Source organism: Antedon mediterranea, chromosome 11 (genome assembly GCF_964355755.1).
Source record: "Antedon mediterranea chromosome 11, ecAntMedi1.1, whole genome shotgun sequence".
NCBI classification, from domain to species: domain Eukaryota; kingdom Metazoa; phylum Echinodermata; class Crinoidea; order Comatulida; family Antedonidae; genus Antedon; species Antedon mediterranea.
Window position 1 is genome coordinate 18,090,362 of NC_092680.1, and position 72,089 is coordinate 18,162,450.

Genomic DNA, 72,089 nt, shown 5'->3' on the forward strand with positions numbered 1-72,089 from the left:
CCCAACCAGGAAGTTACCTACAAAATTCCGACGAACAACCTTTGATCCCACATGGATTATTCTATTAATAGGGGAGGGACGTTATGTATAAAGTTTATAAAAACTGAACTATCCCCGATTAATGTTTTACCCCTTTAGTAATGTTGAAAGATCCAAACTTATTTAAGTTGTTTAGTTATTTATTAATTGATTAAATAATAATTAAATCAAGTTAATAGAGTATGCCTACATTATTCGATTTATTTTCTAAACATGCATGCTATTAAGTTTATTCTAGCTAGGTTCAAAACCTCTTAAGCAATACGAAATTAAGTTTTAATCAACCGAAAATATGCTAATTTTTTACATTTTTATTAGTTTGAAAGTCATCATTAGACCTAGTATAGGAGAAATACAAGCATCTTATTAATTGTGATTTAATCTCTTTTAACTTTCTTTTTTTTAAATGAGGCCGCTATAGGTCCTACTCAATACTTTGGGGATCATAATTATACCTTGTCATAATGTACGGGTACGATTTGAATTTCGCTGCTATATTTAGCAGCAGCATTCAATATATTTATAGTTTGTATTAATATTAAATTTATATATTTTTAATGTTTTTATTTTATTCATAGCCCTATTTTACCATTACATCAATCTATAGTTACTAAAGTGATTACAGTATTCCTCCTCGTCCCTCACTGATTTGTTTGCGAGACTCAGTTCTAAACTAGACAACCGAAAATAAATTTGACAAGGTGGTTCATCGTTGGGCATTCATTACCATTAATATCTGACTGAAACTGTAGGCCTACCAACACGAACATCGACGTAACCGTTACGCCACAAAGTACGTATGACTGAACAGCTATTTACAAGATTCAAGACATTTTATTGGTAGGCCTTACGTAGTTAAGACAATAAAAGACGATAAAACTAGATAAATAAATCAAATTGCACAAACGCTATTTATTAATGTAATACATCGTTACGTCATAACTATTAACCGACAAATGCTTCATATCTCAATTGTACTTATTATTTTTTGTAATTATGTTACTGAGGCATGTTTACTTCTAAAGGTGGTTGGCATAAATTATTTTGTATGGCATTTAATAAAATAAAATTATGTTTGTTGAATGAATTAGCTTGGACGACTGAGCATCGGGCATGTTGGTAACATAGAAGAGAACAAGGCCAACAGCCATAAGTCGCGTGCCCTCAGAAAAAAATGAACTTTCAAAAAGTAATGTACATCAAAACAGTTCAAAAAGTACAGAAAAGCGATAAAACGCATAGTGATACCGGACCGACAGACCGACCGACCGACATAGTGAACTATTGAGTCGCGTCCACGCGACTAAAAATCTACCTACAACTTTTAAGTCGCATCTGGATAGTTGAAAGGACATTATTGTCGTGAATCGGTTTGAGAATCTGTTTAGTTATAATAATAGGTTAGCTTAAAGCTTGGTTCCCACTAGCGACGCAACGTAACGCAACCTACGCAACGTAAGAAAATGCCCTTCCGATAATTGCGTCGCTAGTGGGAACCAATCTTTATCTATCGACGCGGGCCTCACACAGACAAATCTGTGAGTAAAGCGTGGTTCCCACTAGGACATAACGTAACGCAACGCTACTACGTATTGACGCAAAGTGCTGTATTGCGCAATCACAAGTGGGAACCGACGACGAATCAGTGCTGACATTTTTGCAGGTTTAATTTCACACAGGAGGGGGCAAATACAATTATCGGAAGGGCATTTTCTTTCGTTGCGTAGATTGCGTCGCTAGTGGGAACCACGCTTTAAGAAGTTACAAGAGTATCGGTATATAAATGCAGCCAAGGTAGCATCTACTTACACATCGAAGCATTACCACCTTTCTTTCGTGAAAATGTCTTCTTCCCATGACGCGCCCATACTAACCATTATAACAATAGACAAATGGTATGTAAATTAGATTTAGGCCTACATTCCGAGGCAGCACACCACCAACCCATTCAATAACAGCGCAAAGCAGACAAAATTCGTAATTAGGCTTTTGTGTGTGGCTCGCGCTGTTTTATTTTATAATTTAATTTTTATAATTTTGTTCTATTAAATTACCGTCATGAGCCGCATAAATTGCATGCCTCGCTGGCCCGCACTGGATTTTCGCACTCTCCCAGACATCCCCCAGCATACACCTCTTATTTCTAGCATAAAATGCGTTAACATCAATAATAACATTGCTTGATATAAAAAGTATTCAACTATCTCTTGAACTACCTCTAGTTGGTAAAAACGTCAATGTCATTCGGCAAATTATAATTTCCATACTTTACATCAACTAATTGTAGGCATAAACATGTTGACAAATTAAAAAAAACACTTCTTTTTTTTCATACTAAAGTTTGTCTTTATTTTACTAATTTTAAGAATTAAATTATAGCATTATTTATCATTATGTATAGCTTTTTACTTTTATACTTTCTGCAGTTATTAATTAGTTATTATTAATTAGTTATTTATAGCATACAAAGAAGTACAAAACATTATATAAAAAGAATAGAACAACGCAACAGCCGTCCGGATAACTGTTGCCTCAAAACTAGATCTAGAAAAAAAATAAATCTATTAATAGCATTATATTAGTCATTTTATAGTTTCATCCATGATTAGGCATCTCGGACGAGTTGACCAATCACAATCGACAATTCAGATGACCCATCGAGTAGTGATTGGTCAAATCAATTGTGGCGCAGTTATGTCCTTGCGTGGGATCCACACTTTACAAGTTTAACAATAAATTAATGTACTACATATATTAATAAACGGTGTGGTAACAATTTCAGGTTTTCATTTCAGGACTGTAGACGAAAGAGTCAATGTTACATAATGCTTGGTTCCCACTAGAGACGCAACTCAACGTAATTGATTTGACCAATCACAAGTATTTATTCGACGGTCGCTTGTCGTTGGTCAACATGCTTGCGTTGCGTTTACGTCCTTGCGTTGCGTCATAGTGGGAACCAAGCTTTAATCTGCAAATTACAGTATATTCATAATTCTTATGATTATTTGGTCGATACATTCATCCTTCTTCTATCGTCCTGAAATCCTGTTCTTAATCCCAGTTACAGTATCATTAAAATATTAAGCTCAGTCTACACTATCGAACTGGTTTGACAAAAAAAAGTGTGATTTGCCCAAATATGGTAGTGAAATTCCCAAATAGGGTAGTGATATGACATCATCATGTCCATATTTGGGCAAATCAAACATTTTTTTTTCAAACTAGTTCGATAGTGTAGACTGAGCTTTAGAGACAGACTATCTCCTAACTACATGGTTTTAACATGGAGTACAATCCATTTGGGCACGCTCACCCTGGCCTGTATAAATACCTGTGTACAATAAGATTAGAGCAATATCAAATGAAATTTACTGGTAATTGAATACTAGGGCAGATCCGAGCCTGGTGGAGAGGTAACGAATACCTATTTCACACTGGGGCGTTATCACCAGCATTTTGTATGGTGTGAGCCACAGTGTCTCCATAGTTTTACTAGGTGATGTTACCCTGCTCCAACCATGAAATCTGTCCCTTTAAAAAATACATTCACATGTAAATAATCATATTATGTGCGATTTATATTGAATTACGATTTTATAGTTGAGATGAATCATGATTGAATAAAGTTCATTTGAATACAACTGTCTTTTTAAGATAAAAATGCAACTGTGAATGTTGAATTATTGATTAATTATATTTATTTTTAATGTTAAAGATATATTGTCCCCCTAAACAAATATTTTGTTGAATATGCCAATTTTTAATGTCTGAAAAAAAAAATAAATATTGTTTTTTACCTGAATTATTTTAACAGAAGTGAATAACTTTATCAAAACTGCAAAATGGCCTATTTAAAGTCTGATTTTATCAATCCTCATTTTTCATGTTTTTGGGAGACAATACATCTTTAATAAAAAAAAGACTGCTAAATATAATAACGTTATTAGTTATTTAAAAAATAAAACTGGTAGGTCTAAAATGATTTAAAGATGTCTATTTGGTAGGCATATCATTGAAAAATGTTTACTTACGCATTATTACTTTAGAAATAATAGTATAGGGATTTCAATGCCTGGAACATAGACATGATTATAGTTTCTAAAATTCTCAAAATTGAAAGAGGTTGTTCTTAACTAGAGTGTCCATACATCCGAAAGAAAATTCTAAAATTATGCTACAACACATGATAATATTCACGCAGATCTACCGTATTGGCCATCAATTTTTGCTGAGCCACGGAATTGATTATTTATCTAGGGGTTAAAATAATTATTTAGAGGCTAATCATTATATATAGTCATTAGGAGAATCATGGAGGTATAATATACCTCCATGGGAGAATACAGTATAATCAATGAATTAGAGTGATTTCGATATTTCACATTGAATTCCATTTTACATTAAAAAAAGAAATAGTAATTAATAAGTTATAATTTGGTCATTTTACATCTGTAGTTGTTTTAATTTTCTTACTTTATATACATACAGTAGTTCTATGAATTTGTTTGTCCTAATTAATTCAAACAAAATTGATAATTATTTTACATGAAGTATGCTTTAAATACATTGAATAGAAAATGTCTACAGTCCTTATAAATCATTTACATTCTCATGAATATTCATTATTTAAATTATTGTCTTATGAATATGCAATCACTGTTATTGTTTCAATCATACTCTCATGGATATTCCATCAATGTTAAATCGTAAATATTCAAATACAACCACATGTATGTTTCATAATTTCAATTATACTGTAGCCTCATGAATATTCATTCACTATTGTTAAAATACATTCATTTATTGATTTTAATTTACATCCTCATGAATATTCATTATTGAAATTATAGTCTCATGAATATTCATTTACTATTGTTACATACATTAATCTATTTAATTTACATTCTCATGAATATTTAAATACTATGCTTATTTTGTTAATTTGTACAATTACAAGGTAATACACTATTCAATAGCAAGGTAATCAAAATCAGCAACAGAAGAAAAACTGAAATTAGGCATGATCTAGATTTTGGAGCGTTAATTGTAGATAATTAAAATAGAGCAAAACTTAAAAAACAAATAACTTTATCAATTATTTATAGTCTCAGTTCTTTATATAGTAGTAAATTCTATTTAGAATTTAGAATAACAAATACAATTAATGTCAGTTTAACCAATGAGTTTTCCAGATGATATGAAATAAAGAAAAATAATTTATTTTGAAAGATATATAGTTGGAAAAAAAAAGAATGGAAAGACAATAGTAAGTACAAATAATGCTTTGTAACAAAGCTAATAGGACAGTACACCACATACATTATATTATGGCAAACTCTAGCGTTTGCATCTTCTATATATAAGTTGTCATTAAAAAAATTGTAAACAACATACAATTAGAACAACACAGATATTTTTTTTTGTCATTTACATAATTTATGCAGATATATACAGTTAAATTCTTCTTGCCATCAAAATCTTGTCGTTCTTTTTTTCAGTGCAAAATAAAAGAACATTAAAAGATCCACCATTTGTTGGAGTTCCGATAATCTAGGCTGACATGGAGCTAAAGCGTGTTGAGGATAACTGTCACCTTGTGGATAAAATAATACTTAATTGATTTGCGTTATACATTCTTCAATATCACATCATATCCGTCAGGAAAAACGAATTAACCCTTTCTCGGTATTTGCATGGTAACCAATCCACCGTCTCCATTCCTTCGTGCAGTTCCTTAGCCTGTCACGGCATGCAGGCAGATTCAAACGGATATTTTCATTCCGATTCCTAGGGTTTGTACATGTATAACAGTTGTGTTTTGTGTTTTCATATATTCTCCTTAATAAACTGGTATGTCATACCATCGAACGCACCCCTGCTAATACTGTATATACAAATAACACATGGTCACGTTTGTATGTGATGGCAGAATACACTACAGGTAATGAATATCGGATTATCTCTCTCTGTCATCATTGCTCAGTCAAAGGTCAACATAGGTCAAAAATCAAAAGAAATATAGAACAGACCGTATATTATATATTTTCAGACAACTTTACTCGCGCATCCTAAAGCAAGTTTTTAAACCGTTATACAGTAAACATCTTCCGGGTAATTAAAGTAACATGATCAATAATGGCACCGAATGATTTCCACAGTATTTGAAACATATGACAATATGTATTCTTGTCTCTATCAGCACTCATCTGCCTCGCGGTATTCCGGTTCCGTTGCAACAAAGTAGTCATCCAAAAAGTGGTAAAGGAATTCAAATGTTGGTCTTTCCCGAGGGTCTTCAAGCCAACACTGCATCATAATTCTGTAGAGAGAATCTGGGCAATGGACTGGTTTTGGCATTCGGTACCCACGCTGAAGTTGGTCCAATACTTCTGAATTTGAAAGACCTGCAATTAAAGGCAATCAAACATAAACGTCAAATACATGTAAAAATACTAAAATTTGGGAGAAAAGGTCTTCTTTTTATTACAAAACAAAATTCAAAACCGTGTTAAGCTATTAAGAAATTGAAATTCTGACAAAAGTATTCTGATTATATTACTCTATTTAAAGCGGAAATTTAGAAATGCATATTTAATAATGATTTTAATTGTGATGACTTTGTTTACATGTATTTATTGTTTTTTATTTTATCTTAGTTATGTTTTATATTATTGCATATGCACAGTATGTTATATAAAATTAAGGAGCACCCTTAATATAAGTTGATTTGTAATGAATACTAGATTTAGTACTGTACATTGAATAGATATAATACTTCCCAGGAAAGGGCAAATGATAATATGACTTCAAATTTAGTATGAATAATTTGATTTTTGACCTTTGTAGGAAAGGTTGTTTATTCAACCATAAAGAAATTAACTGCATCTTTAAAACAATGTAGTTTAAAAATCACATTTGTTGTTTTAGAAACAAGAAAATGATTGTTCTGTATGAGGTTTTATAAACTTTTTACCTGGATATGGCATTTGACCTTTAGTTACAAGTTCAGCCAACAGTATGCCAAAAGACCAAATGTCAGATTTTATTGAAAAAGTTCCATAGAGGGCAGCCTCCAATGCAGTCCATTTCACAGGAAACTTGGATCCTATAAAAAAACATAACATCAGAAATAATTCATTAACAGAAATATTAATGAGATTTCATGCCATTCAGAATTGGTTATAAGTTGAGCGGTTGAGACAGTGGAACTTTAATATAGCCATAGCCATAACATCAGCAAGGTTTCAAGGCTCACTCACTCCATGGTTCTGGTGGTAGAACAAGTCTTCTCGGATAAGGACTATAAACCGTAGGTCCAGTGTACACATCTAGCTCATGTGCACTTTAAAGAACCTAGTACATCTCGAGACAAGTAGGGGGTTATCCCGGTGCTGTTGGTGACACAATGTGACCTTTAGGAGAGAAGAATGTTGTTGAAAAGGTGTAATATCCAAGTCCACATTTCTCTGATTTTCATGTAACAGTTCTATATAAATGTCACATTACTTTACATTCTAAGTGATATCTTATGGTGATAATGCTATGAATGCATTGTTCTATTCATTGTCAAAGACAGCTTCCCGGTCTAGTCTTTGACAATGGATTGATTGAAATTTATATTTATACTGGGTAACCTCTTCAGTCTAAGACTGGTCTCCCAGGGGGCCCAGTTGGTGATCAGTGGCTGTGATGTACTAATACACCGGGGTAACCCCCTAGTCGTCTCGACAGATGTACTAGGTTCTTTAAAGTGCACACGAGCTAGATGTGTACACTGGACCTACGGTTTATAGTCCTTATCCGAGAAGACTCGTTCTACCACCAGAACCATGGAGTGAGTGAGCCTCGAACCCCTGCCGATGTTATGGCTATGTAATTACGGTTCCACTGTCTTAACCGCTCGGCCACTCACTCACACACTGCGAGTCCCCTAATTGAATAAAAGTTTAATTAAGACATTAGGTGTTAAGACGATCTACTATTTTCGATTAGTGTACATGTGCAATGGATCTCCATTGCTTGACATTCCATTTCTCGCCTAAATTATCTGCCTAAAGATACAAACAATACGGCACAGACAGGTCTTGTACTCATTACCCGATACAGGGTTTATTGTTTCCTGGAACTACCTTACCTTTCCTAGCAACATATTCATCTTCTTTTATAATCTTGGCCAGACCGAAGTCCGCAATCTTGACCAAGTTATTCTCTTCTACTAACACGTTCCTTGCTGCTAAATCTCGATGGATAAAGTTCTTCTGCTCTAAAAAGTACATTCCTGATGAAATCTGCAGAACGAAACAAATAAAAGGAGAGAGAAAATATTGACTTACAATCTATTTGATCATTTTTGAAGACCGTAACTCGTCTATTTACGACTAATTTAAAAAAGCATGAAAAACATTCTGATTGACCAATGGGTGAAATGTTTTAGCCAGTCATTTGGATGTAAATAAATAAAATGATAATTCAAATATTAAACAGTTAGAAAATAAACTAAACAATGAATGAACAATGACATCATCACATTTTTTTGTCACATTAAGTTTGATAATGTAGACAGAGCTTTAATGTTGCCTTCTCGCATCACACATAGCACCATCTTGTCCTTTAATTTTATTGAAAAGTACATACCTGTGACCCCATGTCAACTAGATGTCGAAGCTTAAGGTACACAGAGCTGTCAGCTCGTAGGTAGTCAAGTAAACTGCCATTAGACATCAACTCTGTTACAATGTATATAGGTTCCTAAAGACAAAGAAGGTTCAAATAATATTAGTACAGATGAAGAGAGAAAGATGAGGTAGAGAAAAGGTGAAAAAAATAATTCTACAAAAAATGATGATAATAATACTTTAGTAGCACTGATTGCAATGAAAGCAACAATGTTTAACAAATGAAAATCACAAGGATAAAGATAATTGAAGATGATGATGATGATGATTGTGGATAGATAATGAAGGACCGATTAAGATAGTGGTGGAAGCTACAATAGGAATAACAATACAACAATGATTAAGATATTGATAACAATGAGGATGATAATTGATAACAATGAGGATGATAATTGATAACAATAATGATGATAATTGATATCAATGAGGATGATAATTGATAAAAATAATGATAATTAATAACGATGATAATTGATAATGATGATGACAATTGTTATTATATTAATGACTGCAGATTAATAATATAATAGTGATAATAATTACAATGTTTCAACAATAATTGATGAGGAATGGCAATGAAGAAAATTTATTATGATGAAGATAATTATTGATGATGAAGAAGATGTTGATGATGATGTTGATGATGTTGTTGAGAATGATGATGAGGATGATGTAGATGATGTTGATGATGTCAATGATGTTGATGATGATGTTGTTGAGAATGATGATGAGGATGATGTAGATGATGCTGATGATGTCAATGATGTTGATGATGATGTTGTTGAGAATGATGATGAGGATGATGTAGATGATGTTGATGATGTCAATGATGTTGATGATGATGTTGTTGAGAATGATGATGAGGATGATGTAGATGATGTTGATGATGTCAATGATGTGATGATGATGTTGTTGAGAATGATGATGAGGATAATGTAGATGATGTTGATGATGTGATGATGATGATGAGGATGCTGATGATGATAAGGATGCTGATGAAGATGCTGAGGATGATGATATTGTTGATGGGATGATGATGAGGATGATGTTATGATGATATTGATGATATGATGATGATGATATTGATATGATGAGGATGATGATAGTGATGATGATGATAATGATGAGGATGATGTGATGAGGATAATGATGATGCTGGAAGAGAGTCATAAACTTACCGTGTCTGAGCATACAGCGTATAATCGCACCAATTTCTCATGTCTCATCTCCTTCATAATGTTGGCCTCTGCAAGGAATGCTTCTGGAGACATGGTTCCTGCTCTTAAAGTCTTGATAGCGCATGGAGTTGTACCTTTCCAGTATCCTATTAAAACGCAATCAAAATTTGAATAAACAACTTATGACAAAAAAGATCGACGTTTCGGAACCATCATGGAACCATTCTTAAGAACAAATGAGTAAAATTAACAACTAAAGAAAATAAAAAGCACCAAATGGTGACAGGAAATACTAAACAATTAGTAACAAAGACTGAAAAGCCTAAAAAGATAAGCTCCTACTCTTGTTAATTATTAAAACAATTTTGCCTTGATTGAGTCATTTTGTTTGTTAAGGGACTAAAACTCTTAACTCTTGAATTAACTCTAAAGTATTTCATTAACTAAGAAATCAAACTTGGATCTGCACTTAGACAATACTTACACAACCTACATTTGATTGCTTAATTAATAAAATGCTTTGGATAAAGAGTTGAAACTTGTATTTCACAAATTTAATCATTTGCCATCGTTATTGTTTTTTAAAAGCATAACATTACGTCGATATACATATATCTTTCCACCTTCACTTACCTTTCCATACTTCTCCAAATTGACCGGCACCGAGTTTCTGTTCGAAGGACAGCTCGTGCCGCGAAATTTCCCAAGCGTCTCTGAATGATGGGATAATTAACGTTTCACGTGTGCACGGTGATGTCAGCTTACAACAAAGACCCTCTGCTTGGCCTAAAGAAAAATAATTCTATATTTATTCAGGCTCTGATGGTGTCATTATGAAAACGGAAAAATTAATGTTTAAAAAATGCACATGCTCGCCATCATGCAACAGGCAACATGTCACCATGGCAAGAAGCTGCCATGGAAAGTATGCAGCCATGAAGCAGAAGGCAGAGCCTGTGCATCTCATTGCCATGGCGACGGCAAGCTTCATTGACATCGAACATAGGCAAAAGAAATTTATGTAAACAGTAAAACTAAAATATTATAAATGCGGCTTTTTTCATCCTTATAATCTTTGTTTTGTTTAATTTAAGAAATATCAATCACAATACACTTTATTTATTTTAGTAAACATTTTCAGTACTATGCAATATTAAGCCATGCAAATCATTTGCATAAATTTGAATATTTGATATCACCTGGGAAATACTTTTGTGAGTTGTATTTGTTTAGTTTCTTTGGCATAGTTTCACAACGATAAATATAATATTTATTATTAACACGATAAACACTTCTGGTACCCCCATGAGGTATTAATCCTAAATACAAATAATAAATAAGATTGTTATTATTTGTTCTTTATACTGGGTAGCCTCTTCAGTCTAAGAATGTTCTCCCAGAGGGCCCAGTGTACAGTAGAGTGTACTATGATGAGTTTGTGACAGTGGCTGTGTGTGAACTAGCACACTGGGGTAACCCCCTAAATTTCTCGAAAGATGTACTAGGTTCTTTAAAGTGCACATGAACAAGATGTGTACACTGAACCTACGGTTTATAGTCCTTAACCGAGAAGACTTGTTCTACCACCAGGTTCCACTGTCTTAACTGCTCGGCCACTCACGCGCTCGATGAAGAATAAAAGCAACAATCAACAATAAACAACAGATATCTTGAAGAATAGGAAATTGAGGACTGACCTTATTTCTAAAGCTCTACCTACACTATCAAACTTTATGTGACATGATGATGTCATATCACTACCATATTTTGGCATCACCAGTATATTTGGGCACATTCTGATTTCGTCAAACTAGTATAGTAGTGTAGACAGAGCTTAAGATACAATTAACACGGTGAAACTATTCTATTCATCTGAAATAGGGCATTAATTGTCTAATTACAACTCGGTAAAGCTAAAATATTTAGGCATAGCGGGGCATACCGACAGCCAACTTTTTAAAAGCCTGTTTATACTGTGGCTGATGACAACGACAATAAATGGATAGAGAATTAGTATTCGTCATTACATAATAAATGACATTTCCATTCAATGATGGTTTATCTGTGTTTATTTGTTGTTTTGTCACTAGAGTAACACAAATACATTCTTTCTTTAATACAGCAAACAAAGGAATCTATAGGGCCTTTAATGCTGTCTTTGATGAAAGCCAGCCACCACTGTCCGTACCAGTAAATATGGTTGTCAACAAAATGTGGAGCATTTATTCTATCTGAAGCTCTTCCTACACTATCAAACCAGTTTGACAAAAAAAGTTTGATGTGTTCAAATATGGTTATGAAATGACATCATCATGTCCATATATGGGCACATCACATGTTGTTGTCACATACACTTTGATAGTGTGGACAGAGCTTAAGCTAGCCACATGCAATAATATGAAAAATGATAAAAGTAATTTAATTATACAAACCTCGATAGTGCAGTATAAGCTCTTGTATTGTACGGAATTCCTTAGTTCTTGCAATGTAAAATAGAGAGGTATGCTTCTGTTGTTTAATCTTGTAATGTCTAACATTAGGCCCCGAGCTGGTAAAATCTCTAATAGACAGGGCATGGTTACCTGAAATTAGTGTCATTTGGAATTAGCCCTGTCTCATGGAAAAATGATATCTCATGGTGAAAATGAACAGCCCTAAAGTACAGTACAGTACGTTCAGCTTTCTTTAAATAGTTTGAGAATTTTTGCCAAGCAACTTGTTGTGTGCGCCGTCTATAACTGTTATACTCTGTGTCCAAAGTTGGAGCACTTTTTAATCTTCCCGGCCTAGCATTCGTCGATGATTTACGGTGGACAACAATTTTAAATTTTGTTTGTTATAAGTTTAGGGTGTTATAAAACAAATAATTAATGTTTTGTATTTGATGAATGGAGAGAATATTTCATTTGTTGAAACATTGACTGCTTTATTTTTCAACTTATGAAATATTCTCACCACCCACCTCATAAACATTCATTATTTGTATATTATATAACACCAAAATAAATTCTTGTAATTTGATTAAACGGTTGTGGGGTTACATGGTGTGCAATAGTATGCACTATTAAACGGTCATTCAATAGCACCTAATAAATTTGGTGAATGATGATTCACCTCATGCCATTATTTGTACCATACACTAATAAACATTCATTAATTGTATACTATAAATTGACATTATATATTGGGCATTAACATGACCTGAAATATTTAAATACCTGGACTTGTTTCACTTTCTCGCACCAAGAATGAACCTTTAGGAAGACTTGCCTTCATCAGCCTATTAGCAGCATCTCCACGGCTGATGCGCCCAAAAAACCACCTGTAAAAAAATAGGTAAAAGTTTGTTATTAATAAGTACCATTTAAAATAGGAAAATGAAAAGAATAATATAAAAAAATATAAAGCTTTCAAAACAATAGGTTTAAAGTTCTCAGAAAAAAAATAAATTTTTTACCAGTTCACCCTCTTGTATACAGACTAAACAATGTGAACGTACAAATTAGTTCGGTTTGGTGGCTTACAATGATAACTAGTTTGACAAAAAAAGTTATGTTCCCAAATATGGTAGTAATATGCCTAAATATGGTAGTGATATGACATCATCATGTCACGTACAGTTTGATAGTGTAGACAGAGCTTAAACTGTATTTGTGTAGCTCACTGCACTTTCAGAACTGTCCTCAATATATATAGAAAGTCCACTACAGTAAAATGCAAAAAGCATATTACCAAAATAGTAATTGAAATAAATCATATTGATATTATAAAATATGATATAATATCATATTTTATAATATCAATATGATTTATTTCAATTACTATTTTATACTAAAATACTATAACATTAACAATCACAATTTCTTGTTCTTGTATTCAAAATTATAAAAGAAGATAGCCCAAATGAAATTTTTTACCGAAAACTAAAATTGGTTAAAACTATTTCTTAACTGTCTACATGATCAAGCTTTATGCGACAACAAAATGTGATGTGCCCATATATGGGCATGATGATGTCATGCACTACTATATTTAGGCATATCATTACCATATTTGGGTTCATCACACTAATTTGATAGTGTAGACTGAGCTTTACTTAAAAACTGTAGTTAAAAATGAGGATCATTGGATAAGGAAATAAAACCAATCAGTATTTAAACAGGAAGTTGAACAAATAATTTACAGAATGTATCCGGGAATAACACTGTAATAAACAGGTACTTCTGAATTGTGTAATTAACTCTCAAAAAACATCAAGTCCATACAAAGAGGTATAGCATAATAACGGGTACCTATTGTCTGGTAATAAGTATAGTAACAAAGTACATAGGAAAAGGGATTAGATCGTCTAACCCATAGTATTTGAATGGCTGTACTATGAACAGGTTATTGTATAATTAAATACTCAAGCTCAGGCTTTCGGTTTAGAGCAAGTACTGTACACAATTATCAGGAAGAGAATGGAAGTTTTTAAAAATTCATTAAAAAAAATTGATTAAGCCCTTTCAGATGGTTCTCGAATATAGTAATTAAGGAGTAAAAGAACTGGAATGTTCAAATTTTATGCAAGGCTATTTGTACTGCAAGACTACTGGCAGCCAATGTTTAGACCAGTGGTGTAACGCAGGCCTAGGCCCCTGGTTTAGGAACCCTAAGTGGCCCTCCAAAGAGGCCTCAGACATTTTTAGCCTTTTTCGACATATTTTAATGCCTGTTTTTCCTCTGGGCACTCCTCAGAGGCCTCTATAAACTCTGGGGCCTTTGGGTTTAGCCAGTGACCACTTATAGCCATTACGCCACTGGTTCAGGCCCGCATACAAGGTCTTAACATATCCTACATCCTTTATTAACTTAAATCAACACTCGTTGGTGGATCTCGTAAAAACTAATGGATGAATGGTTAAAATAGAAAACATGGTAATTATCAAATTAATCTTTGTATGTCTGTTGTCCTTCGAAATAGAAAACAGTTGGTGAGTCATTACTATGCCCTCTCACTCATCAAGAGTGAAATTATTTTAAATAATTGAGAAATGAATACAGTACATCCTGAAACAGGTATGACTACTGAATGACAGGTATCAACATGCTATACTACAGTACAGTGTAAATACAATAGGTATGGACCTTGATTTTTATAGTATCTGGTGTTTTTTGGAATATTGTACAATAATAATATATAAGTAGAGAGAAATTAATTCATTGTCATGTTAGTATTTTGTTTCTGTTTTGTAAATTAAAGATGTATTTATTAATTTGAATTTATTCAAAAAGGTTAACCCTTTGAATTTAGTTGAACTTGCAGGCCAGCTGATATCAAATATAAATATACCAATAAATTTACAGTACAGCATAATAATGTGTGAACATTTAATTTTCTAGATTTAAACATTTTAATAACTGTAATATTTAAAACTATTGTTATAATTATTTATTGATGCTACTACTGTATGTATAACATAATAATATCATAATAAAATCAAGGCCAGTAGAGATGGTTAAAACAGTAATAATAATTGTATGATAATTTGATAAACCAACCATAAAATACCAAGAAAGATCATATCTCAGACAACAAAAGTTTTTGTTTGAAAATTGTATATATCGTGTCCTATTATCATGGTTGACAATATGATACAATAACGTCAGAAAATTCAATATGACGTAAACACATTTATACAGCATAATAAGAAAACAGTATTGGCTAATTGATATTAGTTTGTGTTGCTGTTTGATATGAATACACACACACCTATAGTGAAAACAACCTTTAAATACTAGTCTGTAGAGAATCGTGTGGGCCTTAAAGTTTCATATCAGCTACATAATCTACAAGAGCATGACGTAATAAGCAAAAGGCCATTAGATATTACGCAAAAGCAGGATGTAATATCCTGAAAACTTTTTAAAGATAATAATGCAGAAATGTTCTCACTTAAGCTCTGTCTACACTATCAAACTAGTTTGGCAAAATATGGTAGTGATATGCCCAAATATGGTAGTGCTTTGACATCATATGTCCATGGGCACATCACATAAAGTTTGATAGTTTAGACAGAGCTTTACATTGATGGGTCACTGTAGGAAGCAGAATGACCCACTTGCATAACTTAACCTTATACAGTAGGGTCATATTTTTATGGCTAGATCTAAATGTATTGTTCATAATTTTTGCTTGCTACAATGCTATACATTTTTTCAACTTTTTAGCGCTGGTTTAGTAATACTTACTCTTCTGACTCTAGACTTTTTAGCGCTGCAATATAGTTGTTTGGAACATATCCTTCTTGCTGTGTCTTGATTGACTTGGCTAACCACCAGTCCCCTTTGCTGAAAGAAACAAATACAAAGTATAATTGATGACATCTGATTGGTAAAGCTCTAGACACTATCGAACTTTATGTGAGAAAAAAATGTGATGTGCCCATATAGACATGATGATGTCATATCAGTACTATTGTATTTGGGCATATCACTTACATTTTGGCATACAGTACTATATCACACTTTTTTGTCAAATGAGTTTGATAGTGTAGACAGAGCTTAATTAGGGTTTCCAATGCTCCACTGAAATAATTATAAGAAATCGAAAAATGTACAACTTAAAAAAATATGAAATGGTTTTTGACAAAGGATTCATCAATCATAATATTGACATTTTTCCAAATTTTATGTGGATTTTTTTTATAGCATAAAGCTCTGTCCACACTATCAAATTAGTTTGACAAAAAAAAGTGTGATGTACCAAAATATGGTAGAGATATGATTATAATTGTGTTCATATATGGGCACATCATTTTTTTGGTTACATAAAGTTATAATAAAAATATAGTATAACATTAACAAAAGAGCTTAAGAAATTTACTAAAACAATCTGAAGCCTATTATTGCATGTACAGTGAAATTGGTAATTCTGGTATGTATGAATTATCATATTCAATATCCATAGTCATTCAATTATTATTTATTTATCACATGAGTCTCTACAAACATATTCTGTATTGATTTTATTACAAGGTCAAGGGGTTAAAAGCAGGTTATGTTGCAGTAGTTTGGAAATACCAAGTTATTTCCTGATCATCAAAGATTAAGACTCAAAAGAGTACCTACTGTATTGTAAAAATAAAGTTACAACAATAGAATTGGGCCTAATATTCACAAATAATTATGGTACCTATAAAATAAGTTTAATTTGGTCTATTGACAAAACAACTATCCCCACCTCTCTCAGTCATGATTGATTGCTTTTTAACCCTTTACAGTAGGTTTGGAGAAGAAAATACTCTATTTATAAAAGACAAAATGTAATACTGTATAATGTTATTTTCTTAGATTTATAAATTTCATGTGTTCAAGAGATTGACTGTTTTGGAGACGAGAACCCCATTCATATGATACTACCGTACTACCCCAGGCTTTTATCGTTCACGAGGGTTTTATTGTTTTGGTGTAATACTGTATGTTATTGTTAACAACATAAATACTCCATACAGTAGAAATGAAAAATACAAAATAATTAATTTTGAAAAGTGATAAAATACAGTAAAAACTGTATCAAAATGCTTGGTAAGAATATACTATAGGTCACGTCAATCAATGAATTCTACTACAAATAGAAATGTGTACAATATTGTGTATTATGCATGTGGCCTGGCATTTATTCAAGGAAATAAATAAAGGCCCCTGGGGAGTTTATTTGAGTGCGGGGGGGGGGGGGGGGGGGTGTTTGGGGGTGTTGTTTATTCAAAATGATGTTCTAGAGGGGTCAGTACCTATTTTAACTGTACCCTGTTCAAATAACCACATTCAGTCATTTTCATTGAATTTTCATTCATTTTATTACACTATTTATTGAATCCATGAAAGAATATTAATACAATGAGAAAGGTTGTGTTCTTTGAATACACAAAGAAAACAAAACTTCTAAATATTTTATTTTAAAACTATGTATAATGGCAAAGGTTGCCGACTAAATAGTGAATAATAACTGTCTTCATTCACAGTATGAGGAAGTAAAAGGTAACTAAACTTTATGCCAAACAGGGTGGGCCAAAATTGGTGGAAACGCTGATTAATTATTTATTAATCGCGCCGACCCTTTAGGCAGTTATATTCAAGAGAACAGTAGCTTTAGGAAACAGCTACCATGCGGGTTTATGAAGGCCGAAAAATGGTTATTTGGAAACTTGGACTGGTCATGTGCACATCCCAAAGCACTTCTGGGAAAAGAAAGTCTGAATGAAAACATTTGCTGATGAATATTGAGATGCATGTATAGCAGGTAGTTATCGTGAGATGAGTGGCGTTTTTTGTAAGAAATATTTCTTGTTTTTATGGTCTATCAAAGTTTGAAAGAATGTGTAGAATATTAAACTATTATTGACTAGTTATTATTTTAATAAGAACTTAATTTTTAAGCTTGGTTCCCACTAGCGATGCAACGTAACGTCAATACGTCGTAGCGTTGCGTTACGTTGCGTCGCTAGTGGGAACCACGCTATGTGAACTTAATGTTTAATGTTTCCATACCCAGCCTTCAGTAAATTATATACTGTAGACAGGCAATTCAATTCTCTCCAAACAATGGCAAACATGAGTTTGAAAATGACTTTTTTAGGTACTGTATCATTCAAGCATGATTCTTTTGATGTTAATTTTAAGCTCCAACTACACTATCAAACTAGTTTGACAAAAGAGTGTGATGTGCCCAAATATGGTAGTGATGTGCCCAAATATGGTAGTGATATGACATCATCATGTCCATATATTGGCACATCACATTTTTTTGTCACATAAAGTTTGATAGTGTAGACAGAGCTTTAAAAGTGTAAAAACTAATATGACAGCTGTAAATTTCTCTTAAACCATGATACCAAATTGTTTTGACTTTGGAATAAACCTGCCCACACATAAAGTAGCAGTTATAGTGATAAAAAATAATAAGGATAAAAATAAAATAACGTGTGGGTGTATACACAATACAGTGTTTGTGTTATCCAATGTTTTTATTTACACAATGTTTGCATCTAATCTAAAATTATTTACTATAATTCTAAAAATTTTTTTTAGGGGTCAAGTTAAATTTTTTATTTTTTGAAGCAATTGCCTAAATTGATGAAAGAAAGGGACAAACAATATTTTAATAAAAAATAACATCCCAAATATTTATGGATTTGTCATTTAATCAGAACCATGATTCCTTCCAATACAGTACATATGCACTTATAGACATGTCAAATTGGACTAAATAATCAATAATACTGTAGTTGGAAACTTAGGAAGGTTATAATAGTTGATTATTTCATTGTACACTCAAGTATTAATAATGCTTAATAGGAAATATGTGTAGGTGTAGGACTCGCAGTATTGTGTAAGTTCCTGTGTTTCTTTCCCAGAAATATACATTGTGACACTGTATTTTTGTGGCCATGCTCGCCAATCACACAGTGACATATTTTCCTTAAATAATTATAAGGATTTCCCGTAGAGTAAGTGGCAGAAAGGAAAATTTTTGTAATATTTTAAGGTTTAATTGTTTCCCTTACGACAGTACCTTGGGAATGGTGAAATACGACTAAATTTCTATTAAGCATCCCTATAGGACTGGCTACTACAACAGTACTGTAATAAAATTCCAATTGCATTCTGGGAAATGTTTTAAGAATGTTGTTGTGGTCAAATGTGGCACAACATCAGAAAGGATTTGTTCTGGTGAATACACATTGTATTTCCCACAAATTATGTTAAAATACTGTATAATACCAATCAGTTAAAAAAGTTTTGACTGACTACAGTATGCCAATGATACCAACCATCGAAACAAAATCGGCCGCACAATTTTTGTTGAGTTACACTTACAGTTAGTTTGATTGGGTTAGATTCATTACTAAAGCATGGTTCCCACTAGAACGTAATGCAAGGACGTAAACGCAACGCAAGCGTTTTAACCAATGACAAGCGAAGTTATAGACATAGTTTGATAGTGTAGACAGAGCTTTATGCGTCATCTGCTTTATAAAAGAATGCGGTTGTAACAAAAATAAACATGCATACTGTAAACAAAATCGCACCCACATACTGTATTAAACGAAAATGCACTTTTGATGATGTATGGATTCAATGGAGCATTTATTGAATATTGCATGGCCCATAATCATCCAATCAAATGACAATAATTTAATGTATGTGTTATATAAAACCAAATATTATTATTTGTACTTGTCAAATGGTTTAACCAAAAAGTTAAATTTATTTATCATATATTATTAGTGTGGGCTAAAGCTCTGTCTACGCTATCCAATTTGATGTGACAAAAAATGTGGGCATATCACACTTTTTTTTGTGTCAAACTAGTTTGATAGTGTGGACAGAGGTTAATACTTGAGAATGGGCATAATATACTGTACCTGTCATCCAAGATCTGAAGAGTATCTCCTTTCTGGAAACTTAAATCTCCGTCAGTTCTTGCATCATACTTATATAAAGCAATGTAAAGATTCTGCTGCTCAACTAGAAGAAAAATAAACCATTTAATTATTAAACCAAATCAAATTTATTCGTTAAAAAAAGCAATTTTCCTCTCAGCAAATTAGGTCAATCACATATTTTCTTGAAAATGTTTCATATCAGCTTAATGGTATTAACTGTTTAGCAACTGCTTAATATTACGATATGAATAGAATCTATTCTGTAAGCAGGGCAAGTCCCAATTTCCTGTAGTACTAGTATTTAGTAGGGCATGATGTAATGCATGGCGAAAGTGAAATTAAATAATGTTACAGGTATTAAATAAAGTGTAACAATTACAATAGTTAAATGTGAGTTACAAAGAATATACAAAATTATTAGACTGTAGAAAAAAGTTTTCTCCTGTTGAAGTTGAATTTGTCAGCAAGAATTACCACAATAAATCTGCTTTCAACTAGTATTAAAAATGGTATGAGAAAGTATAAAATAAACACCTTTTAGTCTAGGCCACACTAGACATTTTACTTTCCATTCAATTGGATTGATAAAGTATAAACTAATTATTCCTTTCTTTCTGTAAATGTACTCCACTACAGTGTTTGTCCCTTTGCAAAATTGTTATGGACTATTTCGGTTGCGGTTTAGTCTTTCTTTTTAGTTTGTATTGTACAGCACTTAGAGGTTTCACAACATTACTGTAGGCACTTTATAAATCCAAGATATTATGTAAATATCATTATTTTCAAAATAGATAAATGTTTTTTTTAATTGCTGACATGCCGATGATAGATATGTCTATTTCAATTGTTGGTCAATTAGTATTCGAATAGCAGTATGAGTTGAATAGGGGGAATATTTTCATGTGGAGCATAGTTGAATGGGACAGTCAGACTTTTAACGAATACAAAACATAAATCATTGTTTTTAAAATTAAATGTACTGTAAGTGCTATTTTAAAGCAAACTCATTATTCCATAGTATCCATTTTGAATCAAAATACACTACTGTAGGCTATCCAAAAAGGCGGCACTAGGCGTTTTGCGTCGGAGAAGTTTATACAATACACTCTGTAGGTGAGTTTTCAAATGTGCAATAGTCATACAGTTAATATACAGCAGTCTACAGTATAGTCTCACTCACACATAAATCTTAAAATGTGTGCAAAACGTTACACACTGTACCATGCAACAATATCCTTAATATTCATGATATGAAATCAACCAATCAAATGTTAAGAATACGCTTTTAATAGGTATGTTATAATAGTGTAATAATGTTTATTGTTAGGTTGTGTGATCAATGCACAACATACTGTATACATGGTATGCATGTCATGATCATTGTAACACCTAGGCCCCGTTTCTGCTGCCAAAAATATACCGTATATACGGTATATTTTATATACGGTATATTTTTTGGCAGCAGAAATGGGTCTCATAAAAAATATACCGTATATATTTGCGGTATATATACTGCATAAATATCCCCATTGTTTGTGGATATTATACGGTATATTCCAAAATATACCGTATATTTCGTTCCCCGTTTCTGCTGCACTCAAAATATACCGTAAATGTGACCCGACTCATGACACGAGGTCAAAAACTAACAGAGCGCGACGCGTTTGTTTTGGTTTTTCTGCTGCATTGAAAGTTGAAAAACACGTGTAAAAGCAAGCAACAGATAAAAATGTCACTGTGGACCGAACAAATCACTATTTTTGCAATTCAATTGTGGGGGGAAGCGAAAGTTGGGGGGAGACTGCATGGCAACAGAAGAGATACCGAGATTTTAATTACAATAAATCGAATGTTCTTACACGACAACAACGTGATGTAAAATCATGGTAAAATACTGTATAATAGAAAATGGAAATTAAAACGGCAATATAGGATAATATAGCATAATATAAACTCAATTTGAATAACAGAGTTTATTTATAGTGACATTTCTAGATTGTGCTTGTATGTGCGGTGTAAATTCGTTGCCACTTCTGCTCATTAGATTTAAAATAGAAAGCAATGCTACGACGTTTTGAGAAACCATCATTGTTTTTGTCAGCATGTACCGGTAGGTAAAAACCTCACTACACGAGGTCAATCCATACTTCCGTCTCACGAAATGCATTTTGGGTAATGAAAGCCAACTTTTTTACAACCCACCCACGAAGTATGTGCAGCGGAAACGGTGCACGAATTTCATATACGGTATATATACGGTATATTTATACGGTATATTTTGGGTTGGCAGCAGAAACGGGCCCCTATTGTACAATACGCTACAGCAGAAATCTAGTACATGTGGAAACATTCATTTCTTAATTTGCAGGGACTGCCTCAAATTCGTTCGTTTCGTTCGTTTTTATTTCACAATGCATCAAACTTAATATTTTTACATAATAAGTATTAAATAAAAAAATGCAAAGCCTGGAAAAGACCAAATAAGCTCAATATAGAGCTTTAAGCCTGGTTTCACCAGTACAAAATACACTAATAATTGTATCAATTACAATAGACAATAATTAAATATTAATTAAAGTAGTAGAAATAATATTATATTGTATTGTGCTGCATTATGCAGTCAAATACAAGCTTGGTGCATGGTCTTGTGGTATGAATACCAGACTAGTGATCTGAAGGTCTTGGGTACAAGTCACAGCCAAGAATCATACAGTACTCTCAACTACTTTGCAGTACAAAAGTATACGTCAGAGTAGGACAAACATCTGACCAAGTATTTAAATTACTTACTAGTTAGTCTTAAGCTCTGTCTACACTATCAAACTAGTTTTATAAAAAAAGTGTGATGTGCCCAAATAAGGTAGTGATGCTAAAAAAGGTAGTGATATGACATCATCATGTCCATATATGGACACATTACATTTTTTTGTCACTGTACATAAAGTTTGATAATGTAGACAAAGCTTTAAGCTCTGTCTACACTATCAAACTAAAAAAATGTGAGTGCCCTATGGAAATGGTGATGCACTGTGGTACATCAGTACTTCACTTTTTTGTCAAACTAGTTTGATAGTGTAGACAGAGCTTTACATAAGATAAATACAGCATGAACATGTTTGTATATTGTTAGTCTTTACTGATGAAAATAGTTATCTCCATGCAAGAAAGGAAATAAGATAGGGTACAAAATGTTAGAGAAAAGTCCACAAAATGTCTGTGGCGTGGTGTAGTGTAGAGCTGTAGTGTACAGTAGAGCTGTAGTGTACAGTAGAGGTACAGACAGGTACAGTACGATAAGATCAAGCCTAATTATCTCAAGATCAATGGGTTTTTGTGATCTTTAAAATACAAGTAAACACTTAATTTTTCTCTTGAAAAATTTCAAACTAAAAAGTTTCAAATAAACAAGTTAAACAATAAAAAGACTGAGTATGTTTTTAAATTAAAAAATATCATTGACCAACATGCATTCTACAGTACTCCTGACGTCTCCGTTTATGGTACCCCAATTACTGTAGTGTAATGCCTAAAAAAAGAGAAAGAAATGGAATATGTGGGAGAAATAAAGGAAAATGCACCACGATGCTGGATTGGGATCATGCGGATATAACTTACGTTCTCTCATTTTGCATTTATTTTCGTGTTGCATAGCAGCTAAGGTGAGACGGTCTAAGCCACTGCCTAAGGTATTAGCTCTCTCACAATTTGCTACACGGGCTGGCAGCACCAATAGTGGAAAATTTAGAAAGAAAAAAGTATCATCATATGCTGTATTTTGAAGTCAGTAGAGTAGTAAAAAAAAACCAGTGAGAAAGGTATGAATAGTGTTACTGTACATCTACTATAATTTGCCACATAAAAGAACAAACACAAACATGCTTTGATAAATAATGGTATTTATGTTGACATGTTCAATACAAATGTGATGTTGTATGTCAAGTTGAATATTCTTGATAGCGAGACTGCAGAGAAAAAGAAAAATCAAAAGTACAGTCAGAGTAAAATAAGTCTCCCTTGAAACTGTTCGGTGTTCTCAGGGTGGCCTAGGGTGAGTGATAAACAAGGGCAGCAACGGTATAAACATATTGGACATGGTATTCAAAACATTTGCAACATGAAATGTGCAATAACTGAACATGAACATAATATTTTATAGGCAAGATTAACTAATGTACATTAGAAATTTACAGTTACTAAATAGTACGCATTGAGATCATTAATATTTTGTCCCACACAGTAAAGTATTGTTGATGACTGTATTGTGTTATTTTAAATCATTTGGTCATCGTTTTCGATTAGTTTGTGCACGGTCAAAATGATTGTGCCATTCAGTGACGTTTTGAAATGAGGTCAATTTGAGACTGTGATTCCGTTGCAGCTAAAAATTGCTCCGGAAACCGTTTTAAAAACTGTTATCGTTTGTTTTGTGTTGTTACTACTGTGTAAGAGTTGCCAAGAAAATTCTTTTCTTTCAAAATACAGTTTTAAAACGATGTTTCTCATGCTCAATAGAAACAGGACGCTAGACTCTAACCATCATCAACCAAACAACATTACTGTACATAGAGAATGAAGTATAGACCATCAAGTTCAAAATCATGTTCAAGTATAGCTGTTTTTCTCTGGACTTTGGAGCCTCTCAGTCTCACCAGGATGTTAAAATAATTTTAGATTTTTCGAAACTTTAACTTCCTTATTCTTCTACCTTACTTTACACTACAGTACAGTATGTGCAATGTACGGTACAGTCAGTAGCTGAGAACTAAAGTTTACACAACATCAAACAGGATGATACAAAATTATCATGCACCATTGTGTTTAAATTACAAACTAGTTCAGAGTGGTATTGACATTTCTATGTGTGATCTTTATGTAAATATTTACTCGTAAGATTGAAATAGCTGCTGAAAAAACCCCTTTCTGGTTATCATTTTAATTTCAATTTGACCCTACATTTGACAGACCCTACCTGAATAGAGTAGAAAACTAGGGGAAGAATAAGTTCTTATGCAATCATGACTTAGAAATCCTTTACAGTAGGCCCAACAAGTATCAAACAAAAACCAACGTTCTAGAGCTATGGTCTAACTTACAAAAAAAAGACCCTGTGTGTGCTTTTTTTTTTTTGCTACCATACAAAACAGGGGGAAGGATAAGAAGGTGAGTGGATGGGAAATGAGGGTGAGGGAGGGGGATTATTAATGGTACGGCATACTTTATTGAATAATGAAGGTAAATAGTATTTGTATAGTATTACATGGCTTACTGTAGTTAATTGTATACAAAGATTAGAGAACATTTGACTGTAGTAGGAATAGAGAAATTTAATATTTATTTTTACTGTATACGAATCTATAGACTTGACTCATACATCTTTGTAAGGAACTACTGTATGGGTCATTGACCCCTACCTACTGTAGTAAATCAGCCATGTCTATTGAACAAAACAAGTTTACATTCGATTTTTCAGGTTGTGCACAGAGTGTGAATGTCAGATGACAAGCAAGTTTTTGACAAAGGGTTTGAAAGAGCTTGTTCCTGGACGCGGCAGCACCCTTTGTCTATACTTTACGCGGATAAGACATTGTTGTAGGCAGATGGACAGTTAATCTACAGTTATTAGATTATGAAAATAATAAAAATTAGAAAAAAAAGAACTTGGAAATAATTGTAAAAATGTAATAACAATTTTATGAAAATCAGAAATGTTTACAAAAGTACAATTTTTAAGCTCTGTCCACAAACTAGTTTGACAAAAAAGTGTGATGTGCCCAAATATGGTGGTAGTGATACGTTTAAATATGGTACTGTACAGTAGTGATATGACATCATCATGTCCATATATGGGCACATTACATTTTGTTGTCACATAAAGTTTGATAGTGTAGACAGAGCTTAAGTTATTGCTACTAATACTATATATGAGCACATCACATTTTTTTGTCGCATAACATTTGATAGTGTAAACAGAGCTTTAGATTTAGATTAATGTGTGCTCTATTTAAATATTTGTTACGTAACGTTTAAAACTAAACAATAACACACCTGGTTGTTGTGTATAGCCATTTCCTCCCTGCGGTTCTTTGACTCTGTATTTATGACTTGTGTTCTCATGAACTGGAGTAACTGGCTCAGATTTTCTTGGGTTGTTCTGTATCGTTGGATCTTCTTCCTTACTACAAATACAACCCATATTTATTTGGCACCATTCAACAGTCAAGTTGTGACAAATCACTGGACATTAGAAACTGACCCAAACTAATTGAATCTTACAACCTAAAAAAGAGAGAGAAAAAAGATCTTGTACAAGTTTTTAGATATTGTTTAACTGTTTTAATTATTAGTACACAAATAGGAAATACCAAGCTTTGTAAAACATGATACTGAATTGTTATTTTTTAATGTTATATATATTGGCAAAAGAGGAGATACATTTTACTCAGTGGCTATGAGCGCTCACTGAATAAACCCAGGAGTTCCAGAGCTCAAGGAGCCTCAGAGCATGAGCAGTTCAGTGCAACATAGCACCCAGCGTTGGAGGGCTCTTTTAGGAGTGCTACTGTAAGCCTTTGCCCTCCCTGTGTGTTAATACGCCACTATGTTTATTTAAATACAGAGTATAGACACTTAACATACTGATAGTGATACAGTACATATCTCTCTCTCTCGCTAGAAAATCGACGGAGTGTCTGAAACTACCTTATTTATTCAATTACAGTATATTTTTGGCCCAATTTGAAATGGTGGAGATACTGCGTTGGAGGGCTCCTTTAGGAGTGCTACTGTAAGCCTTTGCCCTCCCTGTGTGTTAATACGCCACTATGTTTATTTAAATACAGAGTATAGACACTTACTGTAACATACTGATACTGATACAGTACATATCTCTCTCTCTCGCTAGAAAATCGACGGAGTGTCTGAAACTACCTTATTTATTCAATTACAGTATATTTTTGGCCCAATTTGAAATGGTGGAGATACTGTATGTAAGTAGGAAGAAAACTTCAGTGTTTTTAATAACTTTAGGGGGAAAACCAAGACTTTATTTTGTATCTTAATTGTTTTCCTGTTTATATTTTTTAATGGATTTTCCAGAATATTGTGAGCAATTAAAGGAAACTAATAGGATTGATGTAATAAAGCTCTGTCTACACTATCAAACTTTATGTTCGACAAAAAAATGTCCATATACTGTACTGTATGGACATGAAGATGTCATACTGTATCTATCAGTATCACTACCATATTTATCATATCACACTTTTTTGTCAAACTAGTTTGATAGTGTAAACAGAGTATTAGATTTACAGTACATTAGCATTTAAAACAAACAAAACCAAACACATTAAGATAGTAAAAAGCTGCTAGACAAACCCAAGAAATGTTGTTAGTGATAAATGGGTAAGAAATATCTGTGTGCTAGTAGATTTTTGTCCATTGTATTATGTAAGGTTTTAAAGGGTGTATCAGTAAAAACACAATCCTATTTGGTTGGGTACTGAAGGAGTCCTTAGGTTCAAGTATAAATATTGCATTGTAATTCATTAACATTCATAAAACCAGTCGGTTTATAAGCAATTCATTCATGTTACTGACATGATAAAATAAATTGAATAGATTGAAAGAAATTAAATGGCCGCTACAATTGAAGTTAAAGCTACAAATAATCAATATTGTAATAATTATATTAAAATCATAACATCTTGACGTTGCTGTCTACAGTAGTGGAAAACTCTAATACAGTACAATAGGGTATGTACAGTACACCGGGTGTACAAACAATACAATATGTAGATAATCCATATGTTCAGTAATAGTCTGTACTACAGTATACATTTTAATGCTGATTATTAAGAAATACCATTGATATAAAAATAGCACATGATGTAATGGCTTTTTTGTCTGAATGAAATATGATTATTCAAATAATGTGCATTAGACTAGAGATAATACCAAGGTTATACAGTAAATTAATCTAGGTGGAATGGAAGAATAATACTGGGTGGGTGACCCTGCTTACTTACAGTACTGTACAGTACTGTCGTATCTCTTTAATATTACATTGACAATTTTTCACTCCTTGTTTTAATACATTCTTTTGTAATCAAATCAGAACATAGGAATTTAGCAAAATGAAGCTATTTTTAATAGAAAATGAGGCAACAATACTGTACTGTACAGTTGTTTTAGCTATAATATCAATCTGTATGGACTGTACAAGGAAGCTACTTTAACTTTGGGGTTTGGCCAGATGGAGTGCTAACGGTTTTAATATCATAATACTGTATCTCTATAACTGTTACACTTCTTCTTCTATCTCATTCTGAAATAATTTATTCTACATGAAATACATTTTTTCTTCCAGCGGATTTCCGACTCTTTAGGAATGTGGTGAGAAAATTTATGAATTTTTTAACAAAAACCTACAGGTACTGTAGGTAGGCTAAAAATATTTAAGACATTTATTAGTTAAAATCAATACAAGGTCAAAGGTTAACAATACAACCTAGTGCTAAGGATTTCAAGAATAAAATACAATACAGTGTATTATGACAAATTTGACAAGCAATCATTTAATGGTAAAAGTATGATGATGTTGAAATTATCTAAGTTATTAAAAAAAAAAGTGGGGGAGGGGCGATGCTCTTCTCGCTTCAGTGACATTCACAATAGTCTTACTTTACAACCTTTTTACGAATGAGCCACAATCAACCCCAAGGAATTATACACTGTAGCTGGTATCTACAGTAAAGTCACCTCAGTCATGGCCTAAAGCTAGGCCTAGTAGTCATTTCGGTCGCATTTCACATCAGTTGTGGTGTTATGCCGGTCGCTGCACCGTTTGACTTTGTATGTAAATTAGCTGATAGTATGGAGCGCCGTTCACCAATAAAATGGCCAGTGTTACTTTTATGAGTACTAATACAGTTTACAGTATTTATTACGTTCTTTAAAATTAATTTAAAGATGATGTATTGTCCCCCTGAAAAATAATTATTGAACATTTTAATGTTACATACAGTTATTCACTTATGACCAAAATTAGATAAAAAAAAAAAATTATTTACCCCCTGGGTAAATGGGGGACGATACATCTTTAATGGACTTTTTCTCATTACAGAAATAAGAATACAGCAACATTTTTTAGAAGGAATAATAATAATTAGTAAAGGTAAAAGGTATTCATATTTGTCCTCAAGCTTAACTGGAAACTGAGGAAATTCGGATTAGGCCCTCCACGGACCCACGGCAGCCAGCAGTGCAGCGCCTACCAGATCAGCACACCAGGAGACGATCCCTTACTCTTTTCGAATAGTGTACCATACCAAGTTCTTTAACGTGCACTGTTAAGTACACGGGACCAACGGCTTTACATCCCATCCGAAGGACGAGGCAATGAGAGTAAAGCACCTTATAGAAAACAGTCTGTAGTATTTGTTGTTTGATTTTGATTATTTGTTAGATATATAATGTGTATGGTAATAATGCATCCGAGAGAGTAAATATTGAGAACAAATGAAAAGAGCCTTAATGTGTTTAATTATCTATAATTTCCATCAGAAATTGTTACTATAAATTCAATCAAATCCACGTCTGATCATTACAATGATATTGTCATGTTGGTTTTTACAAGCTTCTCTTTCGTACGTTTTACTGATCAAATCCATTCCCCTTTTAAATCTATGCATGTCATTTCGACTCCACGACGTCGTATAGTACGGTCAATAAATAAACACCGATAACCTGCTTTTCACTTTATATTCGATATTTTATTTTATGAATAAAATATGTGTATATATATACGCCAAAAACGGGAATCGGTGAATTTATATATTTTGGAATTAAATATTTATTATTATAAGCTAATTTTTACAGAATATTATAGCGTAATATATATTGGGTACATAAACCTATATTGCATTTTTCGTCTCTTTGTTGCACCAATGGAAGCCTATGGTTTGCATAACAAAAATTGTTTTTGTTTGTACCTACAGTAGCCTACCCTTTTTTTTTTCGTTTAAATCATGTTGCAAATAAGGTATGACCCTGGATGAATAAGCAAAGAAAAAGATACACAAGGCACATATTTGGCATGGACCGATTCGAAACGCCACCGATTTCAAACACGACCGAAATGATCTGTAACCTTCTAGGCCCTAGTAGTAGTAGGCCTACCCTAAGTAAAGTAGCCTAGGCCTAGTAGTGGCCTAGTAGTAGTAGGCTAGTAGTAGTAGACTTTTTTTTCTTACCTTCTGGGTTTTTATATTATTTTTTTAGCAAACAAAAATGTACAATTTTCACGAACTCCACCACATCAACCGTCATTGCATTGGTGCATCTATTACAAATTAAAACAAGTAACAAATAATGAAACAAAAGAAAACACAATATAACTCAGTCGACAAACTTTAGGCCCACTCTTATTTGATAGCAACAAGGTGGTACAAACCGGTACGAGAAGGCTAATTCTTCGTGTAAATAATCACTGACCGACCAACCAGCCTCGGTAAAACAATGCACGGAACATCTCAACTTGATTATAATAAAAACATATCTATTACAATTTACCTGCTTAACTGTATAGCATACACAATGCTGCGTTAATAATTGTTAATAGATTGTTATAAAACTTACATTCGCCATTTATTATATTATCACAAACACGGAAGAAAATACAACAGTTTGTTGGAAAATAATGCAAATTTCTTTTGTGATCTTCGCCTTTTTGTAAATATCACCGCTTCATTACTCCAATACAATGGCAATTGGTCCACATAGAGGGCGGTAATCTATTAATCGATACAAACTACTACAGTATCCTGTAAATAATACGAACTACGGTAGCCTAGCAGTAATAAAGTTATTTAAATTATTTCGTTAAATATTTAAATAATTTAAAAAAATTTAAATTATTTAGAAAAAAAAAACAAATTGTATGAAAAATAATATTCGAAACTATTTACGGCCATGATTTTGTTATACACATACACGAAATATTTCACTTTGAAATATCTGTAACCTCAAAATGAAAGCAATACTGGATATGGAAGTTTATTGTGTTAAGACTTTACGAAAATAAAAGAGGCTAAAGAAAAATTGTGCTGTGTGAATATTAATCTAGGGTGCCAGAAAGTGATGACAACGTGCATGTATATGTCGAGGGGGTGGGGCAAGAAGTAAATGAGAGGGACTTGCATGTTGAACTCTGTCAATCAGTCGGCAGTTTAAAATATTTCAATAAGAAAATATGAATTGGTAATTTATAGAAATAAGAAGTATTCGAATGATAAAACTATAGCTGCTTACGGACTTGAAATCAACCCAAAAAAAGTGCACATGGCCATGGTAGTCGAAATTAGATGATGCGCGTGAACACCAACGAAAGTAGAAAATAGGCCTACAAAACTATATTTTGGGTGTATTTTTCGTTGTGTATAATTTGATATTTTGTTTGTCAGAGTTATATTAGTGACCACATAGATCAAAGAGGACATAAATCGAATGACCTCATATTGCACACACATGTTCCGTAATGTTTGGATTCGTTTTGTGTGTGTGTGTGTGTTTTTTATTTCAATGGTTTTTGCTATTTGTTTGTGGTTGCTTTGTTATATTTTTTGCTACTTTATAATTAAACTGTGTCAAGTTTGATTTTTTTTTTTGCTTTAAGCCATGATACTTATTATTTACACATTTCGAACTCGAATGTAGGCCTACTAAGCATTGATATATATATATATATCAAGCCACGGCGTCTTACTCATGAGCTGCCCGTGATTTACGAAATTCATTCTGTTCACATGGTAGGTGTAGTTAATTAAAACTTCAATGCGATCAGTCAAAACGGTTGGCCGGCCGGCCGGCTGCCGAGTGACCACTGTTTTAATTTGGCGGCTCGAAATGGTATTTGTAGATCTGGCCAAACCGTGAGGAGGTTGCGTAGTTGACATGACGTAACAACTTGCGAAACAGGTAAAGTTTCTGTTTTTGCATTTGTTAGTGTTTATTCCTCAAAATTCAGGAAAAAGATAGTCTACGTGTGTGGCCCCTCAGTGTGCCAAAAGTGAGCACGTACCCTTCAGCGGTTTCGGAGGCCTGGAGATACGTAAAATTACGCGACAAATTTTGGGCCGCTAAACATTTTTGAAGGACCTCAGGGTGGCTTAAGAAATTGTGTTAAAAACGATAATTTAGCGTCATAAGCGCCTTTATACAGTAAACATACTTTTGTAGCAAAATGTTTGGTAATATACAGTAAAAGAATTTTACTACAAATAGGCCTAGAATTTGATAATGCAAACCTTCAAACAATATAAATAGAATTGTATTATAATAAAATGCTGCTGTGTGTGTAAAGTATGTGTCGGGGCGTTTAGAGTGGGTGTTGATTATTCAAAATTAAGTTTTATGGGGGAGGGGGGGGGGTTATTCAATCCGCGACACAGTGGGCCGTTTCAGCCTTACAAATCTGCTCAGCTAACTCAACAACTCGGCTACCATTCAGGGTTCCACCTGATTTAAAACAAATCTATTATAGCTATCATCAGTTCTTCCGATGTGTAGGCCTTATGTAATTATTTTTACCCGATTTCTGACATTAATTTTTTATATAGTGATTTTACAATTTTCCTTTTATGAATTTGATTTGATCGTTATTATTTTTAGTGTACTTTAATGTTGCTAACTTTGAGCATGGCCTATGAAAATGGCAAAATATGAATATCGCCGCCAACGGCAAACGTTGGGCAACAAAACCCCGGAAGTGATTACCGTACATTTTCCGCGGACGGTTGAAAATGTTGTTTTATAACCCTTATAATATCTTTCTAAGAGAGAAATATGGAACAATATCATATTGGTGAACACTATAATGTTACTCAATCTACGTTTTGCGGAACATGTGAGACAGAGGATAGGTATCCAAGGAGGAGATCCGTACAAAAGTGTTGTGTATTTTGGGTAATTTCCGAATTAATACTGTATGAACTGTTCTTATCTTTTAATGTACTGTATATGTTGTAATTTCACAAACAACTCATATATTTCATGTATACCTTTATCTTAAGCTCTGTCTAATCAAACTGTAGGCCTATGTTACAAAAAAATGTGATTTGCCCATATATGGACATGATGATGTCATATCACTACCGTATTTGGGCACATCACATTTCCTTTGTTAAACTAGTTTGATAGACAGAGCTTTATTTGTATATCTTTGATGACATTGTTTCATTTTTTGTTTTCTCCTAAGGGAGGTGAATACACGTACTAAACATAACTAATTTCAACTTGTTCATACTTATAATAAATCTAGACAAATATTGTTTTGAACCAACAAATATCGGTGGGTGTCTTTGAAATATAAATTCAAGGTTCATAATAAACAGTACAACATTTAGATTTAAATCAAATAATATTAGGCCTACTTTATTCATCTTCTAACCATATTTTCTCTGATAGTAATCAAAATATAGGCCTACATACATTAAAGATGAAAATGGTCCATAAACCCGCAAGGGCTTATGGAAACCATAATAGTAGGTCTAAATGAATGAGTAAGTACATAAAGTGACACAGTAAGCAAAATTAAAATGATTTAGAGGTAATACATAATAATATATAATACATGTTTAGTAAATCATAATAACTAAAAGTTAATACATATTTCGTTAAAAAAAAGATGTTAACAATACTATATTATTTCTACTACATTTTAATTTATAATAAAATTGGTACAGAGTCTGAATTAGTATATCTAGATCACCGGTGAATAATATTATGCGGCCAGTTATTGATTTAAACAACGTTAAAATGCGAAGGCTTGGTGATATGCTTCCTTCTTGTGGTAAATGAATGGCGAACTGTACTCTGTAAAGAAGTCACACTCGCTTCGGCCTCCGAACGATTAGTGACGTGTGGGTATATAAAACACATCAGATGATGTCAGTGGGGTTTTATCGCGGGACATGGTTCTTGACTTCGTCTCGGGGTAATGGTATCGAGATCGCCGAGGGCTATATACTGAACTATGCTCCAGTCAAAATGTATATAATATGCATTAAAGCAGAAGAATGCATGTCTGTGTACATTATAATGAAAGAAAAATAATATAAATAAGTTAAAGATTTTTGCATTATAAATTTTAGATTCTTGAGCCAAACTTACCAGCAGGCCTACTCATAATATATTCATTACATTTTCATTATCCGTGTTTTTTGCTCAGAAAAAACGTCCCCTTTTTTAGTAAACCAAATATAAACAGGTTAAAACAAAATATAAACAGGTTAAAATCAAATATAAACAGGTTAAAACCCAATATAAACAGGTTAAAACCAAATATAAGAAGATTAAAATCAAGATAAACAGGTTAAAACCAAATATAAACAGGTTAAAACCAAATATAAACAGGTTAAAACCAAATATAAGAAGATTAAAATCAAGATAAACAGGTTAAAACCAAATATAAACAGGTTAAAACCAAATATAAACAGGTTCCGACTTATGACATTAGGTTAATAATAATAATATACATAATCTGCAAGCATGACTAATACAATAAATCAAAACCAATTACGAAAGGATATATAAACATTTTCTCAACCATGTGTTTTTTCAAAATGATGAACGAGTTATGGCGAACACCCACAGTATACATTAACTGAAAGAAAAAATAATGTTTTAGGAACTGCATCTTGGAGTTGTGGCTTGGTGGTTATGATGCTTGGCTACCAATCCAAGGCTACTGGGTTCCTTTCGTATAGTTTTTCTAATTTCTAATGACAAATTACAACTCTACTACAAGACTTGTAATAAGACTTTTTTTATGTAGAGCATCATTATGTATGTTTGTCTTGTGAACGGTGATTGCCACATTTAAGAAGAGTGAATGAATTCGCTTTTGGTTATACTTGGCAATTTGCCAATATATATAAAAAAAAACAAACAAAAGTAAAAAACAGTTTTTATATTTTACCGTTTAATATAAATGTAGTCAAGATACAGAACCTTGTATATCATAATTTTACACTTGTTTGTGGTTTGTCAATACATTTTGCAAGCAAAAAATACAAAATACATGCATGAAGTAATTTTACTTTGTGTTCTTTGAAATTATGCTCTGTCGTGATACGGCGTTTAAAAAGAATGGTGACGAATAAAAACGAATTTAGGCACACTGAATAGAATAATATTTTTTTAAGTATAGGCCTACCTATTTTACGGCTGCTACATGTTGGGCCCATGTACCCATTGGCGCATTTGCAGACGCTGGTATTCTCTGTAGTAACACAAGTACCACCATTCAAGCAACCACCGCAATCATCTTGAATATCAGCTGTAATAAAAAAAATTAGTAATGGTATATTTAGTAAAAATAAGATTTTAGACTTGTGTCTAAAATGAATAATGGGAACTTTATGTTTACGACCTACCACCGACTAACCTAGGTCAGGTCAATCGATGTGTCGTCGGTCGTCGTCTGGACTGGACATAAGAACAAACGTGTGTCGAGGTGAGAAGCGAGGAAATGCGTCCCATACGCAGTTCAGTCGTCACAAATCAAACGCTACGATATTATATATACTTAGGTCCATGATTATACTCTAAATTGTTAGACCACGAAAATAATAGTCTTAGTCCATAGTTAAACCTACCTGTGAATGGGCCTATATAAAAGCCTGAATATGGATAACTAATTTGAGTAATACTGCTCTCCAATGATTGATTTTCAGTTCTTGTATTAACTCTATATATGCCATCAGTCAAAGATTCTGTCCAGTAGATATAGGGGCCATATATTTCAACATCAATGCAGTAAATACCGTCCAGATCAACAGTTGTTGCTCTGTTGGTTCCATCAAGGTTAGCTTCTTCAATGACATTAGTTCCTGAATCACACCAATACATCTTTCCATCTTAAAGATAACAAAAATATATAAAAAAAATAATTAACAATGGGATGAACAAGGGGCCCGGATGCAGTTTAATCCAATAATTCAGTATGTGACAGTTTTAATCTCTTTTTTTTTATCTCTAAACACACAAGGCTTTCATTGGTCACAGTGCATTTCGGCCGCCAATCATTTCGGCCGCCGGTTATGGAACGACCAAATTCATGAAACTCCAAAAAGGACAAAATATGGCATGATCATTTCGGCCGCCAGGTATGGCGCGCCAAATTGAAATAGCCAGAAATAACTGCACAGTATTACAGTGAAAAAAATAACTTTACCAAGTCTATAGAACGCCACAGAGAACTATGGTCATTTAAACCAGAGATCAGTTGTGCAATGACCTAAATACATTTTTTTTGCCGTAGATTTAAAGTTATATTATTTTAACGTCTGAATATTTTGGTCAAAATGAATATTGATTAAATGTTTATTTTTTTTATATTACAGGTCCCGAAAATGCGTGTGCTTTGTAAAAATGTGTTTCATTATGAATATAATAAATGTAAAACCATGGAGAATTGGTAAAACATACGAATAAAAGTGTTTTTGACTGGCACATAAAAAAACTTCAGCATCACCTCCTTCTTATTAAAGAAAATGATAGCTTTGCGATATAAGGGAAGTTTCATTTATAATTTCCAAACAAAATGCCCTAGGATGAGTTTTACAAGGCTCATTAAACATTAGTGCCTTGGGTACACACACATGATCTTTGAAAACGCTGGTAACGATACCGTACATATCTGAGGTGATTTTTCTTTGTCATTGTCGGACGCATTTCGTCATAAAATATTTGTTTAAAAAAACAAAGGCGGGCTAAAGATCCGACGCTAAACAGTTATGCGCTAAACAAGTAGGCGTATCTTTTTTTATAATGTGGTCTTCTTTTGGCACACTTCATATTAAATTCAATAAACATGCGATGACGCGCGATGCATTGTTTATTTTTTTTTCCAAATAATATCCAAGGAAGAGGGTTCGATCAATTACGCGGAGATTCTTTTTTTTCTCATTCAAATCAGATAATTATCGGATAAATGCGATAATTTTTAACCTTTGACATGAAGGAAAAATTGTTGCAATGTGATTGGGCACCTGGTTGTTTGGTAATGACCGATCATGCGCACTTTTATTGGTTGAAAAATTAACCGATATTTTTTGTTTTGGCTGCGGAAGCGGCCGTTTGCGCTGCACGCCTTGCCGCTAAAACTACAAATTCCGGGATTCCCCCTTTTATGTAAATGGTGACGTTTTTTCTATATAAAATAAAAGCTATACATTTTAAAGTAAAACTGGTGTAGGGCTACGTATCAGTCGGCAATGAGATTGTTTTTAATGTATCGAAAAGCGGGCAATCCTGCTGGCGACAGCGTCCAACAGTTGGAATGTATAAGGCTTAGGTTAGGGATAGTGTCTTACCGTAATCATTCACAACAGTTAGCTGATAGATACCAAGTATTTATAAGAGACACTAGTTTTAATGTTTTGATTTGTCCACTATATTCTATATCGTATGCGTATTGTACTTTTTTTATTTCTACATATTATTATTATCCATACCCCAAACGAGGCTCATAACCACAATATTTCCCATTTTTTCAATTGTATTTTTTCATTATTTAAGCACTTGAGTTTACATGTACCCCAAACGTATTAAAAGTTACCGGTATCTGTTTGACAGCAAAAAGATTAGATTGATAGCTAGGCGCGGTACAGAAACAATGTCCTAAGTTGTTATCGATATAAATAATGAAGTATTAATACTGTTAAACATTTAAATAATACAATTTGCAAAATATAAAAAGGAAAACCCCAAAACCACTTTATTTTCAAAAAGCACACATACTTCTTGGCACCTGTGAAATAAATTGACAACAAAAATGTATTAGGTTTAATAAACATTCTTACATTATAAATGTAGAGTGCAACGTTTGCTGAAAATATCATTAATATATTCACTGTAGTGATGGCAATGTGCACGCCATAAATGTTTCTGGAATTGAAGACCGCCGATTCGGCTTAATAATACAGTATTAGTAAAATATTAACATTTTAACACACATGGCGTGTCATACATATTCAAGAATAATTACAAGTCTGGCGGCCGAAATGAACAATACATATTTTGTCCTTTTTGGCGTTTCATGAATTTGGCAATTCCATAACCGGCGGCCGAAATGACTGGCGGCCGAAATGATCAGACACCCTTTCATTGTGTTAAATTATAAAGACCAACACTATCGAGTTTAATTAACGCTCAGCCACAGGTGGAAATGTCAGGCATTTACGATATAAACAAACGTTGTCAAGATATGTTTTTTATAATAGTTATATTGTATTTGTTCGTTATCACTGATTTGTAATATATAAACAATAAAAATGAACTTCCACACATCCTACAAAAGCCGGGACTTGCATAGAAAGAATGCCATCTACAGTCTAGTCCCAGCCTGTCCGTAAATAGTCCAGGGGTTCTCAACAGGCCGGCCGGGCCAAATGCGGCTCGTTGGTGAATTTCATATGGCATGCAAAGAGATACTGCTAGGCCAGGGGTTCTCAACAGGCGGATCGCGGACCAAAATGCGACTCGTGGGTGCATATGGCATGCAAAGAGATACTGCTAAAAAGTTTACTCCTTAGCGGCATGCCTACCGTAAGAAGGTCTTTAAAGGGGGGTTCCAGGTTTAAAATGAATAGTAAAAAATGTAAAATATATTTGTTTGTCTCTTGAACGGTAAAAGTTTCAATTTATATAAGCGCCCAGTGAAGCAGAACGAAGGCTGTGAAATGAGGCCAGATTACAAGTGCAGCTACGGCAAAATCACACTGTGGTTACAGAATAGGAAATTCGTGAAATGGTCAATCTTCTGACGACTCGTTATCATTAACCATATCAATTACTTTTGTAAAATTATACTTATCTGATGTAATTTTAGTCGGTCTTCCCATTTATAAAGTCAATTTTCTATGAAAATCCATCAAAACAGTGAAAAATTAGATAAGTTTGCACTTTACGTTTGCCGATTTTCGCAAAGCCTTCAAAATCAATGAAGCGTAACGTATACATTCCTGCTGAGCGAGGAGAGCGAGACGACGATACACGTGCTCTCTCTGCCCATGCCTGGCATCGTTACGTGATAAGCAGATACAGTATACAGTATACAATACCAAACTGGTCGGGTCGAGTATACCCCATCTATAATCACAACATGAACGATGTACAGTATTTGATTGAAGGTCGACTCAACCTACCGGAATGGTATAGATAATATCTGCTCGAATGAGAGAGTTGGAATATTTGTAAACATAAGTACAGTATTGCTAATTTTAACAAGTGTAGCCTAAGTAAAAGGCCTGGTAGTATCAATTCGCATAGGGTCTACTACACTAGCTAGCTCAATTTTTAACTGGGCCGGATCGGCTAGGCTAGGCTAGGTCTCCTTCCTACTACCGGTCTACTTGCTTGATGCAGTATCCGCTTTTTTGGAGAGTAAACCAGGCCTACTTATTAGACGATCGGGACACCATACGTGCGGACGGCGATCGGACCTTGTTTTGCCTCAATATTTACAGCCGATTTTTGTAGAACGTTTTAGGTTTAGGAGTTTGGTTGATAGGATGGGTTTGGAATCCACTGAGTTTTGTTATTTATGGGCCAATCGTTTAGTAATAGGCTAGCTAGGCCCATGAATGATGGCCCCAATGTTTTAACGTAGCCATCGTGGCATGGAATCCCTAGTCAGAAATGGCTCTCACCCCGGCATGAATAAAATGATTTAGGCTAGGCCTAGCCTAGTACGTGAAGCCGATATACGATCTGTACTATTAATTCGAGGTATAAAAATAGTATAATTTATGACTCCGTAATCTGTACTAAATTTTGTATTTCATTAGGCCTAAATGTCAAATAAATATATGCTACTACTGTTATTATTACACTTTAGGCCTAGCTTAGCAAATCTACAAAAAATGTATTTCACAATGATCGGGTGGTCGTCGTTTGACAGAGAGAGAACACAACGTACAAGCTTGACGTCGCGAGTTTGGAATCCACTGATGACGTGATTTTGTGAATATCTCATGAATATTAATGAGCTTCTCTAAGCTGCTGAAAAACAGATTTTCCATAAATTTACCCTAAAATGTATATGAAATTTAATTTTTTTAATTTCTCGTTATTACTTCTTCATTCTGACATGTCTACAGTATATTGTTATAATATTTTTTATTTAATAAATAAACGATATTTAAAAGCAATTTTAAACCCAGAATCCCCCTTTAAATATTAGCAGCAACCGGAACCGGCACATCAACCGTCTAGTTCTATTTTTCAAATGTTCTTAGCTCAGCCCAGCCCCAATCATGGTGGGACTGGTCGGTCCTGGAAACAAAGTGCCATTTCCCGTTTCTTTTATCTTTGTAGGCCTACTCCATGACCCAAAGCCCTTGTTACATGGCTGTTCCAGCATATAATATCTGGCCCGCGGCGACATTTGTAAATTGCAATATGGCCCACGGTAGAAACTGTTGAGAACCTCAGACATAGGCTAATAACTAAAAAATAAAATATAAGTTGTATCTGAACCGTTAACTGATAACACAAGCCCGTCTGGTGATGAAAGTTTTGTCACATTTAGTTCTTCTCTGGTACTCAAGTCATTCAGCTTCGCGCGCTCTATCTTGGCGTAAGAGTAATCAGCCCAGTACAGGTATCTATAAAATAAAGCATAATGATTTCTCGTATTTATAACGTCCGTGTGTACAGATTTATAATACAACTATTACAACCGGAACAGACACAAATATTTAATTTCATTATTAATAAGAACACCAAAGGAAATTAATAAAATTAATCAAATCAATATTCAATTTTGATCTACGTCATTTAAAAAAAATTATTTTGTTAAAAGGGTAATGTGAAAAAGCCCTGCATAGAGCAGAGATAGATTGATTTGCATACGGTAAGTAAACCGCTCAGTAGGTGATTCATTTGTAGACGTTTATAATGAGAACCCACCTAAGCAAGATTTGAACCCGGTTTCTTCTGATTAGATAAGCTACATACCCGTTAACAGTATCTATCGCAAAACCGACTAATAATGTATTAAAAAGAACTGTTCTGCCTGTTCCATTGAGATTTATTACTTCGATTCGGTCTTCTGTGTCATCCGTCCAATAGAGTTTATTTCCAATTACATCAACGGCAATACCAGTGACATCTTAATTAATGAGAAATATCATTTTTATATTATTGTTTTGGGTTAACATTACCTTGAAACATTACCTCATACAGCCTCATAATATGTATTAGGCCTAACTTATATTTTAATTCTTGTCAAGTTCTTCTTCACGGCTGTCAATAGTACATTCTACTTGATAATTAATTGAACATAAAAAGAATAATGTCTTGTTCTTACATCTAACTCCAGTAGAAACCAAAAGATCGTGCTGATTATTGGCAAATGAATATGATTCAATGGCATCTCCTCTAGTAGAAGAAGACCAGTATAACGTTAATGTGTTGGGATTATAATCAAGAGCCGTAATACCGCCTGGTGTTGGTGACACTGTCTGCGGCAATGCTTCCACAAGTTTAAAGTTGTGTTTGTCAGACTGATGTTTGAATAATAAATGGTATCTTCACCACCTACGAACACAATATCACGTCCTGTAAGATAATAACGTTACATCGAATACAATAACTTAAATAATACAAATACAATAACTTAATACCAGTACGTTCTAATAAATGAAACACGAATACAGAATTGTTGTAAAAAAACGTTTTTGTTACCTCTGTGCATCCGACAGACAGCGTAACACAAACTACAAATTATAATTATAGTTAATATCTAGGCCTAATTTGTTAGGTAAAAACGAAAGCTCCCTCTATAGTGTAAAACATCCTAATTCTATAACAACAAACCTAATTTCTGAAAACACTGTCAAGTAAACTTTACTTTCAGAAAATAATATATTACAATATTAATAGAAGACATATAGTTTATTATTATTAATTAATTTTTTTGTAAGAATTATGGAAATTAGAGAGAGCTAACCGTACCTTTATGCATACCGTAACATAGTTATATTGCGAAGGTAACCTGTTAAGTACATGTAGATGTACACTGTAATATATATTTTTGTTAAAATTATTGTGTAGTTTAATAGTCAGTTTGTATGATACATGATTATATTTAACCGTATTTATATTTTTTTTTTCTAAAAACGCATAATTATATTAAGGTCATGTCTTGAAGTCGATACTTACCATAAACGAATCCTATGCGTAACGTCACTAGACACATTGCAAACAATAGAGATGTCATCATGTTACTTCTATATACAAGAACAACAAATCTGTTATCAAGGATTCATGACAACTTAATTATATCTTGTTGTTAGTTTACTGTACATGTCAAACGAAAACTATGCATAATAATATTAATAATAAATATTGTGTTATAATACCATAAATTCTGTGCTTCAAGCTATTTTACATGGATACAATTTATCGAAAACGTTGATCAAATAAATGTAATTATTGCATGAATTGCTTTCATTGTAGGCATATATTTATCAGCAGTCAAAAAAGAACATGAGCGATGGAGCGCGCCCTCTATTGACTTCTGCTAAATCAGACTTATATGACGAGTAAAAAAAATTTCGCATCCCGGCAGGAGTTAATAAGCGTATAAGTCAATTATCAAGCGACGAAGAAACATTCGAAAACACCAAGCAACTATACAGCGAAGCACTTCGAACAAGCGGACACAAAGATAACTTACTCTACACCCACCACTCCGCATCCGGTATAAGAAGAAACAGAGGGAGAAACATAATATGGTCCAACCCACCATTCAGTACGAACATTAAGACAAATGTCGCACGAACCTTTTTACAATTAATTAAAAAACATTTTCCCAATGGACACGTATTACATAAAATATTTAATAAGAACAATGAGTAAGCTATAGTTGTATGCCATGTGTAAAAAATGTAATTAACAAGCATAACCACAATGTACTGAACCCCCATACAGAACGAGAAAGTGCGTGCAATTGCCGCAACAAACCCAATTCCCCCTAAATGGTTCATGCCTCGCATCTGAAATTGTCTACTCCACCGACGTCATAACCAATAACGAAACTAAGACATATATTGGTATGACGGGTGGGCAGTTTAAAACTAGGTTTAACAATCACGAGAAATCTTTCAAAAAAGAAACGTACAGTAAAGAATCCGAGCTCTCAAAGTACGTATGGTCTTTGAAAAGTAATGTTTATTAAATGGTAAGTAATTAAATATTCCTCCACTAAGAATGCCGATTATAGGCGTTGTAGTCTTTGTCTAGATGAAAAGCTATGTATTCTAAATGCAAACAAAACAAATTTGCTAAACAAAAGGTCTGAACTGATTTCAAAATGTCGTCATAGCAAGAAAATGTACATACCACCTGACTAAAGCCTTATAACACCTTGAGATACGGTATTTTTCAGTCTATCTGAAGATCGTTTAACGTGAAACACCGTGCAATAGACGCCCGTGTTCTATATAATTCATAAATATATATATATATATATATAAATCAATGATGTTGCGTAGCACTGTGTAAATTATATATAAATCATACTGTAAATTATAGAAACAGTGCTCATATTCGGAACATGATCTCATAATCGCGTCGAGCATAGCTCATTGGCGAAAGTTCCGTATTTTTTTTAGTTGTATGAAAAAATGTCTCTGGCGGGATTCGAACCTGCAACCTCTCGCTTACAGGGCGAGTATCATACCACTAGACTAGTGGTATGATACTCGCCCTGTAAGCGAGAGGTTGCAGATTCGAATCCCGCCAGAGACATTTTTTCATACAACTAAAAAAAATACGGAACTTTCGCCAATGAGCTATGCTCGACGCGATTATGAGATCATGTTCCGAATATGAGCACTGTTTCTATAATTTACAGTATGATTTATATATATATATATATATATATATATATATACATATACATATATATATACATATACATATACATATACATATACATATATATATATATATATATATATATATATATATATATATATATATATATATATATATATATATATATATATATATATATATATATATATATATATATATATATATATATATATATATATATATATATATATATATATATATAAATCCAAAGGCAAATTACTGAAAAAAATGACAATGCTGTGGATATCAGTGGCTGGATCTCAATGGAGATACAAAAATAAAGAGCGAAAAGCTAAATCAAAACGATAAAGTAAACAGCCAGAAAAGTTAGCAGAGCTTTCGGGCAACACTAGCCCTTCATCAGTGCAAGTGAAGGAATTATGATAACGTCATAGTATAAAGCTGGCAAGTGCTGCCTGGGTGGACAGCAATAAAAGAAATTGAACAAAGGGAGCCAGGATGGAGTCTGAATAAGAGTAGAAAACAAAGAAGGTAGCTTGGTAGAGATATACACAATTTTGGAATGAGACTAAAAAACAGCTTAAATGGTGGTTAATATTGAAACTTAAATTTTGGTAGTCAATGGAATAATTTTACCGATCTGGGAGTATGTTCCTAATGTTAAGTCCAAAAGGTTTTGTGGTTTTAGGTAGTAATTCCCAGTGTTTTTCTTTGTCTTTGCGAGTTTTGTCGCTCCATTTGACATCGTGGTCTATTGCAATAAACTCTGAAATTTGCAATCGAATGACCAGCTGAATTAAAATGTTCGGCTACAGGTTTATCAAGCTTTAATGTTTTGATAGCTGATCTATGTTGTGTCATTCTAATACGGAGAGTGTTTTTTGTTTCTCCGACGTACTGTTTGCCACAAATATTACAGTATATGAGATAAATGACGTTTTTGGTTAGACAATTAATTGATTGTCTTATCCGAAAAATGCGGCCAGTTTGGTTACTCTCAAATTTTTCAGTAGAATCAACCAATGAACAAGTTTTGCAAGATTTGCCGCAAAGGTGACTGCCCAAATTTTGGCTGTCATGAGAGTTAATTTTACTCTTAAATTTTGATCTGACAAATATATCACGAAGGTTGGGAGGCCTACGAAATGCAATAATGGGTGGTTCCGAAAAAACAGTCCTGAGACGTTCTGTGGACTGTAGAATGGGCATATGTTTCTCAATAATAGCCCGTAATAGAGGCAACCTAGGGTGGTAGGTTGTGACAAATGGCACTCTGGTCGATTTTTTTGGCTGACGTGGTTTCTACGTCAGTGTTTGACATCGAGGAATATCTTTTGCTTAAACAAATCAGGCAAAGAACATTAATTCTAAACCGCCCGGTAATATACTGAAATTTAATTAATTAATTCGAAACGATAAAGATGAGGAAATCTGTGAGAATGAGAAAAAGTCGCCCCAACCGAGACTCGGACCGCCTGCTTGATATGCAGATGTCCTAACCATTAGACCACTGGGGCTTTCATGGTATTGTTCGAACTTGATTGGATAGCGACTCTTTAACATTCTCGGCGTGGTACGGCGGAACAGCACTAGTCCTCAGTTGTACGGACGCGCACCAGAGATCAAATTGATACGCCCTCATCTTACAGTATTTTTATTCACGAGGCGGGATCTCCGAAGAGATACTTTTATATATATAAACAAATCAGGCAAAGAACATTAATTCTAAACCGCCCGGTAATATACTGAAATTTAATTAATTAATTCGAAACGATAAAGATGAGGAAATCTGTGAGAATGAGAAAAAGTATATATATATATATATGTTCATTGCCTAATGTGTTTATATATATATATATTGTGAGGGTGTTTTATTTGTTGTATGAGAGAATGTATCTGGTGGGTGAAAATCTGTGATAACACCATATATGGCTCTGTAGGCTAGTGGTATGATACTCGCTCTGTAAGCGAAAGATCGCAGGTTGAAATACCGCCAGAGACATTTTTTCAACATTTGTTTACAACTAAAAATACGGAAGTTTCGGCGATGAGCTATGCTCGACGCGATTATGAGATCATGGTCCGAATATGAGCACTGTTTTAATAATTTGACAGTATGATTTATTTGATCTCTGGTGCGCGTGCGTACCATTTGAGGGAATAGTGCTGAAATCTGTGAAAATAAGAAAAAGTTGTTTCAACCGAGATTCGAACCCGGCATTAAAAACTTATTTTGTGTTAAAAACCTTCTGAAGGTCACCGAATATCACCAAACACACTGATTGTTCACACTATATTAGTCACAAATTCACTGATACTTATCCGATATTTTTCTGGAAAAGTCAAATTTGTTCAAAGTTTAATAATCTTTACAGCAATATAAATATTAATAACTAAATGCTACGTATTTTTTTCCGGAAGTTTGATTCCAGTCGTGAAAACAGTAACATCGATTAAATTACCATGCTATGATAAATACAAATTCCTCTAAAACCAAAACCGCCAAGCTTAATTTATTCTGTAAATAATGTCTAAAGGTGCGTTTGATTGGTTCTTTTTACGGACTAATCACATTTGTGAAGTCTCCTATCGTTACGTACAGAATAGCCATGATAATTCGGGTATATTTATTGTCCAAAAACAGACGATCAATGATACAAATAGCTAAAAGACTGAAACCGTAACCTTTTACATAAAAAAGTTTAAAATTTATAAGAAAATATCCTATATGTAAAAAAAAAAATGTATAAAATGTATAGACAATTAAATATAAGGAAAGAAAACGACATTAATACGAAGTAAAGGACATAAAAAAAGTCTAAGGTGTATAATTAAAGAGTCTGATTAGGGCTGGAATAGCTGACTTTCAGCGTCTCTCAGTACGACAAAAGGATCTCTTTCCTGAATAAACTTAATACGCTTACCATGTACGTTTAAAGAGGTATGCCAGACACAGCAAGCATACCGGGTATTCTAAACACGGCCTAATATTTGGTATTAAACACTACCATGACATTTCGATGGTTTCGGAAGCATCTGATTATTAGTGCACTAGAGTTCAATCTCATTAAACATACATTGCATAGAGGAATCACAACCCTTTTTAAAAATTTCACCAAAGGTAAAACCGTCAGCATATTTCCATTGCCTGCAGTTTCCCTCACAAGCATCATTAATGAGGATGAGAAAGAGCACAGGCCTCAACCTCGTACCTTGCGGTACCCACAAGTAATTTGGCGTGTAGATGATATATTAGTGCCGATTTTGAATTAGTAACTCTATTGGAAAGAAAACAGCAGACGATGGGTATGATAGATGGTGTAACACTAATTGAAATTATCTTATTAATTAAAACTGTGTGCTCCACACGATCGAACGCTTTGGTGAAATCTATAGCACAGACACTGACTAACAGCTTTTACCATCAACATCTTTAAAAACAGAAGAGTCAAGCATGGTAATTAAATAATGAGAAGTCGAAAAGCCTCTTCTACTACCGAACTGTTTGAAGTCCAAATTAAGCAAGCGATCAAAAACATATATAAGGAACCGTTTCTATTAAATTATTGCCTGTAAACGGTTTGTTTGAATGACCCGACAACCTTGTTAGCGACTTCAGGGCTGTTGGTGCAAAATAAGTTTGTAATGGAACTTTTTCTTGATATGCAGATGTCCTAAACATTATACCACTGAGGCTTTCATGATGTTCAAAATTGCACTGATAATAAAATGTATTACTTAATACTTACCCAGATTCTAAATTCGATTACTTAAACTAGAAATTGCTTACCGACCAATTTACTTACACTGAAAGAGACCGCCTTCATTGTCGTTATATGAAGTAAATTTGATTGTTATGTTAATTTGAATCCTAATTTATAAAGATGGTTTTATAAAACGTTCGATAAACCAATTATTGCTACGTTTCGACTATTTTCAATAGCCTTGGTCACGCAAATGACCAAGGTAATCCTTGTTATTATGTTCTTTACTTAGGACAAATCTTCTTTTGCATACCGATAGATTTGGCGCTCCCTTTGCCATTCAAATGAAAAATGTCTTACTGTGAGTGTGGGTACTGTTAGATATATACAAATAAACTGTATTACTGTGAGTGCGGATAGGCCCTACTGTTAGGTATATAAACACATAATATACAAATAAACTGTTGCTTGGTGTATACATGTACTGTACTATTTCAATCGACTATGATTCTCTTCTTATTCAGCAAGATGTTGTTAGGCTTTGCAATTGGTCTGACACATGGAAAATGTTCTTAAATCCGCTTAAGTGTCAGATTCTTACTTTATCACTTAAAAAACAAATTATTAATTTTGATTACACTATTAACGGACTTTCTCAGGGTTAACTTTCAAAAGAATCTTGGCATTTATATTGATTCGAAACTTATCTTTAACAAACATGTTGATCATATTATTTTTGCCAAGGAATGTTAGGTATGCTTAGGCGTCACTGTAAACATATCGATAGTGTTACTTAACTTAAACTTTATATCTCTCTTGTCCGACCTATTTTTGACTTTTCATCAACAATTTACAATTTCATTTCGATCTCGCAATCAAATCGTATGAGTTCAATCCAAATGTATTTACTTTATTAACCACAACAATCCAGGTCCTTTAATTCATCTTCCTCCGCTTCATACTGGGAGAAGCTTCTTTGATTTGGTATTTCTTTTTAAATGCTTCAACTCCCTTTTTAAATGCAATATTTTATCATTTTTTTCCCCTTGCCCGTTGTCGAGTCAACGTAACCAAAATTGGTTTCATTCAAAGATTATCCAAGCTTTTTAATTCAATTTCTATTAAGGATAAGACTATCGATATTTTTTTTGACACTTTGTCCAAATTTAAGTCTAAAGTTCTTAAATCGATTTAAGTTTGCCTTTCTGTATGTTTCATGTTTTGTATTTTTATGTGCTTTTAATTCTATATTTACATCTTAAGAGTTTTAAGGCATCCTGTATTTGGCGATTTTTCGCTGTTGGATGTGGTTGAAATAAAATAAAATAAAATGACAGTGACAGTTTTAGCAAAGTATTAAATTGCAAATGTTTTACTCTATTTAGTGGTATATTATTTATAGGCCTATAAAACATGAAAATAAATTTCGTTACTGATAAAGAATATATTTAAAAATTGTTCCTCTATGTACCCATCCTCTTCCCCATCCCTAAACCCTAATGTTATATACAAAACACAAATTGGGTTTGTTTAAATGAGTCCAAATCAAAAACAAGGCCAACAGCCATAAGTCGCGTGCTAAAACGCATAGTGATACCGGACCGACAGACCGACAGACCGACCGACCGACATAGTGAACTATAGAGTCGCGTCCACGCGATTAAAAAGGTAATTCCCAGGGTGCTAATATGAGTTGACTACATAAATCATCGTGTCTATTTATTCGTTTTTGTAAACGACAATGTATTATAGTCCTGCGGTACGTAAATTTAAAAAACGCTGAAATTACTGTGTATTCGAGAACCATCTGTGTGCACGACCTAGATGGTAAGCGATGCATCTATTATGTTATAATCTTCGTTATTGTTCTTTACTTAGGACAATTCTTCCTATGCCCACCAAGATTAAGGTAGATTATGCATTACTGACTTTAATCAATTAATATTATTTAACGTACCGTACTCACAGATTAAATCTTCTTACTTTTATTGAATTGAACTCTATCTCACTAGAGTTAATTATGTTAAATATTGTTGAAATAAATTAATAAATAAATATAAATGTTATAAATATTATCTTCAAAATAGAAAGATGTAGGCCTAATGGTGTGATAAAAGGAATGGGTATCATTGAGGAATCTAACAATAAAGGAACCAACAGGACCGGCATTTATAATTTGCATGGAAAAGAAAAAAAATCAGATCATTTAGAAATAATAAAAGCTGAAAATAATGAAAATGCTGTGGGTATCGGTGGCTGGATCTCAATGGAAATACACAATAAAATCAAAAAGATAGATCAAAACGATAAAGTAAAACAGCCAGACAAAATTAGTAGAGCTTTCGGGCAACACTAGCCCTTCATCAGTGCAAGTGAGAGTATATATATATTGTGAGGGTGTTTTATTTGTTGTATGAGAGAATGTATCTGGTGGGTGAAAATCGTTGAAAATCTGTGATAATACCAGATATGGCTCTGTGGTCTAGTGGTACGATACTCGCCCTGTAAGCGAAAGGTCAAAGGTTGAAATCCCGCCAGAGAAATTTTTCATCGATGTGCTATACTCGACGCGATTATGAGATCATGGTCCGAATATGAGCACTGTTTCAATAATTTGATAATATGATTTATTTGATCTTTAGTGCGCGTGCGTACAATTGCGGGAATAGTGCTGAAATCCGTGAAAATAAGTCGCTTCAACCGAGATTCGAACCCGGCATTACAAACCTATTTTGTGCTAAAATCGTTCTGAAGGTCACCGAAAAACAACAAAAACACTGATTGTTCACACTATATTGGTCACAACTTCGCTGATACTTATCCGATATGTTTCTGGAAAAGTCAAATTTGTTCAAAGTTTAATAATCTTTACAGCAATATAAATATTAATAACTAAATGCTACGTATTTTTTTCCAGAAGTTTGATTCCACTCGTGAAAACAGTAACATCGGTTAAATTACCATTCTACGATGAATACAAATTCCTCTCAAGCCAAAACCGCTAAGCTTAATTTATTCTGTAAATTATGTCTAAAGGTGCGTTTGATTGGTTCTTTTTCGGACTAATCACATTTGTGAAGCCTCTTTAAAAACTAAACACATCGTTACAGAATAGCCATGATAATTCAGGTATATTTATTGTCTAAAAACAAACGATCAATGATACAAATAGCCAAAAGGCTAAAACCGTAACATTTTACATGAAAAAGGTTAAAAATTTATAAGAAAATATCATAATAATATGTAAAAAAAATGTATGAAATGTATAGACAATTAAATATAAGGAAAGACAACGACATTAATATAAAGTAAAGGACATAAAAAAAGATTAAGGTGGATCATTAAAGAGTCTGATTAGGGCTGGAATAGCTGACTTTCAGCGTCTCTCAGTACGACAAAAGGATCATCAAAAGTTTTTCTAAGGCATCTCAAACACTCACGTTTAGGGAATAACAAACTGCCGATATCAGATAAAAGAAGTTTCTTCCCAAGGGCCAAATAAGAAACATTTCATCTCTTCTCGCCTTAAGCGAAATAAGACCTACATACCCAAGAGCAATATATCGTAATGGGTATATAGTCTGAACCGAGAATGAGACGGAACACTCTTTCCTGAATAAACTTAATACGCTTACCATGTACGTTTAAAGAGGTATGCCAGACACAGCAAACATACCGGTATTCTAAACACGGCCTAATATTTGGTATAAACACTACCATGACATTTCGATGGTTTCGGAAGCATCTGATTATTAGTCCACCAGAGTTCAATCTCATTAAGCATACATTGCATAGAGGAATCACAACCCTTTTAAAAAATTTCACCAAAGGTAAAGTCGTCAGCATATTTCCATTGCCTGCAGTTTCCCTCACAAGCATCATTAATGAGATGAGAAAGAGCACAGGCCTCAACCTCGTACCTTGCGGTACCCACAAGTAATTTGGCGTGTAGATGATATATTAGTGCCGATTTTGAATTAGTAACTCTATTGGAAAGAAAACCGCAGACGATGGGTATGATAGATGGTGTAACACTAATTGAAATTATCTTATTAATTAAAACTGTGTGCTCCACACGATCGAACGCTTTGGTAAAATCTATAGCACAAACACTGACTAACAGCTTTTACCATCAACATCTTTAAAAACAGAAGAGTCAAGCATGGTAATTAAATAATGAGAAGTCGAAAAGCCTCTTCTACTACCGAACTGTTTGAAGTCCAAATTAAGCAAGCGATCAAAAACATATATAAGGAACCGTTTCTATTAAATTATTGCCTGTAAACGGTTTGTTTGAATGACCCGACAACCTTGCTAGCGACTTCAGGGCTGTTGGTGCAAAATAAGTTTGTAATGGAACTTTTTCTTGATATGCAGATGTCCTAAACATTATACCACTGGGGCTTTCATGATGTTCAAAATTGCACTGATAATAAAATGTATTACTTAATACTTACCCAGATTCTAAATTCGATTACTTAAACTAGAAATTGCTTACCGACCAATTTACCAACACTGAAAGAGATTCGCCTTTATTGTCGTTATATGAAGTAAATTTGATTGTTATGTTAATTTGAATCCTAATTTATAAAGATGGTTTTATAAAACGTTCGATAAACCAATTATTGCTACGTTTCGACTATTTTCAATAGACTTGGTCATGCAAATGCTTCAACTCCCTTTTTAAATGCAATATTTTATCATTTTTTTCCCTTGCCCGTTGTCGAGTCAACGTAACCAAAATTGGTTTCATTCAAAGATTATCCAAGCTTTTTAATTCAATTTCTATTAAGGATAAGACTATCATTATTTTTTTACACTTTGTCCAAATTTAAGTCTAAAATTCTTAAATCGATTTAAGTTTGCCTTTTTGTATGTTTCATGTTTTGTATTTTTATGTGCTTTTATTCTATATTTATATCTTAAGAGTTTTAAGGCATCCTGTATTTGGCGATTTTTCGCTGTTGGATGTGGTTGAAATAAAATAAAATAAAATGAAATAAAATGACAGTGACAGTTTTAGCAAAGTATTAAATTGCAAATGTTTTACTCTATTTAGTGGTATATTATTTATAGGCCTATAAAACATGAAAATAAATTTCGTTACTGATAGAGAATATATTGAAAAATTGTTAAAAAAACGCTGAAATTATTGTGACAATTCTTCCTATGCCCACCAAGATTAAGGTAGATTATACATTACTGACTTTAATAAATTAATATTATTTAACGTACTCACAGATTAAATCTTTTTACTTTTATTGAATTGAACTCTATCCCACTAAAGTTACCTATGTTAAATATTGTTGAAATAAATTAATAAATAAATATAAATTTTATAAATATTATTTTCAAAATGGAAAGATGTATAGGTGTGGTAAAAGGAACGGGTAGCCTATCATTGAGAAACCAACAGGACAAGCGTTTATAATATGCATGGAAAAGCTCTATCCACAACAAAATGTGATGTGCCCATATACGGACATGAGTGAGTGGCCGAGCGGTTAAGACAGTGGAACCGTAATCACGTAGCCATAACATCGGCAGCGGTTCGAGGCTCACTCACTCCATGGTTCGAGTCTTCTCGGATAAGGACTATAAACCGTAGGTCCAGTGTACACAACTTGCTCGTGTGCACTTTAAAGAACCTAGTACATCTTTCGAGACGGGTAGGGGGTTACCCCGGTGTATAGTACATCACAGCCACTGATCACCAACTGGGCCCTCTGGGAAATCAGTCTTTGACTTAAGAGGTCACCCAGTATAAAGATAAAACAATGTCACTACCATATTTGTGCATATCACTACCATATTTGGGGAACAACACACCTTTTTATCAAACTGTTTGATAGTGTAAACAGAGCTTTATGATGTTGCATTAATATATGAAAACTATCTGTACTGGACAGATGACGATAAAATGACTGGAATACATCAATGCAGAAGCGGCTTATAATACTAGCCTATAGCTCTTTCACACGTAACATTATAAAGTATTATAAAGCTTAATATAATACATTATATTAATATAAATACATATATATATATATATCCAATCGAGTTCGAACAATACCATATATATATATAAATCCAAAGGCAAATAACTGAAAAAATGACAATCCTGTGGCTGGATCTCAATGGAGATACAAAAAAAGTGAAAAGCTAAATCAAACGATAAAGTAGGCCTAAAAACAGCCAGAAAAGTTAGCAGAGCTTTCAGGCAACACTAGCCCTTTATCATATATAATTTCTTTGGGGTAAATTATGATTTAATAATTATAAAACCAAGGACGCTTTATTTTACTGATATTATTCAAAACTTCAGATAAAACTTCATAAAAGTCTATTTTCAATAAGCCTTCGCATTGGACGTCATTGCACAATGCATGATGGGAAGGGTTTAGGAGCAAGCGCCACCACCACCCTTATAATAAAAACGTTATATCTGGTGGTGGCGCTATTGCTTCCCATCACGCTATTTGCGATAAACCCATAGAATTGTAATAAGTTTCGGGTATATAATATCATTGGATAAATCTTATCTTTATTTACCACATCGTTTTTATTTTTTCAGTTGTTGGATAAACAATATTCAAGGAAAATGTTTATATATCCTTACAGTTAATGTGTTTTTAATAAAGTTATTAGTTTGGTTAATTAATGATGATACGTAACAAAAATGTTTCTAAAATTTGTTTTTTTTTATCAAAGTAAGACCTTTTCAAGATAAGGTTTCGATGTTATTTTGTTTTATTTTGTATGTATTTTGTTCTAGTAAATTAAACTAATTGTCCATAGTGCAATTTTTAATAATATTTTAAAAATATGCATATGCATACATTCAAGTCTACAGAAAGTGGTTTGTACGCAACTAAGGAACTTATAGGCCTACTGTAGTTCAATTATGTTGTAATTAAACATAGTAAATTAATAGTTTGGGCCACCGACTCAACCAGCCCGATTACACGTTCGATGAACTTTTGTTGTAGTATATTATGAAAAACAGTTAAGGGTATCCATCCCGAAGCCACTTGGGGCGTATATGCTGGTGCTTTTAAAATAATCTTACATACCTTTAGTTTTTAGAAGTATGGATACGGTACCGTATCTTTAGCCATAACGTTTTAAATATATTGTGCCATCTGCATTTGAAGCCTCTTCTTCTTCAAGAAGATGATCTTAAAATGTGTAATGTCGAATAAAGCTAACACAATGCTAATGCGGTACTCTATTGTCTTTTATTGACTTCTGACAAAAAAAAACCCAGCAAACTATAAACCAGTTACATAGTAGCCTGCCACAGTCAGGCATATGTAAGGGCTAAGCTTATACAATGCTCTATTAAGACATACTGTAAGCTTAAAGCTTTAGACTATTATACCATCACGGAATAATAATCCATGTCCCTGCTTCATATCTTATATACAGTAGTCTAGAATATATGCATAATTAAATTAGTGTAGGCCTAGTATAGCATAGTACAATCTTAACATAAAGTATAGCTTACCAAGGTTGTGTCTACTTAGAAAAGCTTTCTTCCTTCAATATACAGCATAGCCTACTATCAACAAAAGAAAATAGCAAAAGGCCAACACACCTGGCTGAACATATGCAAATAAACACAATAAAAGCAAAACAAGTGGCGTACTACAGATATAGTAGGCCTATATGTATAGTATGTCAACCGAAAAGTTTGAACTTCACAAAATTAAATATTTGGAACAATTTTGTCTCCAACACAATGTTTTTTTTTTCTTATACTTTAAAAATTGTGTGTCAATATTGTGCAAAGAAACCAGAACAAGGAAGTGGAATCATTTTATTTGTATATACTTTTGACTCTATACTACTACTGTAGTATACCAGAAATACTGTACTGTTTATTGTATATTAATTATTTCGGATAATTATAAAAAGAAACCCTTTTTTTTAACGTTTCTTATAAAAAATGTCGGTGCAAGTAGGCCCATATATTGTAGCCTCATTTTGAACACTTTTAGAAATCCACGTAAGAAGATTGACCCAAGTCCACATTTTGCATAACCTTCTCAGGATCTATGGAATTAGATGATACTCTGATACTGAATGTAAAACCTTTACAAATGAGAAGAAATGTATAAAGTGTTATCTTGTTTAAGGGAGCTGATTGAGATTTTTTACTTTTAACCAGATCCTAACAAAAAAGAAAGAAATTGTTACGTTAAAATGACAATAATGTTTATGTATAACTAGGTCCTATATTTGTTTTTTTCTTGGTTAAATAACTATTACAAATAGCCATTAAAACAAAATTGTCTTTAGTGCAACGAGAAAGCATTTATAATATTTGACGTAATATAATTATCATTGATATGTTAATTTATAATTTTGTAGTAAATTCTAGTCCAATACACAAAGCCATGATAAAATAAAAGTGTGGTTATTAAAATGTGTATTTATCGTAATCAATATGTTCCAATAGTTGATTTCAATTCAATTCAATTCAAAAGACATTTATTTTCCTCTATTTTAGTTCCATTCTTACGGAGTTTATTCAATCCGCGACACAGTGGGCCGTTTCAGCCTTAAAAATCTGCTCAGCTAACCCAACAACTCGGCTTCCATTCGGGTTTCAACCTGATTTAAACAAATCTTTTATGGTTATCATCAGTTCTTTCGATGTAGGCCTTATGTAATTTTTATTCGATTTCTGACATTCATTTTTTATATACTGATTTTACAATTTTTCTTCGATGATTTATGAATATGTTTGATTTGATCGTTATTATTTTTAGTGTACTTTAATGTTGCTAACTTCAAGCGTGGCCTATGAAAAGGTCAAAATATGAATATCGCCACAAAGGTTGGGGCAACAAACCCCCGGAAGTCACAGTGATTACATCTTCCGCAGCCGCAGACGGTTGAAAATCTACCTATGAAATCAGCAATTTTTTTTTATAACCATTATAATATATTTCTAATAAAGAAATATGGAACAATATCATATTGGTGGACACTGTAATGTTACTCAATCTACGTTTTGCAGAACATGTGAGACAGAGGATAGGTATCCAAGGAGGAGATCCGCACAAAAGGGTTGTGTGTTTTAGGTTATTTCCGAATTAAGCATAAATAGGTTATATGCATTATCATGCATATAACCTCTTGATTCTGTCAGAATCTTTATTTATTTATTCCTTTATTTATTCTTTCCTTAGCACTATTTTGTCCGTCAATTATCTTGATATCAGTTTCATCTAGCTAAGTCAATTTTTCAGAGTATATTCCTTATGGCCAGGAATCTATGTGGTTATGTTTTCACGATGCGCAATCAAAAATTACGCGGTGTACGCGCGATTTAACGAAATCACGTTTGTAATCATATCTTTACAATCATGAATCACTTTTAAACAAAATTTGGTACTCATAAATTTCAGGTCATATTTCATCATATGGCAATATAATTACGTGCGTAGCGCATATAACGCATGCGTACGCGCGCTTAAAATTTTCAAAATTATCAAAATTTATTTTCGATGAAATTAGAGCAATTTTAAGCGTTTAAAAAATTGCCATGAGTGCGCAGATTTTTGCACGCGCACTGCGCGTTATACGTTAATCCGTACTTTTTTTTCCGATTTCTGTTGTACAACCTTTCTTTAATAATATATTCATATTTTATTCACTTTTTAAGGCGAAATTGCGTTATACGAGCACGTCAAAAGTGACAGGCTACGCGCGTGTAAGTTAACAAAATGGTGAAAATATGCTAAATTTTAAAATTAATATAGATCGTCAGAATGCTCGGGAACGCCTATTTTTTATTCCATTTTCTTGAAGTGTGTGTATCTTATGTATGATTTATTATTAAATTAAGGGAACAAAAGTTGATTAAGTCATAATTAATTGCATATTAAATTTTTTTTAATTAATTTCGACAATTAAACAAATTATATCATTTTTTAGGCCAAAATAACAAACTTAACATTAACTTTCTTCCTTCAAAAGTTCATATATTAAAGTTAAAAGTATATAGTTTGAAAGTGCATCATTTTTTTACATTTTTAGAGATGTCATCATAGTACTACACACGTACTAAACGTAACAAATATTGTTCGGAACCAATAAATATCGGTGGGTGTCTTTGAAATATAAAATCAAGGTTCATAATAAATAGTACAACAATTAGATGTTATGTATTGAGATGCAAAATAAATGAAAGAAAGTAAGAAAGAAAGATTTAAATCAAATAATATTAGGCCTACTTTATTCATCTTTTAACCATATTTTCTCTGATAGTAATCAAAATATAGGCCTACATACATTAAAGATGAAAATGGTCCATGAACCCGCAAGGGCTTATAAGATGTGGAAACCATAATAGTAGGTCTAAATGAAGTAAGTACATAAAGTGACAAAGTAAGCAAAATTAAAACGATTTAGAGGTAATAATACATAATAATATAATTATAATACATGTTTAGTAAATCATAATAACTAAAAGTTAATACATATTTCGTTAAAAAAAAGATGTTAACAATACTATATTATTTCTACTACATTTTAATTCATAATAAAATTGGTACAGAGTCTGAATTAGTATCTAGATCACCGGTAAATAATACTATGCGGCCAGTTATTGATTTAAACAAAGTTAAAATGCGAAGGCTTGGTGATATGCTTCCTTCTTGTTGTAAATGAATGGTAAATGAATGGCGAACTGTACTCTGTAAAGAACACTCGCTTCGGCCTCCGAACGATTAGTGATGTGTGGGTATATAAAACACATCAGATGATGTCAGTGGGGTTTTATCGCGGGACATGGTTCTTGACTTCGTCTCGGGGTAATGGTATCGAGATCGCCGAGGGCTATATACTGAACTATGCTCCAGTCAAAATGTATATAATATGCATTAAAGCAGAAGAATGCATGTCTGTGTACATTATAATGAAAGAAAAACAATGTAAGTAAGTTAAAAATGTTGGCATCATAAATTTTTGATAGGCCATTGCTTTAATTATTTTTCTTGAGCCCAAAATTAAGGTACCAGCAGGCCTACTCATAATATATTTATTACATTTTCATTATCCGTTTTCTTTGCTCAGAAGAAACGTCCCCTTTTTAGTAAACCAATTATAAACAGGTTAAAACGAAATGTAAACAAGTTAAAACCAAATATAAACAGGTTAAAACGAAATATAAACAGGTTAAAACCAAATATAAACAGGTTAAAACCAAATATAAACAGATTAAAACTAAATATAAACAGGTTAAAACCTAATATAAACAGGTTAAAACCAAATATAAAAAGGGTAAAACCATATATAAACAGGTTAAAACCAAATATAAACAGGTTCCGAATTATGACATCCATGACTAATACAATTAATAAAAACCAATTACGAAAGGATATGTAAACATTTTCTCAGTGTCAACCATGTGTTTTTTTAAAATGATGAATGAGCTATGGCGAACACGCACAGTATGCAACTGAAAGAAAAAATAATGTTTTAGGAACTGCATCTTGGAGTTGTGGCTTGGTGGTTATGATGCTTGGCTACCAATCCAAGGCTACTGGGTTCCTTTCGTATAGTTTTTCTAATTTCTAATGACAAACTACAACTCTACTACAAGACTTGTAATAAGACTTTGTTTATGTAGAGCATCACAGTATGTTTATCTTGTTGTAAATGGGATTGCCACCTTTAAGAAGGATAGTGAATGAATACGCTTTTGGTTATCCTTGGCAATATGCCTAAATATATAAAAACCAAACAAAACAAACAAAGGCAAAAAAAATGTTTTTATATTTAACCGTTTAATATAAATGTAGTCATGATACACAACCTTGTATATCATGTTTTAATGTAAAATATTATAAAATGAAAATTTTTATTAATTTTATATTTGTTTGTGGTTTGTCAATACATTTTGCAAGCAAAAAAATGTAAAATACATGCATGAAGTGATTTTACTTTGTGTTCTTTGAAAATATGTTCTGTCGTGATACGTTTTAAAAGAATGGCGACGAATGAAAAAGAATTTAGGCACACAATAGAATAATATTTGTTTAAGTATAGGCCTACCTATTTTACGGCATGTTGGGCCCATGTACCCATTGGTGCATTTGCAGACGCTTGTATTATCTTTAGTAACACAAGTACCACCATTCAAGCATCCACCGCAATCATCTTGAATATCAGCTGTAATAAAAAAAATTAGTAATGGTATATTTAGTAAAAATAAGATTTTAGACTTGTGTCTAAAATGAATAAGGGGAACTTTATGTTTACGACCTACCACCGACTAACCTAGGTCAGGTCAATCGATGTGTCGTCGGTCGTCGTCTGGACTGGACCTAAGAACAAACGTGTGTCGAGGTGAGAAGCGAGGAAATCCGTCCCATACGCAGTTCAGTCGTCGCAAATCAAACGCTATGATATTATATACTTAGGTCCATGATTATACTCTAAATTGTTAGACCACGAAAATAATAGTCTTAGTCCATAGTTAAACCTACCTGTGAATGGGCCTATATAAAAGCCTGAATATGGATAAAAAAATCGAATAATACTGCTCTCCAATGATTGAGTTTCAGTTCTTGTATTAACTCGATATATGCCATCAGTCCCCGTTTCTGTCCAGTAGATATAGGGGCCATATATTTCAATATCAAGGCAGTGATGTCCGTTCAGATCAGCAATTGTTGTTCTGTTGGTTCCATCAAGGTTTGCTTGTTCAATGACATCAGTTGATGCATCACACCAATACATCTTTCCATCTTAAAGATAACAACAAAAATATATAAAAAAATAATGAATTAATGTAGTTTAATCCAATAATTCAGTATGTTATAATAATTTATACAACTTCGTAAAATACATAATCGGTTACATTTGACACTTTTACTCATTTTTTTATCCCTAAACAGATAATGCTTTCATTGTGTTAAATTATAAAGACCAACGTAATCGAGTTTGTTTACGCTCAGCCACAGGTGGAAATGTCCAGGCATTTATGATATAAACAAACTTTGTCAAAATACGTTTTTATATAATAGTTAAAGTGTATTTGTTCTTTATCACTTATTTGTTTAGGTTTAGAGAAAAGTAATGGATCAGAAATAAAAAAGCATATAAAAAGTATTACAAAAAATAATGGTAAATTATTGAAACAAGGCCAACAGCCATAAGTCGCGTGCTAAAACGCATAGTGATACCGGACCGACAGGCAGACCGACCGACCAACATAGTGAAATATAGAGTCGCGTCCACGCGACTAAAAACGGAAATCATATGTGAAGAAATCATAGATTCTTTTAGAAAGTATATGCTAAGAAGGGAAACTCCCGAGCCAATAGACAACCAAGATCATTCAAATGTAAATAGTTTAACCAAATGAAGAAAAAACAAGTTGTGAAGGCTTAATCACAGTACAAGAATGCAGTGAAGCATTAAAGCATATGAAATTGAATAAATCCCCAGAGTATGATGGTTTTACTGTTGAGTTTTACAAATATTAAATGTTTGGTAAGAGCTCAACTATTTAATATGTGATGTATTATGAATACTATTTAAATAGCAAAATGAGCAATACGCAAAGACGTGGTGTTATTAATCTGTTATACAAGAAAGGAGATAAAAATCTATTAGAGAATTGGCGTCCTATTACTATGCTAACCAAAGATTAAAAATTATTACCACACATCCCTAGTAATAGATTACATAAGGTAATTAAATCTGTTGTAGCCTAAATAGTGACCAAAACGGCTATATCAAAGGTCGTTCTGCTGGAGAAAACAGCTTAGCAACTTATCAATACAACAATAGTAGTTTGCCACACCCCCAATCAAGAAATGCAACACTAAGCTTACTCCCAACTACTTGTTTCAACCTCGCGCCGTTCCCGCACACACTTTATATACCAACCCATCATCCAATAAGAGGCCGCCACGCATGAATGCACCTCCCCACCCCCCTCATACGGTACAATGGAACAACAATTAAATCACTTGTGGCACTCATTAATGAACTCCTATACTATACCGTTGAAGAAGATGTTGAAGGTGCTTTTTTTGTCACTTGTCAGCATTACTATTTCTATTGGTTACAGAAACAATGGCAAGTAACCTAAGAAATGATCAACATTATCGGGAATTTTTCTACCTGGTCCTATAAAAGAGGAAGTGCGTATAGCACAACTTGCAGATGATACAGTATTGGTTGCAGGAAACGAAAAATGGTATAAAAAGAGGTCTATTCATTGTTAATAATTTCTGTGAAATATCTGGTTTAAGCTCAAATAAGAACAAAACTACAGTAGTGCCATGTGGATTTTATAGAACGTATGTTTGTTGCTCCTATTGCCATTCCCAAATGGAAAAAACAAATTGGTATTGAAATTACAAACTGGTTTGATATTTGGTCAAGAAAAGTAAAAAATTAGAAAAATAAAAAATATGCACAACTTAATTACACATTGCTTCTCAGAATTTTACCAACAAATTTACAATTATATAATTGGAATATTAAAAACACAAAACAATGTGATGTAAATGAGGATGAAAGACACATGTTTTTTAAATGTAAAATCAATGTCTATTTATGGCAAAAATCAATGAAATATATAACAAGGCCAACAGCCATTAAGTCGCGTGCTACAATGCATAGTGATACCGGACCGACAGACAGACCGACAGACAGACCGACAGACGGACCGACCGACATAGTGAACTATACTGACCGAAATTACTGAACATGTTTAAAAATGTTGAAATGTTTAAAAACATTTATATTTTTTTAATTTACACGTGCGTAGCCTGTCACTTTTGACGTGCTCGTATAACGTAATTTCGAGTTGAAAAGTAAGTCAAGAAAACAGAAATCGGGAAAAAAGAGTGCGTAATAACATTTAACGCGCAGTGCGCGCGCAAAAATATGCGCACTCATGGCAATTTTGTAAACGCTTAAAATTGCCTGAAACGTACTCTTATTTCATAGAAAATAAATTTTGAAAATTTTAAACGCGCGTACGCATGCGTTACATGTGCTACGCACGTAATTGTATTGCCATATGATGATTTAAGCCCTGAAATTTATGAGTACCAAATTTTATTTAATTGTGATTCATGGTTGTGAATATAAGATTACAAACGTGATTTCGTTAAATCGTGCGTAGACCGCGTAATTTTTTATTGCGCACCGTGAAAACATAACCACATTGATTCCTGGCCATAAGGAATATACTGTGAAAAATTGACCTAGCTAGATTAAACTGATATCAAGATAAGGTCAGAAAGCGATAAAACGCATAGTGATACCGGACCGACAGACCAACAGACCGACCGACACAGTGAACTATAGAGTCGCTTCCACGCGACTAAAAAGTTAGATAATAGTAGCGGTTCTTTTGAAGTGTTTTGTTTTTGGGTGTGAATGCAACATAAAGAATAAGTTATACTAAATTGCTCTATATTCTAAATACAACATAAAAAGTATTGTCAGAATTAAATAGGTCAATCTGTAAAAACTCATGGATCATGTTTAAAATTATACTTCTCAAGAGCATTCCATGAATGTATTTTTTATTTTTTTTTAAGGTTACTGTAAATAAACTAATTTGTACAAAAACGTAAATAGTGGAAATAAAACAGAAAAGAAAAAAAAGGGAAAATACTAAAAAGAAGAGTAAGAAGAAAGCACTGAAAATGCTATACTCTAGTACTCAACTAGTTATTGAGTTGATTTTGATTCTCTATATTTATTGTAAATATAAATATATGAATGATCTCTTGCTGAGTTTTTTTTACATTTTACAATAACCTATTTTTCAAATGTGACTGGTTCCTCCTGTAAACGAAGTGCCATTTCACGTTTCTTTTATCTTTGTAGGCCTACTCCATGACCCAAGGCCCTTGTTACATGGCTGTTCCAACCTATATCTGGCCCGCGGCGACATTTGTAAATTGCAATATGGCCCACGGTAAAAACTGTTGAGAACCCCTGACATAGGCTACGGTAATAACTTAAAAATAAAATATAAGTTGTATCTGAACCGTTAACTGATAACACAATCGTGTTTGGTGTTGAAAGTGCCGTTGTCACAAGTTCTTCTCTGGTACTCAAGTCATTCAGCTTCGCACGCTCTATCTTATCGAAAATGTAATCAGTCCAGTACAGGTATCTATGAAAATAAAGCATAATAATTTCTCGTATTTATAACGTCCGTGTGTACAGATATATAATACAACTATTACAACCGGAACAGATGAAAATATTCAATTTCATTATTAATAAGAACACCAATGGAAATTAATGAAATTAATCAAATCAATGTTGAATTTTGATCTAACGTCATTTAAAAAAATTTATTTTGTTAAAAAGGTAATGTGAAAAAGCCCTGCATAGAGCAGAGATAGTTTGACTTGCATACGGTAAGTAAACCGCTCAGTAGGTGATTCATTTGTAGACGTTTATAATGAGAACCCACCTAAGCAAGATTTGAACCCGGTTTCTTCTGATTAGATAAGCTACATACCCGTTAACAGTATCTATCGCAATCCCACGTACAGCGGGTAATAATGTATTAAAAAGAACTGTTCTGCCTGTTCCATTGAGATTTATTACTTCGATTCGGTCTTCTGTGTCATCCGTCCAATAGAGTTTATTTCCAATTACATCAACGGCAATACTAGTAACACCTTAATTAATGAGAAATATCATCTTTATATTATTGTTTTGGGTTAACATAATACCTTGAAACATTACCTCATACAGCCTCAGATTACGTATATAGGCCTAACCTATATTTTAATTCTTGGCCAAGTTCTTCTTCACGGCTGTCAATAGTACATTCTACTTGATAATTAATTGAACATAAAAAGAATAATGTCTTGTTCTTACTCGTAACTTCAGTAGAAACCAAAATTCCGTGCTGATTATTGGCAAATGAATACGATTCAATGGTATCTCTAGTAGAAGAAGACCAGTATAACGTTAATGTGTTGGGATTATAATCAAGAGCCGTAATACCGACTGGTGTTGGTGACACTGTCTGCGGCAATGCTTCCACAAAGTTTAAAGTTGTGTTTGTCAGACTGATGTTTGAATAATAAATGGTATCTTGACCACCTACGAACACAATATCACGTCCTGTAAGATAATAACGTTACATCGAATACAATAACTTAAATAATACAAATACAATAACTTAATACCAGTACGTTCTAATAAATGAAACACGAATACAGAATTGTTGTAAAAACGTTTTTGTTACCTCTGTGCATCCGTCAGACAGCGTAACACAAACTACAAATTATAATTATAGTTATCTAATTTGTTAGGTAAAAACGAAAGCTCCCTGTATAGTGTAAAACATCCTTCTGTAACAACAAACCTAATTTCTGAAAACACTGTCATGTAAACTTTACTTTCAGAAAATAATATATTATTACAATATTAATAGAAGACACATAGTTTATTATTATTAATTAATTTTTTTGTAAGAATTATGGGAATTAGAGAGAGCTAACCGTACCTTTATGCATACCGTAACATAGTTATATTGCGAAGGTAACCTGTTAAGTACATGTAGATGTACACTGTAATATATATTTTTGTTAAAATTATTGTGTAGTTTAATAGTCAGTTTGTATGATACATGATTATATTTAACCGTATTTATATTTTTTTTTTCTAAAAACGCATAATTATATTAAGGTCATGTCTTGAAGTAAGTCGATACTTACCATAAACGAATCCTATGCGTAACGTCACTAGACACATTGCAAACAATAGAGATGTCATCATGTTACTTCTATATACAAGAACAACAAATCTGTTATCAAGGATTCATGACAACTTAATTATATCTTGTTGTTTACATGTCAAACGAAAACTATGCATAATAATATTAATAATAAATATTGTGTTATAATACCATAAATTCTGTGCTTCAAGCTATTTTACATGGATACAATTTATCGAAAACGTTGATCAAATAAATGTAATTATTGCATGAATTGCTCTCATTGTAGGCATATATTTATCAGCAGTCAAAAAAGAACATGAGCGATGGAGCGCGCCCTCTATTGACTTCTGCTAAATCAGACTTATATGACGAGTAAAAAAAAATTCGCATCCCGGCAGGAGTTAATAAGCGTATAAGTCAATTATAAAGCGACGAAGAAACATTCGAAAACACCAAGCAACTATACAGCGAAGCACTTCGAACAAGCGGACACAAAGATAACTTACTCTACACCCACCACTCCGCATCCGGTATAAGAAGAAACAGAGGGAGAAACATAATATGGTTCAACCCACCATTCAGTACGAACATTAAGACAAATGTCGCACGAACCTTTTTGCAATTAATTAAAAAACATTTTCCCAATGGACACGTATTACATAAAATATTTAATAAGAACAATGTTAAAGTAAGCTATAGTTGTATGCCATGTGTAAAAAATGTAATTAACAAGCATAACCACAATGTACTGAACCCCCATACAGAACGAGAAAGTGCGTGCAATTGCCGCAACAAACCCAATTCCCCCTAAATGGTTCATGCCTCGCATCTGAAATTGTCTACTCCACCGACGTCATAACCAATAACGAAACTAAGACATATATTGGTATGACGGGTGGGCAGTTTAAAACTAGGTTTAACAATCACGAGAAATCTTTCAAAAAAGAAACGTACAGTAAAGAATCCGAGCTCTCAAAGTACGTATGGTCTTTGAAAAGTAATGTTTATTAAATGGTAAGTAATTAAATATTCCTCCACTAAGAACGCCGATTATGGGCGTTGTAGTCTTTGTTTAGATGAAAAGCTATGTATTCTAAATGCAAACAAAACAAATTTGCTAAGCAAAAGGTCTGAACTGATTTCAAAATGTCGTCATAGCAAGAAAATTTACATACCACCTGACTAAAGCCTTATAACACCTTGAGATACGGTATTGTTCAGTCTATCTGAAGATCGTTTAACGTGAAACACCGTGCAATAGACGCCCGTGTTCTATCTAATTCATAAATATATATATATATAAATCCAAAGGCAAATTACTGAAAAAAATGACAATGCTGTGGATATCAGTGGCTGGATCTCAATGGAGATACAAAAATAAAAAGCGAAAAGCTAAATCAAAACGATAAAGTAAACAGCCAGAAAAGTTAGCAGAGCTTTCGGGCAACACTAGCCCTTCATCAGTGCAAGTGAAGGAATTTGGACAACGTCATAGTATAAAGCTGGCAAGTGCTGCCTGGGTGGACAGGAATAAAAGAAATTGAACAAAGGGAGCCAGGGTGGAGTCTGAATAATAGTAGAAAACAAAGAAGGTAGCTTGGTAGAGATATACACAATTTTGGAATGAAACTAAAAAACAGCTTAAATGGTGGTTAATATTGAAACTTAAATTTTGGTAGTCAATGGAATAATTTTACCGATCTGGGAGTTTGTTCCTAATGTTAAGTCCAAAAGGTTTTGTGGTAGTAATTCCCAGTGGTTTTCTTTGTCTTTGCGAGTTTTGTCGCTCCATTTGACATCGTGGTCTATTGCAATAACTCTGAAATTTGCAATCGAGTGACCAGCTGAATTAAAATGTTCGGCTACAGGTTGATCAAGCTTTAATGTTTTGATAGCTGATCTATGTTGTGTCATTCTCATACGGAGAGTGTTTTTTGTTTCTCCGACGTACTGTTTGCCACAAATATTACAGTATATGAGATAAATGACGTTTTTGGTTAGACAATTAATTGATTGTCTTATCCGAAAAATGCGGCCAGTTTGGTTACTCTCAAATTTGTCAGTAGAATCAACCAATAAACAAGTTTTGCAAGATTTGCCGCAAAGGTGACTGCCCAAATTTTGGCTGTCATGAGAGTTAATTTCACTCTTAAATTTGGATCTGACTAATATATCACGAAGGTTGGGAGGCCTACGAAATGCAATAATGGGTGGTTCCGGATAAAACAGTCCTGAGACGTTCTGTGGACTGTAGAATGGGCATATGTTTCTCAATAATAGCCCGTAATGGAGGCAACCTAGGGTGGTAGGTTGTGACAAATGGCACTCTGGTCGAATTTTTTGGCTGACGTGGTTTGTACGTCAGTATTTGACATCGAGGAATATCTTTTGCTTAAACAAATCAGGCAAAGAACATTAATTCTAAACCACCCGGTAATATACTGAAATTTAATTAATTAATTCGAAACGATAAAGGGGTCATTCTTCAGTAAGTGTCTAATTTCAGGTTTATAAAAAATCGATTTTAAAATTTGCATTTTTTAAATTTTAAAAGTTTATTCAGATAAATGAACATGTATTACATGGCAAGCGTATGTTTGGCGCAATCTTTATTATATATTTCGTGTTTTATTCGTATTTATAAACACATGGTTCTATGTTACTGTCATTTCCGTCACATTTATGGGATATACAAAGATAGAAAAAATAACGGTTCAGGAATTATAAAATTATTTCCATTATTAATTCTTTGATACTATATATTATTTTGAAAATGATTGTTTTAACATTTATAAGTATGATGTTATACGTTCAAAACCATTTACTATTCCAAAAAATAATAATTTTCAGAAAATAGTATGACTGTCACTGATGTTTTACAAAATTCTGTTGAACTAATATTACTATCCATTGACAAAGTAGAAGAATATTGTTTATATTTCAATATACCACATAATTGCGTTCATTATTTAAATATTTTAGGATTTAAAAGGATAAAATATCCATGTGACGGAGATGAAACCGTGACGGATATGACGAACCTAAAAAATCATGTGACGGAGATGACTTTAAGATATGATTTGATTATGTTTATTGACCAGAGTCACATAGATATACAATGTAATAACATAATAAAGATATACAAAACAAAATGTACAACAAAAAAAGGCCCTGGCAATAACAAAAAGTCATATCCGTCACGGGCCGTCATCTCCGTCACAACGAAACATTGGGAAATGTGACGGAGCTGACCGTGACGGAGATGATGTATTTAGCATTGGACAACCTAGGATCACATCGTAGGCATGTCTGACAGCGGAGACGGATTGCATACTTCTAGATACCGTGAATAACTTGTATTTCCAGTTGAAAAAAACCAGAAATTATATTTATTTAATGAGTTCTATACCGTTCGGATATAACATTCAATAAAGGTACGCAGCTGTAATTTTTCTAAAACCTCGTTTTTTTAGCTTTTTTCCTCTTTTTATTGAAAATGATGTGCTGCTAGTTTAATTTCAATATCTTCGTATGTTTACAACGCACAGTCAATATTTTTCACCGCCGTTCATTAAACTGTAGACGGTACATTTAAATTATGTGACGGAAATGACACAAAACTGCGGGACAAGCTTTTTCCAAACAAAAACTTTAAAGTTTGAGATTTAATGTATGTAGAGATGTATTTCGAAGAATATAATCGCATGAAATCATGATTAACTAACTTTTTACAATATTTTCGATAACAAAAGTCCTGTTATCAAATATATACGGCGATCATAAAATTGAAGATGTACGATCGGGACATAGGATTTTAGGGGGTTGCCTGAAACATTTTTATAAAAATTAACAATATCAATGTAATTATCTTTATTTTATGTAATTAATTATATTTCCAATAATGTTGATTATGATTTAAGTCAAGAATTTTTATTTTTTAATGATGAATTTTCAGTCTCTATCCCACCAAAGTATCGGGACACGATTTTAGACACTTACTGAAGAATGACCCAAAGATAAAGATGAGGAAATCTGTGAGAATGAGAAAAAGTCGCCCCAACCGAGACTCGGACCGCCTGCTTGATATGCAGAATGATGTCCTAACCATTAGACCACTGGGGCTTTCATGGTATTGTTCGAACTCGATTGGATAGCGACTCTTTAACATTCTCGGCGTGGTACGGCGGAACAGCACTAGTCCTCAGTTGTACGGACGCGCACCAGAGATCAAATTGATACGCCCTCCAGTATTTTTATTCACGAGGCGGGATCTCCGAAGAGATACTTTTATATATATAAACAAATCAGGCAAAGAACATTAATTCTAAACCGCCCGGTAATAATAATACTGAAATTTAATTAATTAATTCGAAACGATAAAGATGAGATATATATATATATTGTGAGGGTGTTTTATTTGTTGTATGAGAGAACGTATCTGGTGGGTGAAAATCTGTGATAACACCATATATGGCTCTGTAGGCTAGTGGTATGATACTCGCTCTGTAAGCGAAAGATCGCAGGTTGAAATACCGCCAGAGACATTTTTTTAACATTTGTTTACAACTAAAAATACGGAACTTTCGGCGATGAGCTATGCTCGACGCGATTATGAGATCATGGTCCGAATATGAGCACTGTTTTAATAATTTGACAGTATGATTTAATTGATCTCTGGTGCGCGTGCGTACCATTTGAGGGAATAGTGCTGAAATCTGTGAAAATAAGAAAAAGTTGCTTCAACCGAGATTCGAACCCGGCATTAAAAACTTATTTTGTGTTAAAAACCTTCTGAAGGTCACCGAATATCACCAAACACACTGATTGTTCACACTATATTAGTCACAAATTCACTGATACTTATCCGATATTTTTCTGGAAAAGTCAAATTTGTTCAAAGTTTAATAATCTTTACAGCAATATAAATATTAATAACTAAATGCTACGTATTTTTTTCCGGAAGTTTGATTCCACTCGTGAAAACAGTAACATCGATTAAATTACCATGCTATGATGAATACAAATTCCTCTAAAGCCAAAACCGCCAAGCTTAATTTATTCTGTAAATAATGTCTAAAGGTGCGTTTGATTGGTTCTTTTTACGGACTAATCCCATTTGTGAAGCCTCCTATCGTTACGTACAGAATAGCCATGATAATTCAGATATATTTATTGTCCAAAAACAGACGATCAATGATACAAATAGCCAAAAGACTGAAACCGTAACCTTTTACATGAAAACGTTTTAAATTTATAAGAAAATATCCTATATGTAAAAAAAAATGTATAGACAATTAAATATAAGGAAAGAAAACGACATTAATATGAAGTAAAGGACATAAAAAAGTCTAAGGTGTATCATTAAAGAGTCTGATTAGGGCTGGAATAGCTGACTTTCAGCGCGTCTCAGTACGCGACAAAAGGATCTCTTTCCTGAATAAACTTAATACGCTTACCATGTACGTTTAAAGAGGTATGCCAGACACAGCAAGCATACCGGTATTCTAAACACGGCCTAATATTTGGTATTAAACACTACCATGACATTTCAATGGTTTCGGAAGCATCTGATTATTAGTGCACCAGAGTTCAATCTCATTAAACATACATTGCATAGAGGAATCACAACCCTTTTAAAAAATTTCACCAAAGGTAAAGTCGTCAGCATATTTCCATTGCCTGCAGTTTCCCTCACAAGCATCATTAATGAGGATGAGAAAGAGCACAGGCCTCAACCTAGTACCTTGCGGTACCCACAAGTAATTTGGCGTGTAGATGATATATTAGTGCCGATTTTGAATTAGTAACTCTATTGGAAAGAAAACATCAGACGATGGGTATGATAGATGGTGTAACACCAATTGAAATTATCTTATTAGTTAAAACTGTGTGCTCCACACGATCGAACGCTTTGGTGAAATCTATAGCACAAACACTGACTAACAGCTTTTACCATCAACATCTTTAAAAACAAGAGTCAAGCATGGTAATTAAATAATAAGAAGTCGAAAAGCCTCTTCTACTACCGAACTGTGTGAAGTCCAAATTAAGCAAGCGATCAAAAACATATATAAGGAACCGTTTCTATTAAATTATTGCCTGTAAACGGTTTTTGTGAATGACCCGACAACCTTGTTAGCGACTTCAGGGCTGTTGGTGCAAAATAAGTTTGTAATGGAACTTTTTCTTGATATGCAGATGTCCTAAACATTATACCACTGGGGCTTTCATGATGTTCAAAATTGCACTGATAATAAAATGTATTACTTAATACTTACCCAGATTCTAAATTCGATTACTTAAACTAGAAATTGCTTACCGACCAATTTACCTACACTGAAAGAGACTCGCCTTTATTGTCGTTATATGAAGTAAATTTGATTTTTTTGTTAATTTGAATCCTAATTTATAAAGATGGTTTTATAAAACGT

At 33.3% G+C, this 72,089-nt stretch overlaps 2 protein-coding genes across 2 annotated transcripts in view; both read right to left on the reverse strand.

Annotated features, from left to right (window-relative positions):
- Positions 1-18, reverse strand: part of LOC140063190 (tyrosine-protein kinase Fyn-like) — a 23,018-nt gene extending 23,000 nt beyond the window's left edge. Inside the window, exon 1 of the mRNA XM_072109672.1 lies at positions 1-18. This exon is cut by the window's left edge and continues 116 nt beyond it. The gene's annotated coding sequence lies outside the window, so the exon portion shown is untranslated.
- A 5,222-nt stretch (positions 19-5,240) lies between these two features.
- Positions 5,241-31,059, reverse strand: LOC140062496 (proto-oncogene tyrosine-protein kinase Src-like). The gene is made up of 13 exons (XM_072108741.1): positions 30,958-31,059; positions 30,573-30,661; positions 26,368-26,598; positions 20,302-20,404; positions 16,127-16,225; positions 13,114-13,217; positions 12,328-12,477; positions 10,529-10,681; positions 9,896-10,041; positions 8,677-8,790; positions 8,177-8,330; positions 7,016-7,147; positions 5,241-6,446 (listed from the first exon to the last, which is right to left on the reverse strand). The coding sequence occupies exons 3-13, from the start codon at positions 26,513-26,515 to the stop codon at positions 6,238-6,240; spliced, it is 1,512 nt and encodes a 503-aa protein (XP_071964842.1). The 5' UTR covers positions 26,516-26,598; positions 30,573-30,661; positions 30,958-31,059; the 3' UTR covers positions 5,241-6,237.
- Positions 31,060-72,089: the final 41,030 nt, after the last annotated feature.

Bases quoted from the DNA above. Each gene is read 5' to 3' on its own strand.
- LOC140062496 (XM_072108741.1), bottom strand. From the start codon at position 26,515: ATGGGTTGTATTTGTAGTAAGGAAGAAGATCCAACGATACAGAACAAC. The intron at 12,478-13,113 runs GTATTTAAATAT...CACTAATTTCAG, and splicing joins AGAAAGTGAAACAAGTCCAG to GTAACCATGCCCTGTCTATT. The intron at 10,682-12,327 runs GTTTGTATAATT...ATTTTTCTTTAG, and splicing joins GCTTATACTGCACTATCGAG to GCCAAGCAGAGGGTCTTTGT.